This window comes from Plasmodium malariae (genome assembly GCF_900090045.1).
Source record: "Plasmodium malariae genome assembly, chromosome: 1".
Taxonomy (NCBI): domain Eukaryota; phylum Apicomplexa; class Aconoidasida; order Haemosporida; family Plasmodiidae; genus Plasmodium; species Plasmodium malariae.
In genome coordinates this window covers 1,100,970-1,161,917 of record NC_041775.1, presented here as the reverse complement: position 1 = coordinate 1,161,917, position 60,948 = coordinate 1,100,970, and the positions used below count along the sequence as shown (strand labels likewise).

At 19.6% G+C, this 60,948-nt stretch overlaps 4 protein-coding genes across 4 annotated transcripts; 1 reads left to right on the top strand and 3 right to left on the bottom strand.

Moving 5' to 3' along the window:
- Window positions 1-8,721: 8,721 nt before the first annotated feature.
- PmUG01_01031300 (Plasmodium exported protein, unknown function) lies at window positions 8,722-9,608 on the bottom strand (the record flags this gene model as incomplete). The annotated part of the gene is made up of 2 exons (XM_029008550.1): window positions 8,722-9,387; window positions 9,528-9,608. 2 exons carry the CDS (start codon window positions 9,606-9,608, stop codon window positions 8,722-8,724), a joined length of 747 nt encoding a protein of 248 aa, XP_028860099.1.
- Window positions 9,609-31,856: 22,248 nt separating this feature from the next.
- On the top strand, window positions 31,857-33,041 carry PmUG01_01031200 (conserved Plasmodium protein, unknown function; the record flags this gene model as incomplete). The annotated part of the gene is made up of 1 exon (XM_029008549.1): window positions 31,857-33,041. One exon carries the CDS (start codon window positions 31,857-31,859, stop codon window positions 33,039-33,041), a length of 1,185 nt encoding a protein of 394 aa, XP_028860098.1.
- Window positions 33,042-50,490: 17,449 nt separating this feature from the next.
- PmUG01_01031100 (uncharacterized protein) lies at window positions 50,491-50,891 on the bottom strand (the record flags this gene model as incomplete). Its single annotated transcript, XM_029008548.1, has 2 exons — window positions 50,491-50,773; window positions 50,875-50,891. The coding sequence occupies 2 exons, from the start codon at window positions 50,889-50,891 to the stop codon at window positions 50,491-50,493; spliced, it is 300 nt and encodes a 99-aa protein (XP_028860097.1).
- Window positions 50,892-58,210: 7,319 nt separating this feature from the next.
- PmUG01_01031000 (Plasmodium exported protein, unknown function) lies at window positions 58,211-59,139 on the bottom strand (the record flags this gene model as incomplete). The annotated part of the gene is made up of 2 exons (XM_029008547.1): window positions 58,211-58,840; window positions 59,071-59,139. The coding sequence occupies 2 exons, from the start codon at window positions 59,137-59,139 to the stop codon at window positions 58,211-58,213; spliced, it is 699 nt and encodes a 232-aa protein (XP_028860096.1).
- Window positions 59,140-60,948: the final 1,809 nt, after the last annotated feature.

The following is a 60,948-nucleotide window of genomic DNA, read 5'->3' as shown; positions in this document are numbered from 1 at the left end:
ATCTTAAATTATACTGAGATAATAAAATGTCCATTAAAGATAAAAAAAAGTGTATTATGACAATATCTTTATGGTGTATCTAATTTAAGAACAGAACACTCAATTTATCAAGTTCATTCACCGAATAATGCTAAAAAAGTTTTATCTAATACATCGAAATATCTTATTAAGGAATTACCAAAAGATAATCTCTACTCCTTACTGTTAGTAATTTTTGTAACTCTTGGAATACTTCTTTTTTTAATCTTTATAATGTGAATATAAGTTTAATTCTAAAATGTAAATGTTTTATGGTACTAAGTATATTTTTTTTGATCAAAATTTTTTTAATATAAATTAAGTGTATTTTGCACATTTCATATTTTCATTTTTACGCTAGTTTATTACTATAGAAAGATGAATTTATAAAATTCTACCAAAAGAAACATATAGTTACACGTTTCTTGAAGGCAACGCAGGAATTTTTTGGGTACATGCAACATATTCAAATAAAAATTCGAAAAAAAGGAGGCTTTATTTAAATTATTGAACCACGTAATACTTATTAGACTAATTATAATATAAAATGCTTACTTAGTAAAAGGATATTGAGAGGCTTACAAATCATGTTATATCCGTGTTCCTTTTTATTAAGAAAAAAAAAAAGATTAAAAAAACATATATTTATTCTTTAAAGATTACTCTTATACATGTATTTATTTTTGGTAAATTTAGATTCATATTTATATAATGGCAAAATTTCTTTTTCTTTTTTTTCTTTTTAGTTAATTAAATTATATATTTTTTGTTAATAATCTTTTTTTTTTCTTTTAAACAAATATCTTCAAAATAAAGTAAAATTTATTTTAGATAAATTATAAAAATATATTTTACTTTCATATTTAACAATTTATTTTGTATTTAAATAAATATATTAACCACAAAAATACGAAGAAAAAAAAATATACAAATAATATTTCATCACATTAAATACATATATTATAATATACCTACAGTGTGCTTGGTCATAACATTACCACTGAGGCATGTGTAATAGACAACTAAAATAGTAAATATACTTCTGAAGTTTTAATTTTTGTGAACAGGTAATGTGTTACTTAAATTTTATGCATTTACTTCCGGAAATATGATGTTATCATAACATATATATTAAATAGAAATGAATATATTACATTACATTAAAAAATATATATTATTTAACTATCATTAATATTTGTATCATTCAGCATTTAATGATTTTTTGAAATTTGTTAAAATTTAGATATTTTTATTTTTTAACAATGCTAAGAAGAATAATTATTCTTTAATGAATAAAAGTTTTATAAAAAAAAAGAATAACATTATACAAGAATATTACGTTTTATTGTGTGAAACCACTATTGAATGCATATTGAATATATACAGAGTATTATGTATGCTATTAATATGCTTCATTTTTCTTTAATTATCAGATGCATATATTCTTTTTGTTTTCCCCTTTTATTGGCCACTAATAAGTCAAATGTAATGTAATGTAAAAAATAAATTGCGCAATTATTACAACTGTATGAATATCATAAAATGGATAAACCAGTTTAGTTAAAAATATACAGAAAATACATAAAAATAAAAAAGGATGAAGACTTATTTTTATAACATTTTTCGATTTTTCAAAAATAATGACAAATTTTTAATGTCGTGAATATTTCCAAATATTAATATGTATGATAGTTAATAGTGTGTTATATAACCGTTATTATTTTTTTTTAGTTTATACATAATAACACTGAAATAAATTCTGATAGAATAATAATTTTAAAAAATAATAAAAAATTCAAATATATATATTTTTTTTAAATGGGTTATGATATTATATAATTATAGCGAATACATAATTTTAAAAATGGATTTGAGTTATACATTAAAAAATAAATGTTCAAAAAATGTAAGAAATATTTTTTGATGCTTACTTTCTTTTTATTTTCAAAAATACTATAAAATATCAGAATTATTATGATATGAAGTTAAAAAAAACTAATACCAAAGATACATAAGCAAATACAAGAATATAATAATATCACTTATTATTACTGTTTAACTATCTGAAAAAAATAGAGAACTCAATTTAGTATATTTTCATTTTTTCATATGTATTGTAAGGATTATGTGAAGTTGTATTCTATTTGATAAGCATCAATATTTCTGTTATGTTTTATACATAAATACATTTATAACGCATTCGTTTTAACTTATGTTAATTTATTTGTATTTCCATCAATAATTTTTTTTTTTACCAAGTACATCGATTATTTTTCTTCCCCTACAAATATATTTTAAATATTATATTTACCAAAACGTTTATACTATTAATGACAAATATTATCGAGAAAATGATGTTTTAATTTCCATATTATTTAAAATGAATAGAAAAGGAAGATGTAATATTGTAATTATCATATGTAGACCATTTAAAAAAAAAAACAATATTATAATTAAGTAAATATTTCCTATAATAAATATCTACGATTTAATAAAAAAACGTAATATTTTTAATGCATTATATTAACCGTTAACTAATATATTTCATCAGTTATAATATTTTACAAAATTTTAATATCCTTTCTGTAAACTGTGGAAAAATATATGTAAATATGTAAACTATTTAAGCAAATTTTTACGAAATATTTGAAGTTACATATCTTTAAATAAAATAGACACATTATTAACTATAAAGAAAAGTTTCATAACTCCAAATGTATATTCATTCAATGCCTTAAAATAAACGCAAGAACAAATAATTATTTTATTATGTATATTATAATTTATCCTCACGAATATTTAAAAACATTTTGCTCCATGTTGCATTATTTTAATGGAATTATAGGGTAAATGCATAAAAGAATATCTTATATATTATTATTTTACCGTGTAATATTATAGTTAAATGGTAATTTTAGTTTTACTTTAATTAATAAGTTGTCTTTCATATATTAATAATAACACTACTCTAAATTAATAATGAAATATTATTAAATAACATTTAGGATTAAGAAATATTTATTTGTATTTCATATCCAGTAAAAAAGAATATTTAATATGTCAGTAGAACGTGAAATATCATTTTTGATATATATTTTTTTTCATATAATGATAAAAAGTTCTCTGGTTATTAATTAACGTGACTGTAGAAATAGTGAATAGTATTCGTACAATATTGGAAATGTTGGGGTAAATATTATTTTTTCTTCTAAAATAACTGTTTGTGTCATATTATTTGTTTATTTTATGTCTCATTAAACAGAATCAAAAAGATTATCCTTAAAATAAAAGTTTATAAATTAATGCAAATTTTAATTTTACTTTTTTCTATAGAATAATATTAATATAATAAAATGTTCAATGGATAATATATAATAATATAGATTCCTCATATTCAACATATTATCCTATGAAACTTATTAGGATTGCAATATAAGAGCAATATTCGTTTAATTTATTGTATCATTAAAAAATTAGTAGAAAATCAGGAAGTACATTTAGAATTCCTTAAAATACATTATGGTTATTAATTGCAGTAAGTGTTGTAATTACTTGATCCATTAGTTATGTGTAAAAATAAAAGATGGTAATTTTTATGTCATATACATTAATGACCTTTAAAACAAAATGGAAAATCCCTTAAAAGGTGAATGTTATAAAGATGAACACAAAGAATAATTCTATAAAAATATATACAAAACAACATAATATAGTAATACTAAATGATAAAAAATATTATAATTTTCTTCAGAATAATATATAATAATATAAAAACTGTAATGAGTAGGAATAATGTTTCAAAACATGGACAAATATTACAACATATAGAAAATATATGTAAGTTATTCTAAAAGACGGAAAAGAATTATAATGAAGCACACTATGATAAAGTAATATTTAAAGTCTTGTATACTTAATATTTATGAAAATTAAATTACCTATGAACAAAATATATTTAGAATTTGTTGAAGAAAATATAGACCTACAGCAAATGAAACTTGGAAATCTAATGATTCTAAAAAGGATTTAACTACGTTATGCAAATATAGAGACATACTGTTAACAGTTACCATGAAAAACAATGTGTGAATTTGTACACTATAGTTTTCCATTAAAATAATTCATATAAACAATTATTTTAGTATTCTATAGTTGTTATACAATAATAAAAATCATATGATTTATATCGTGCATTTAGAAATATTGATAATTATTTTTCTATTATTGATTTACAGGAAAATGTTTTAAACGTTTTGCGCCCCAAATAATATACATGAGAAATATCATAGCAATTATTATATCAATAAATATTGCAATAACTGCACATATATCTTAGGGTTATATAATTATAGAGGAAATTATCAGTTCTTAAAAATTTATCGATAAATCTAAGAATAAAATGTCGATATATTCAAAATGAATTAAAAAATGAAGATGATCATTTTCTATATTTTATTTATTGAATATATAAGGAAATAATAAAAATATACATCGGTTAAACCAATAAAACTTTTAATATGCCTTTTATTTAACAAAACGCCCTAAGGTACCGTATAATACTAAGTTAACGGGAGAAAATTTTGGCAAAAATTCTAATTTAATAGAATATGAAAGTAGTGAACAATCAAAAGTATTCTGAATTACGTATAATCCTGAATATAATTTTAATCAACATATTTATAAATTGAATAAAGTTATGGGATTAAGGACTGTCAATAATTTCGAATTAAACAGTTATAAACATTGCTTATATCATTTTGGTTGTATTTTAGAAAAATGCAAAGAGATCATATATTTGTTTTACTATTTTTAAAATTATTTTATTACAGAAAGTAAATTTTATTCTGTTAAGAATAAAACAAATATATTTATTGTACTCATATTAATAAAATATATGAAAGTTGGGTAGGTTAGTGCAATATTTATTTTTTTCGTTCTAATATATGTAGGGACACTTATCCAAATTATTTTTAATATCATCCAAGTAATAATCCGTAAAATCTTTGTTCATTACTAAAATATAATGAAATTCCACTGTTCCATAAAAAAATGAAAAATCTATATAAACTTGTGCTCAATGACTATAATTTTATAATAATAAGTAAAAATCTATTAGACACAGCATATAAAAATTCTATATAGTGTAATTTTTTACACTCTCGTTTATTAATTCAATAACACTATACTTTGTGTAATTTATAGAATGTTGTCCTATTAATTTACACTTGCACACATTTTCAGTTAAGTTCATTATTTAATAATTATTTATGTTAATAGACAATAATTATTAATAATAGAAATGATATATGTGTTATTCCATCAACTCAAATTAATCAAGGAACACAATTTATTTTTTATGTTTGATTATGGAAGCTAAATTATCATGATAATCAAAGTAAGTTGTAATTTGATAAGACATTATTAACAAGCGAAACATAAATTTTATTAAATTTATGAACTTATTCATTTAGTATGATGTTATTATTGTAAAGCAAACAAGATTAATCCTTAGTTATAATAAAATTTAAATCTTAAGAGTATAAAAATGAACTGAATTCATAAATTGTTCATATTACACATATGTACACTTTATTAATATATAACACAACAATATATACCCTAATATTTCCCTTACAAGCTTACATATTTTCGTTCTATACAAATGATGATTAAAACATATGATTACATTCGGAATAAATAGATTCATCTACACAATATGCCATAAGAATATATTATAATTTTATATTAATAGGAATTACTTATAACTGTACATGTTACTTATAAATTTTATACATTTAACATACTATCAAGATATTCCATAAACAAACATAAAGATATTAATTTATGACATGTGTAAAAATAATTAATTTATAAATATTATTATGTAGTATTACTTATTCTTGTAAAATAGGCTTAAACATAATTTGTGAGCCCTTACAATATTATAATACTCTTTTTTAAGATTAAATAATATTGTAAATTAGGACAATTAATAAAAGACTATTTAAAACTGGATTACTGAATGAACGAAATGTAACAGCAGGAATAAATTTTAAAAGGGGAAACGTGAACACTTAATAATAAAAAGTAAAAATAATCATGTATAAAAATTAACTAATTTTAAAATTACAAAATTTTATTATTAACTAAATGTATATTTCAATCTGGTTTTATCCCACAAATCACTCTTATATATAAAAGAGTAAGTAATTCAGTTGAAATGTATGAATATATATTTTAATAGTAAAATATCTCTTAATACGCTCAACAAAACTTATTTAAGTTCTATATCGTTCAACAGTTTAAATAATATAATTAATTAGGGAAATTATTTTAATAAAGAAATTTTAAAAAGTTCAAGAGTATTTTTACATATTTCATAGTTATATCATTGTGTACAGTCATTAAGTTCATGTTAATATTCATTATATACCTTAAGTACAATTAATTAAAATTCAGTTATAAAAAATATATACAATAATTATTTATAAAAAATAATATACTACATCACATACAAAGTTATAGTACCTCATACGTTACAATATTTATAAAAAATGTAAAAAAACAAAGAAAATAAGAGTAATTGTATCATTGTAATATTTTACTAAAGTTTCATTAAAATTTTTTTTTTTAATTTATTAATTTATTTTTTTATAAATGCTTTATTGTATATTTTTTTTATTTAAATTTTTATGTTTGACATATTTGTATTTTTAATTTTATACCATGTTTCATACAATATAGTACATTTATAGACCTCTTTTTGACAATAATATTAGCTATTATATATTTATTTCACCTAAAATAAATAAAAATATTCTAGAACGCGCAAACGATAAGTAGTGTATGCTACATAATTAAATATATATTCGAACGTATTATTAATCAAATCAGCGTTAAGCACGGTAATGAATTAACAAAATATCCAAAAAGTTGACTAGCTAACAAACTAAACAAAACATATGTAAACTTTCAATACTCACAGAATTTCGCAAGTACAAATATTTACGGGCTATAATATAAAATGTGAATTATTTTTAATGATTTTTTTCTTTTTCTTTCATAAAATAATACGATCATCAAATACAACTGAAAATAATGTATGATTCATTTGTCATAATTTAATGTGTTAGCCACGTAAAATGTAAGAATAGTTAACGTTACAATAAAACTAATAAAATGGTACTTTTTAATTCCATATGATATATAAGTCATTTTTTATTTACTATAAAATTATGTTCGCTGTTTTCATATATTAAATCAGGTACAGTTTAATTTTATGCTTAATCATCAAACTATGAAGTGTGTCAAATGGAATTTTAAGGCGACAAAATGGAATGTATATTGATTTAATAAAATTACATTAAGAAAAAATATACTTCCAGTGTAATATTATTATTATAATAATTATTCATTTCTAAGTTTTATACAGCATTAAAATGCATACCCAAATGGAATTAATTGTAACTTACAAGAAGATATGAAAAAATTATATTAAAAATAATATATATTTATTACACTACATAGATTATTCTTTTTCTAAAAACGCTAATGATATTTTTTATTTTCTATCTCGCTATATATTTTTAGTAATTATTTTAATATAGTAGACTGATATACAATATCTTAAAGCTTATTCAGTTTCAGAATAGCATAATTTTAATAAGTTTAAAAAGATAAATATGATAAGTAAAAAAAAAAAAAAAAAAATATATATATATATATATATATAGCATCCAATTAACTTTATTCTACATTGGTATTATGTGGCTCATTAAGAAAAGAAGAAATATAACCATTAAGACTTATGAAAATGAATTAAATAAAAAATTACTGAAAAAGCATGAAATAAAAGATAAAAAAATAGAATAAAATAAAAAAATAAAAAATGAATATGTGTATATAATGATACTTGATATGAAATATTGTTTCCATTTACAATATATAATTAGCACTTCAATGTTATTATTCATTTTTCGTGGATCAAATATATCACCTAATGAAATTAAAATTTGTCATTAAAAAATATTTCTTCTCAAAAAAACGTTCTGAAATAAATTATTTTATTATTCGTTTTAAACACTTTAATTTATGATTTCCTTTCTTTATCAAAAAGTTATTCTAATTAATAAGCCAATGAACAGATATGCAATATATACATTTACATGATCAGGATAATCATAGAAACTAATAACATTATATCTTTAAAAATTAAAATGTGTATTGAAATGAAAATGAAAACATGAAAAATTAAACAAATATACAACAAAACTACTAAATCAACAAAACAAATAGCTAAAATAGAACTCTGGGAATTAACTAAAACACAAATGTATAACTCATTTTCATACATATATAAATAAAAATAATAATAAAAAATAGGAATTATTTAAAAATGTACACATTATTATTATATTTACAGTGTAATTAAATATATAAATAAACGATAAAAATTTAAATGATCCATTTATATTAGGTGATGTGTGAATAAAATTAAACAATTTTTTTAGATAAAAAATTGAAAAGAATATAATTCAAATATAGCACAAATAATAGGTGTTTACATAATAATCTTAAATATATAAAATTTTATGTATATTAAAATAATTGCATTCAATTTAAAGATTTCCAAGAATAATTTTTTAGTATTATAAAAATGAGTGTATAAAATTATTCATATGATGCTTAATTCAATTATTACGTTTACTCACCATTAATTTTAAAAAATTTATAGATAACATAAACTACAGATGCAAGAAATAGAGCCACTGAAAATAATATACCACCAGACCACTTTGAAATCAAAAGCATTATCATGAGAAAACCGGATATCAAAATTGGACTAAGAGCTATAAACATATTTGTGAACATACTTAGATCAAACTTATCTGTAAGTTTCCTTGTCCTTTTACATTTTGTATCCCTTAGTTCTGCCACGCAATTTTCGTATTTTTCATCTAAACTCTTTAAAAAACTTTTAGACAACGATGATTTTTTTTTTCTTCTTGAATCAAATTTTTTCATTTTAATTGGTTCTTTTTTTTCTTCATATTCCGATTCTTTGAGACTGTCATAACTATCATAATTATTATCAATATATTTAAATGAATTTAATGGTATTTCAAAATTACTATCGTACATTTCTTTTTTGTAATTTTCCTGGAAATCCCCATTTTGTATTAATGCATTTAATTTATTTGCAAAAATATCATCATCTTCATCTAGTAAATGCATGGCCTTTTCTTTTAAGAATGAGTAGTTCTGTCGGAAATTTACATCTGTTTCTCCAATTAATATTCTATCTACTCTTGCATCTGATACATTATATAATATGATGTTTTTATTCCATGATTCTCCAGAAGTAGTTGACTAAAAATTAAGTAAATATATACAATATTTAAAAAAATATATATATTTCTTCTATATAAATAAAAATATTAGTTTTAAAATGAAAATGCAAGTTTATAAAAAAAAACTACAAATGTTATTAATTATGATTGTTATACTACCTCATATAAACACTGGCTAATCCATATTAAAATAGTAAATGAGACAATATTAATAAAAGAGACTTTATTTGTTTGTATCATAATGTTGAATTTAATGATAAGAATTAATATTTTGTGGTAAAAGAATTTTTATATATATGATTTTTCATATAATAATCAATAGAAACTACATATATTATGTAAAAATTCTTTTTCTATATTGTTTTCTGTCAAAATCTTTTAAATTCGTACTTTTATATATTAATATATAACAAAATTTCATATTCAAACGTAAAAAAACAAAAAATGTTTTTAATAAAAATATTTTAGTAAATTTTTGTTTGTTCAAATATTATTATTAATATAATATTGAATAAATTAAGATTTTTAAAAACATATAATTATTATATAATATTCAAAATTAAATATGCTCTAAATACTTTATTTAAAAAAAATTATTTATATTTATATATTTTCTACTTACTTTAATAAAATGTTTTTTTAATTTTCTTGAGATATTAATAAAATATAATATAAAAATACTCAACAATAGTAGATACAAGATAGACTTTCAGAAGATTAAAAATTTCTTTCTACAATTGAAAAAAAAAAAAAAAAAAATACTTTTAATTCATGTATGGTCTTTTATTTCTTACAAAACTTTTTTTTATAATTATATCCAATGATTAAAGTAAATTACTAGAATAACAAAATTAATATTTTTATAAAAATAATGATTAATTAAAATTCAATTAGTACGTATGTAACATATACAAAATACGTATAATTATGTATTTTAAAAAAAGATGTTTAATAGCCCCTATCAACGTTGTGATAATAGATTATATTTTAATTTAGCTTACTTTAATTATTATAATATATAAGACAAATTTATGTTAAACTTTTTATAAATAATCTTAAACCAAATAATTTTTTCTTCTGTGGAGGTTGCATTTTGTACCTTTAAAATTTATTCGAAATTGTTAATAATACATATTAAAAAAATAATAACAAAAATAGAAATAAAAATCAAAACCAGGATAAATTTCTTTTTTAAAATAATTTCCATTAAAATAAAAAAAAAAAAAAAAAATTTCTTTGTTAAAAATGTTATAAATAGCTATATGTACATAATTATTTTACACCTTAATGATATATTTTAACGTGAAATTATTATCTATTTTACTTAATAAAAAAATGCATTTAACAAGACAGAAAAATTCTCTTCGATATAAAAGAATATCATTAATGAAATCAAGATTACGATGAACTAAAAATAATTAAAAGCCATTACCTCTAATAACAATTTCTTAGCTAAAACTATGGTTATAATTTTTATTGTATCGTATAAATATTATAAAAAATTTTCCACATTTCAACCATATACTATGATTTAATTACTTTTAGCTGTTGAAAAAACAGTGTAAATATATTTCCCCTTCATCAAATATTTTGCTTTGTAAAGCATTAATATGAATAAGTTATATTATCTTATACATTTACTATGTTTGTAATACATAATATATTATTATGTTTAATTATGTTCTTTATTTATGCGTATATATATATCCACAAGTAAAAAATATATTTTTTTTTAAATTGGATGATTAATTATATATATATTGATATCTATAAAACATATCCTTTCTTTAATATTATTATTTATATTTATTAAATATATAATAAATGTCATATTCATGGTAAACATACTTTTACCATATAAAAAATTTTAAATAAAACGAAACTAAGTACAATTAACAATTTAAGGAAAATATCATTTATATTAAAAAACCTCTAATAAATGCCTTAATAATATTTCTATTTTAAAATATATGTATTTTTACGAACTTATAAATCTTAAGTATATCCATTAATTCATAAAGAATTTTTATTTATTAAAACGAGTAAAATTGATTAGTAGATGAAAATAATTTTCACGACGTTTTTTAACAATAAGGTTGTTTACTATTTAAAAGATATATATATTTGTATCTATGTGTAATATTTATTGGCATATTATAGATCAATACCCTTCTGCTGCAATAATAAGCCTTAACTTGTAATTCATGGATTCAGAATTAGGGCCTTATATAATAAATTATCAGGTCAAATGAAACATAATCCAAGAAATTTCCTTCAATCATAAATTTTATATTTAAAATACGAATTTTTATGTTAAATTATATGAAAAAACTATTTAACTTAAAGCACATATTTATGACACATTTTGAGGATAATAATAAAAAATGAATTAATAAACATTTACACAAATATAAATATAATACGAATTTATATGTGTTTATCTTTTAAAATAAAATTTTATATGAATATATACAGCAATAATATTAGTACTTTATATTTTAAAAAGATGTACCCTTGGGGTGTTGAAATGAATGTATACACAAAAATTTTATTTTGAAAAAATTTTAAACAACCAAATAAAGTATTTTAAAATGACTATATAAAGGAATATATAATATATATAGTTTATCTCTACTTGAACAAGGTTATTATGTTCATTTATAAGCGCACACTTTGATTTTCATATATTGTTATTATAAATAATCTTCATATAATGTGAACTATATATTTATTGAAAATATATATTATACATAAAATAAAGTTACTGATTAATATAAATGTCAGCAAATTATAATATGTATTCAGAAAAAAATATTAAAAAAATAATTAATTAAATATATATCACTGAAACAATTAATTCTAAGAACTTTATTATTGTTCTTTATTTTTTTATTGTTAATAAAATACTTTTTGAATTATTCTTTAATTAGTTTATAAATAATTGGTAGGAAATTACATTTGAATTTTCTCTAATTTATTACGTAATAAAAATATTTATTAATAAAAAGCAATATAATAGTATTTTTTCCTTTTTCTCATGTAGTTATATTTAATAACACAAAAAAATAAAATCAAATTAGAGGAAAAAATTTAATAATATTTCCTATAGCTTTAAAAATAATTTATTACAGAAATAAAAATAAAAAAATAAAATAAGATATATCAATATAAGAACATTTTACTCCCTAATTCTTGAATACATTTACAAATTTAATATTAAATTATAAAAAAAATATAAGAATTACATTATATGGCAATACATATGTTATTTTTTTATATACCTCTAACAGTTATAAAATTATAGTATATACATTTTTATATATTAATAAATATATATACTTTTTAAATCTAAATAATTTGTTTAATTGTCTTTAAGAATTAATGTAACAACAATAATCATGCTTTCCAACTACTCAAAAATATTTTAGTATTTCACTTTAGTTGTCATTGATATATGCAATAATACATCTCAGTTCTGCAACAAAAAATTGTACATAAGAACTATTCTAAATATATATATATATTTTTTTTTTTCTTTACAAATAAAAAGTATCTATTTTAAGGTACATAACACAATTTTATTAATTACACGTATTATATTTCTGGATTATAAGATTAATTATTATATGTACTATTAATAACATATTTCCTTTACTAATCAAAGATTAATTGTATTATAATTGTTGAATTACAGACTCGATTAATAACAAATTTATTAATATTTATATGGTGTTATATTATACATATTAAAAGTGATCTTCAACAAAATACGTAACTTTATATCTTAGTGTGAAGTAAAAATAAATTATCAAAAACTGTAATAATTTTTTTTTCATGGTTCAATAAAATTATTCATATTAAAGATACTTAAAAATAATTCCTCTTATGGTAAAACGGGGTGTTATATTAATATAAAATTGTAAAATTACAACATCAATTTATACATAAGAAGATTAAACAAATTAATTATGTAAAAAAGGTGAATAAAAAATTAACAAATAAAAAAATGTATTTAATACGTATGTATGTTTGTATGTATAATTAATATAATATTTATGCACTGTACTATTTTCGCTTTGACATTGTTATTATAGGAGCCTTGTTTGGATTATCATATTATGTATTAATATAAAATATATACATAAAAACATTATACAATTCATAAATATAATTTATAAATTTCATTTATCTTATAATTTCATAGAAATAAATTAGTTATTAAAAAATAAAACAAAAAAAAATATTTCTTAAAATTTCATGTATTAATAAGCTAATATTTAATATATAAAAATCTATGTTTGTATATATATGCATTAAAATCTTCCTATGGAAATTATAAATTTAACATTTTTTTAGATATTTCTACAGAAATAAAAAAAAATTATATATAATTGGAATATATTTTAAATACAAGAATTTATTTAGCAACAAAACAAATATTTAGAAAATCATTATCTTAACATATACAATACATTACTTTCTTAAGATATTTACTCATGTATACTTAAAAAAAATTTTTACACAACAATTTAATTATGAACACATTTTAAAGATCAGCGTTTTGGTGGTCAATCATAAATTGTAAATAATTATTGCACGCATTTATATAATTAGATATTATAAATATTTTATAATATATACTTAAAACAAATTTTTGTAAAAATATACAATATATATATGAAATATTTTTTTTTTATGAAAATAATAATAAATGATGTATGATAATACACAATAACTATTAATCTTATGAGTAACCATTTTAATTTTACCTTTATTATTAAATTTTTTATGTAAAAGTTTTTCCCATTTCATAGAAACATAATATTTAAAAAATATATATCATTTTTCACAAAACAAAATAGGGTGTAAGTAAATATCCGATCCATAAATCTTATGCATGCTGCATTAATGTACGTAACCCTTTTTAATTAAAAAAAAAAATATATTTTTGAGAATACAAATTTATGAACTTGAAATTTAAAATGACAATTATAAAAAATTTTAATTCATAAGAATATATAGATATTATAAAAACAAACATTTATTACAAATTAATAATTTTATAGGAAAAAATATGAAAACTATGAATAATAAAATGATTTTTTGCGTAACTAATGATCCATGACATTTATATATTGAAAGAAATAGGACAGTGTAACTACTATTATATAAATGTAACAATTAATTATATAAATATATAATAAGCTTCTAGAAGCACGCAGAATACGATTCAATAATGGAAACAGCTAATAATACATATTAAGAAATGTAAAAACAATATTATATTTACTATAAAAAGATAATTCACAACAAAATAATAACAAAACTAAATTACCAGAAGATATGTAAGAACAAAAATAAATGTAGTAATGTAAGTAATAGAAAAGTTATATAAAATTTATAATTCATACAGTTTCCTTCTGCGGTCTGATAGTTTTATAATATTAAAAAATTCTTAATAATTTCTATATAAAATACTGTAAGTTAATATATGTAAAATATATTTAATAAAACATCAAAATATATAGTTACCATTATATTATTGAAAGAATTTAGTTAAATCAATCTTAACTTTTTAATTATTTTTTACAGTATTTTTACTAAACCTACACTGCTGTAATATATATAATACTCTAACAGATTATTTTAAATTCTCACCATTAATTCTCGAATTTTCCTAAAATATAATTAAATAAATATCCTATAAAATGAACATTTAAAATATAACTTTATTTATTCTGATATAAAATAATTATAATATTTTTACAATAATTAATAATCACTGTTATAATGTAGTTACATCTCACGAAATTATATCTTTTTCATTACAGTTGCTACTAGGCATAATTTAATAATGTATTTACACATATAATCAAGTTATTAATTAGTAAATATAATTCATTTCATATAATAATTTAAACATGTAATAAAAAAGCAGGTAAATAAAAGAAGTTGATAAAATAAAGAAATGCTAACTTATAATTTTATTTATGAGAAATGCACTTTTCTTATATAACATATAAAATTAAGTAATTTATTATTATTGACTATTTAAACAAAAGCACTCATATTTGATTTACATTCTTACTATATTTCTATGAAATCATTTATTTAAAAATATAATAATGTTTTTCATAATAATAATTGATATATAGAATTTAAATACCCAAAGAATGTTACATGAATTAATTATTATAAAAATTTATATGTAAACTCATTTGTTATACTGAAAAAAGTGATAAGTATGATAATATATACATATGTATATATTCTTTTTTTTTATGATTTATTATTATTATTATGTTTTTCAGTGAAAATTAAATTATAAAATAATAATATTAGTTTTCTTTTTTTTATTTATAACATTTTCATACATCGTATTAAATGTGTATTTATCAAAGTATATTTCTTATTTTTTTTTTTTTTTTATATTAAATAAAGAAAAATCTAAATAAGATAATGCACCTATTTTCGTTTTTCCAAATGATATACTTTTTGCATATCACTTTATTCGATAGATTTATATCCCTTTCTAATACAGTGCTAGTTCACATTTCTTCCTTATACTTTATTAAATTTTCATTAATTTACTCATTCGAATATACCAATTTTTATCTATTATCAATATATTTAAATTTCCAAATTAGTCATTTTTACCTTTTATTTTAATTTCTCTTCTAAATTGTTTTGATAACACTAAATAATAATATAATGTTAAAAAAGTTAGAATAAGAATATATAGAATAGTTCATTATTTCTTTTTTTATGATATATTATTGGAATTAACAATCTAAATAAGATTTAATATAAATATATATCATGAATAACTGAGTTATCGATTTTTATTCATTTTAACCTAGTTAATTCGTAATTAATACATGTTCATAGTATTTTTGAAGTAAATTATTGTTAAGATATGTAATAGAAATTGGTTTTTCTTTTCAGCTCTTTTTAAGAATTGAACGATTTAAAAAGAACACCTTTTTTCATTTGTTTTATAGTATAAAAATATTTTTAATCTATTAATGTAATTTTAAATTATATATCTATTTTCTATTTAAAACAATAATGACAAAATTGTATATATATATTGTTCTATTGCAAATATCAGAATTACATAATAAAATTATAATTAAAAAATATTTATTTATATCAAAAGAAAAAAAATATTATTATAATATATCTATTCTCAGAATATAAAATTCAAGCATCGTTAACAGTTTTTATATTGTATATGATACATATTCATTAAGCAACATAACGGAAAAGAAAGATATATAACTTAATATTTTTATAAAAAATATGTTATTCAAATATCTATTAAAAAATGTATAACAAATATATAGTTTAAAATGTGCACTGCAATAATTTTTATATTTACAAATTCTCATATAATTCCTTTCTTCATGTATATTTCCGATCGTTATTATAAATGAAATAATCCTATGTATAACAGTTCGCAACCTTTCATATGGAACTTGTAATTTCATTATACATTTCGAATATATACAAAAGTTTACATATTATTATTTTTGCATTCTTTTTTAAAATAATTTCAGTTTTTTTCTTTTATCTTTTATTAAATTATTATTGTACACAGAATAATCCATAATTATAAATTCTCTTTTTAACTTTCAAGATCCTATAATTCATTTTCATTGCCTTTTTATATTTACATAATAGTTTTAGTCCGTTCATATATTTAAAATAGTTTTTTACTTATACTTAAAAAATGTATTCTCTATTTCATACCATTATTTTTAAATACTACAATGATATAACATAGAAAAATAGTTACAAATGTAAATATAACAAATGAAACAAAACACTCAATGCATTGATACAATTTATATTGTAAATTAATTAAATGTTTACTACAAACTTTTCTTTTAGGTTAAACCATGAAGAACATTACTAAAGCTTATATCATTTATATAAATATGATATTTTAAAAAAAAATACTATTCTCAGTTCACAAAATAAATTAAATGGAAATGTGTATACTATATTAAAGATTTCAAAAATAACAGAATATAGAAAAATCAAACTATTATTAATTATTTAATATCATTTATGTATATGATTTTATGATACAACAAAAAGGTGTTCGTTTTATATAATATATACCCAATATATTTTGATAAATATATACATATAATTTATATGCTATTTTAACTGCTATAGATAATAATAATAACTTTGCCTTCAGAATTCCATTTACATCCTTATATTCATTATTCCCATTGCAAGTTTCTATATTATACATCTCATAACAACACAAAATTCAGTCGTTTTCCTATATAATGAATTTAGCAGAATATATAAATATATTTAGTTTACATTTTTTTATAGTTTTAGGAATATTAGAATAACAATTTATTGTTAAATATCCAATATGAAATTCATTTTTTTAGGAAGAAAATGTAATATTTGTTTATTATAAAGATAATTATAAAAAAAGAAAAAGCAAAATTTAAGCAAAAATAAAATTACCTTATAAATTAAAAGAATATTAGAATGAATCTGTTATTCTGATATAACACAATAGCAAAAAGTTACAAGTTAAACTACAAATAGAAAAAATAAGAGAAAATGTATTATTTAGTTACATTCTTTCTTTTTTTTACATTTATTTATTAAATATAAGCACAAATATATACATTTTTCTGTTTTTCTTAACATATTTCTATTAATTTTGATATTTTTTCCCACATTAATGTTAAGGATCCTTCACAGTATGATAAGATATATATTCACATTTCATTCGAGAATTCCTATAAAAGATATTTGGATTATTCATTAATAACTGCTTCTTTTGTACTTAAAATAAACTCTATCTTTTTCCTTTTCTATGGGTTAATCGCGAAACACGGATACAAAGCAAGTGAACGAACAAATATATAAAAATCATAATAAATATATAGTACATTTATATTACATTTACAAATTAAAAAAAAAAATAAGATATACACATTAATACAACATGTTAATAGTTTAAAGTGGAATTTATACTTGATACAAAAAAAAAAAAAAAAATCATAATAATGTGAAACTAAATGTTATAACAATGTAAAAAGAATCCCTTATTAATTTTTCACATGGTATCAAAGTTCTTTTTTCAGAGAGTGTTAATATTTTTAATCTAAATGGTTTTAATTTAATTTATTTACTTCTTTTAACATGAAGATAAATGGTTAGGATATTAATTATTTCTTCTACTCCCTCTATAGAAGCTTCATATATACATCCTCGATTTTTGAAGACATCATCTGAATACTACTTCTAGTTTCATTTGATATATTCAGGATATTACACTCTTCAAGATGTAACGGATCTACTACAACAAGTGCAGCATACCCATATATACGCCTTATATAAATAGTTAATACACATAACATATATGCAATAGTTTTTACAACCATTATTATTATTATTATTATCATTGTCATTTCATTTAAATATATACTCATAATTTTTAAGGTAATCATGCAAATCTTTCCCTTCTTTTCATGGTACCTTTGAATCGATAAAATGACAATTACATTATCCCAATATTAAAAAATTTCTACTGATATCATTCAGTACCACAAAATTTCTTATTAGTATCATATACGCTATTATGATGATTACCCGAGATACTAATAATTTTCCTTGTATGCTTATAGAACCAATGCTGTAAATAATAACATTCTACACAATTACCAGAATTTACAGCCTTTTCATAATTTTTTGCTAAATTTGTATGTGCTTTTTTACAAAATTTTTTATATATTCATCAAATCCTACTAAGTCATCTCAATAAAAGTAATCATCCCTTTTTTTTTTTTTTTTCACAATTCAATACTTAATATTTTTTTTATTCAGAAAAATATTTTAATTTATCTTTCCCAAATTAAACAAAAAAAAAGGATTAAATAAACCCTTATATGCTTTCGTTCATAGGAGAATTTGTTATTGTGTTTCATTGAAAATTTACCATACAAATAATGAACTATTTAAAATTTAAAAATATATATGAAATAAATTCTTACATTTTCTTCTAAAAGTGTCATTCTATTTAAATGAATACTAAATAACTGATAATATTTGTGTTAGCACAATATACATAACATATAATTACACGTAGTCGAAAGAGATATCTTGTATTTCTTCTTACTAATATTAATATGTAAATAAATATTTATTAGAAAGATGGATAATTTAATTTTCCTTTAAAATTAAATTATATTAGTTCTATTATCACCACACAAAATTATAATTTTTCATTTTAAAAAAATCAAAAACTAAAATTAATGAAGTAATATTCATATAAAATAAAGCATTATATTACGAATTGATCCACTATGAAATACTAATTTATAAATTTATCATATTGCATCATTAAAAATACGTAATATAGTAAAATTTATTTATTATTCGTAAATATAAACTATAATTTTAATTGAGATATTTATTTATTAATCCTATATAGCTATTAAAAATATCGTCACAGATATATATCCTTCAGTGCTAAAACAGTGCATATTCATTTTTTTAGAATTTATAGTTAACTCTTGAAACTGAAATGTGTAGAATTGTAATTAATCCATTTATTTTTTATTGATGTACATAAAAATACATATAGTGCACACATACTTTAATTTAATTTATTTTACAAATTTTAAATTAAAAAAAATTTAATAATATATTATTAGTAAGAATAATACATAATAAATAAATGCAAATTAATTATAGAAAAAATACTTATTATTTTTAAATTTTATAAAATATTTTTATTTTATTTGAAAAATACTACATATTTCATTTTTATAAAATTATATTCTCTAATTATCTTAATTAGTATATATTTGAAAACTTAAAAGGTTACGTAATTGTATATAAACTATAGAATCCACATAACATATTTTTTTTGAAATATTAATAGTGCAGTATATCTATTTTTAAAACAAATGTGTAAAATTATTTATTTGGTTTAACGAAAAATTACCAAAATTTTCAAAAATAATGCTTTTAAAAAAGTAAAATATTCATAACGAATATTCTTTTTTAATAATTCATGCATCTCAAAAACGTGAATGTATATTGTTCTGTTGGAAACACGTTAACAGAATCTACACATAATATCCTTTATAAAAACAAATATAGAAGTATTATATATTATTTTTCATAGATACAATAATAATTATGAAAAACAATCTTATCATATTTCACAAGCCTACGTTTCCATATATTTTATTAATGTTTCTCCTACATTATACTAATAAAATTAAATGATAGCATTTTTACTTAAAAGAATAAAAAAACAAATAAATGAATTTGTAAAAAGCTATTAATTTTTTTGAAAAATATGTTTCAACAATTAAAAACCTACATTATTTCACAATAATGGCAACTATATGTTTATTATATTTGCATTTATAATACCCTTAACATCTATAAGAATCCATGTCATTTACCCTCTATAATTAATGAATGTTAATTTTTATATGTTTCTTATAAAGATTGCATAAATTCTTTTCTCTATTTTTGATTATATGCTAGTTCGTCACTTTTGTAAAAGTGACAATTATATACTTTATGTTTCTCCATAATAACGTTTTCATTTATTTTTAATCATATACATTAATTAAAAGTATTACTAGATAAATTATTCTCTTTGATTTTTATACATTTTTTTTTATTAATTTTCTGAGATATATTAAACTTATTTTTATATTTCACCTATAAAATAATAACTAATGGATAGTTAAGCAGAACTTTTTATACAAATTTTTTCTATTTCTTGTTCTTTGTTCCTCAATTCACATCATCAGATAATATTTATATATAAATTTTTAGGCTAAATAAAATTTTATAATAAAATTTTTTGTTAACCTATTTATGAGTATTTGTTAAGCTTCTCGTATTTTGCTAATTACAAAACATAAATGAATTATTTTAAAAATAAACAAAATTTAGTTGTTTCGTTCTCTCATTATACTTGTAATAATTCTAATTTTTTACGAAAACACAATGGGAATCATTAAATATTATTATACTATTACTAAAATTATAAATATAAAAAGAGAAAATATTACTATTATTATTTTTAAAAAATACAAAAATGTTTCTATAATATTTTATAGTTTAGTCGAAAGCTTTAAATTACTGATAAAAAGGATGATACAATTCACTTTTGAATATATTTATATATAATCCCAACTTGAAAAAGTATGATTTTTAAGAAAAAATTTGTTATAGTTATTATATATAAACTTTTCTTATATACACAATAATAATTTTATATTCACTTCTATTAATATGTAAAATAGATATACCAAGAAATGAATATAGTCTTTAAATATTTCTACCATTCGATATTCAGAGTAATAATTAATGTAATACTAGAATATATATATAATGAAATAACAACAAAACTAAATGAAGAACTTAGTGAAGTCCTTATTATAATCGCAAACAAGTAAAAATTAAAGAAATATCAAATAAATAATAATTTTATCTTATGAAAAACTAAATATTTACAAATATGCAGATTTAAAAGAAGAAATAATTCATTTATAAAGCGTTCACACATTATATTTAAATTTTAAAAAAGATAATAACAGATTATTATATGCATTTAACAAAAAAAAAAAAAAAAAAAATTAAACCTACCAAAAACATAAGAGTTAAGAAATAGTGTACAAAATTTTTACAGATATTTTTACAACAAAATGTTTACTTTTGGAATATTACATGAAGATATCTTACAAATACATATATATACTAATTTTACTTCATATATTTAAAAAGGAAACACTGAAAATTTCTTAACACCATTTATAATATATTAATGAATAAAAATTCTTTTTTAATTTGTTTGCATGTATTTCTCTTTCAATGATATGTACTTTTAATCATGTTATGTTTTTTACTTTTCACATAATTTATTTATTTTATTCTAATAATTTTACATAATAACACACACGTTACTGTAGTTATGGGTTGATATAAAATTTAATTTATTGTTACAATTACAAAATGTACATTTCCAATTTTAAGCACTCCAAAAATGGATAATAAATTCTATCCCCATAAATCATTTGAACCTTTTCCACAAGTTCTTATTATTATATTTAATTTATAAATAAAACTGTAATAATTTCATCTGTTTCAATGGAAGCTAAAGAATACTTTGTAGCAAAATATTATCAAATTTATATAACTCATTATCAATTTATTTATAAAATTTTTATATTTCCTCTAATATCACTAACGAATGGCATCTCGTATATCCTACTTTCATTGGCGTTTTATTATACTTTTCATGTTTTACTTTATTATTATTAACTGATTCATGTAGTAGGAGTTTCTAAAAAATTCTATGTTTTATGCTATTCTTTTGTTAATGAATATATAGATTCATAATATTAATAATCCTTTATATCAACGACTTTTATCTTATTATAATTTTATAAATTTGATAAGTAAATTCATTTCTTAGAGTTGAATTATTTCTATTCTTAACTATAATCAGAGGAATACTTAGAGAGTAATAATATAATTTTTCAATAATGATTATTATTAATTCAAATGATGTCCTACGTTATTCCAGATTATTAATATATCTGATACAAGATGGATTGAAATATGACATATGTACTTATGTGAAATACTAAGTATATAATGCTTTCATGTAATAAATATTTATCTTCATGTCCAAAACATTATTGAATTTCTATCTTTATTCTTCTAGAAGTAGATAAAAACTAATGTTCAAACAATGTAAACAAGAAAAAAAAATTTTAAATGTCTATTATATACAATATTGTTATTTAATAATTATAAATCATTAATGATAACATATTGTTAATGTTAATTTAAACGATTAGTATTTCTTAAAGGAATTTATATATTTTCTCTGTACAATAGGAAAAAAAAACAAAATATGCTTAACATAGAGAAAAGCCTTAACAGACAGCTCTTAGATATAAAGGAAAAGAAACTTCTTATTACTTACAAAGATTCCATCTCAAGAGTTTGTATATCAGTTATTGTATATTCAACTTGTACTGTGAAAGCTCCCTTTTGTTATGAACTGTTTCCAGTTTTTTCTAAGTAATATACTGTTTTAGAAAGAATATTATTTTGAGATTCTTCTACGATAATTTAATATTTTACTTTAATTTGTCTATATTAAATTGAATTATGCTTATTTAATAGTTTCCCCTTTGTAATTTTCCCTTAACGTTCTTGTAACAGGTATTCCCTCCAAAAAAAAATAAAAACGTACAATTCCCCTATTATTTAAATAGTTTCAAACTTTTCTAAGAATGTACTCTTTATAATTTTCAATATATTCTTTGCATGAACTAGCTGAATCTTTTGATCATATATACATTCACTGATAATGTAGTGATACGTTAAAACTAGGGTAGTTAAAATATCTATTACATATTGGCACTATCATCATTAACATATTCAATTTTAGTGACAACAAAATTGTCCATAAAATTATGAAAATTCATAAGATCTTCGAAGTTATCAATAATAGTTAAAAAATAACCAGTATGGCATAAAAAGTCATTATTAAACGTATTCTCAATAATAATTCACTATACACTCAGATGGAAATCTAAAATCTTATAAAATTTCTCATCCTCATCCTTATAAGCAATATTTTTATACAGATCTTCATAAAACCAATAATTCAATTCATAACAAGATTTTTCATTAAAAAAATCTCCGCCTTTTTGTTATTTTTGTGTATTAATGATATATTTTGGATAGTTCTACAGCATGTAATATTAATCCATATTTACTTTGATAACAAATCATATAGTAGTTTAAATTCTTAGCAACCTAATTTGTTCTTGTTTCATCATAAATTTTTTTGTATAATTTATACAACGGTAAATCTTTTAATATACGGACCCAACAAGTACGGAAAAAATAACATAAATTAAAAAATTATTGCATATATTCAAGAAATAATATAATGCTGTTTTCATTGAACAATGTGATATTCAAATAAAAATAATATAAAAATTATTAATTAAAATTGTAAAGAGTACTAATTTTTCCATTTCACAAGACTTCCCTAAATTAAGATATATATGAATTAGAAAAAATAACAATTTATGTGGTTAAATAAGCTTTTGTTTTTTTATAAAATAAAAAAGTAACTTTAAGATATACACGTTATATATCTTTAATCACTTTTTAATTTATATTTATAATTCTTTATGTGAAACACTACTTAACTTCAGTTATTAAATAATTCATTAATATGAATTCTTTTGTAGTGCGGAAAAAATTTTTTAAGGGAAAATAAATATATATATATCGTAAATATTTTTATTTATATATATATAATATTAAATACAAAACATGTTTTCTAAGGAGGAAAAACTAGGTTAATATATATATATATATATATATATATATATATGTTTATTGAGCGATATCATAATATGATGTGTGTATAACCTATTGATGAGAAAATATTTTTCTCTTTTAATACAGACTTTTATTAATTCTATTTAGCTAATTTTTTTTAATATTCAATTACTTTACCTTAAATTAAATTAACAATTTTACTAATTACAACTATATTTATAATTAACTCATCAAATTTGTGAACTTTATATAAATATATATTATATTTTTAAATAGTCAAAAATTATGAACATATGACACAAATAGATAGTAAGATAGATAAACCAAGTATTTGTTATCTATCAAAAAGGAATAACAAAAAATTATGTTGCACTATCAGAAATATATTAGATATATATATATTTTTTTTTAATATTTGTACTTCTGTTTATATATGTCTCTTTATTATCTTTTCGTTTATTTGAATAATAAATGAATTTATATCACCATACTTAGTATATATAAAAGTTATTTTTATAAGAAGAAAATAAAAAACTATTCAACCATGTTATTTAAAACATGAACCAATAATTCACACAGTGTAAAAGTATTTAAGTAGATTAAAATAACTAAGTATTTTGTATCTTCTGAAATTTCTAAAAAATTAAATGATTTACTAAAATAGATATACATATGTTATATGAAGAAAAAAAAATCAATAAAAATAGTCCTTTATGTATTACTTTTTTTTTTATTTATTTTTATTACTCCACTTAAAAAGATTAATACATTAAACAAATTCAGAGTTAATTTATAGTAGCATAAATGCAGATATTCCATGTGTTCAGAAACATCAAATAATTTTACTTTATAACGTACTAACACGGTAAGTTTTTATTTCAAAATTTTTAGTTTAAATACAATTTTTTAGTAGTGCATCACTAAATCACAGTGCTTATGTATGAATATATTGAAACATAAATAGCATAATTTTATTTCAAATATAATATACACTTACTAATTTTTAAACATATACTTATTGAAGTACAAAGAGTTAAAATAAAATAATAGTAAATATTAATTCAAATAAATTTTATCTGTATCCTTAAATACATTTTATTGAAATTACATTTAATTTGTATTTTATTAAATTTTTAACTTAATTTTTTTGTACTTTATATTATTAGCAGAAGATTAAATTGTGAGGTTGTTATTTAATTATTAATAGGAAACACAAGATAATAGGAATGAATTGTTATTTTTTAGAAATATATATATATATATAAGTTCTTACTAATATTATTAATTGTAGCTATTTATATTTTTCTATGTATTGAAAAGAATTAAATAATTTTTTATTTTCATACTTTTTTATTTCATTTAAAGTTTTTACTCTATTTAACTTCTTTTATGACTTCATTAAATTTAATGATTTATTTTAATTATTATTGTCTTGTTTATTATTTCTTTGCTTTAATAGATAATATTATTTTGAACAATGAATATATTTTTTTTTAAATATATGTGAATAAAAATAACGTATTTAAAAAAGTTATTTCTTCAAACAATACTATTAAAAATAATTATTGTTCATCAAATTCCTTCTATCTTTTATTTAAATAAAATATCCGCGTAGAATATTTAATTGTATCTTAAGAGTAAAAAGAAGCGTGTAAACTAATTCCTTGAATTAGTTAAAATGACTTGAGAAAAATTATATTTAAAAAACTTCTTAACGAAAACTTTCCAGCTTGTAAATTTAAATGCCTCCTTTAAAATATGATGACTTTTTTTATAAAATAATAATATAACTTTTAATTTATTCATTGTAATTAATAATTTGTACTAGAACTATACATGTATATACAAATATTAAATAGAATTTATTAAAAAATGAAATTTTTATATGCCTTAAATTCTTTCATTAAGAAAAATCGTTTATATAAACGGATTATATTAGTACACATGTTTATTGTCAGACTAACTCTTTTTTGTAAGTAAATTCTTACAACATTTCATATATAATTTTTATTTCTATATATACACCTAATTTATGATTTGTAAAGAGAATTAGTATTCCTTTAAAATATTATTATTTTAACATTTTCTGCATTCTTTTTCTATAACATCCTCAAGAGTTGTGAATGATATGTTAACTATATGTAATATCATAAATAATATAACTGCCTACATATGGAGTTCTTTACATTATATTTTATACCAAATAAACCATTTAATAATTAGGACAATCTATGCATTTTAATTTTTACATATTTGTGTTGGCGTATATTTTTTTCTTAAGGTTATTTATAATAATTATATATATATATATATATTATCTTAGAATTAAAAATGGTACATAATGGTGGGTATGAACTTCAGAAATTCCACTAATACGCTTTTGTAATTTGACTGAAATGTGCTTAAACGCCATTCTAATTTTATTTTTTATTTTCATGGAAATTTGTTATCTTTACTGATTATGGATTTTCCATATTTGATAATCCACTACTGCTTTTTGTATTACTACTATTTTAAATAACATAGAATAATAAATAGTACAAATTTTTACTGTCTACATTACATATGTATACCCGAACAAATGAATCCTTCGGTAGAAATATTCTTTCTTTTTTTCCATTATACTCATAATATTTTTCATCGCACTTCTTATTTCTCATATGTAAAATTATTACTTGTTTCCTTTTAATTTTTTTACTATAGTTTATTAATCTATTCTAATTTTTCTTTTATAACTTGATGTACACATTTATCATCAATAATATTTTTTTTTAATCAGATCATTCGTAAGAAACCAAGTTTTACGTTATAATTAGGCAGTTGCCAATATGTATATCTTTAATGACATCCTTAATGTTTCATTTTATAATACTCATTTATATTTTTTAAAATCTCAATATTTTTTCATTTATCTATAATATTTTGCATTTCTTTTTTCTAAGAATATGAAAAAACTCATTTTATTTTCTTTTGTAACTACTACAGTAAGGTAACTACCTTTTGATATAAATTATCATTTTAAAAAATTACTTTAGCAACTATTTTCCTAATGTTCTTTTTTCCTTTTATTTTTTTTTTTTTCTTTTGCCATATATATATATTACATTCGTGATTCTAAAATTTTTATTTTTATCCATTTATGCATTGTTTTAATATGCTTCCATCTTTTTGTCTCTTTGAATATCCAATAATTCCTTATTAGATTTTTAAGAATATTTCTATTACTTTGTGACTATACTACAAAAGTTCATTTCTTCAATTTCTTTTTCTAATTTACTATATATTCATATTTTAACATATAGATAGGTGTATTCATTGTTTTTAGCGCATTGACATCTTGCGTCTACATGTTTTTAAAGTCTAAAAATATTCCTTCCATCAATTACTATCCTATTTTGAATTTTCATAATGTGATACATAAATTTTTTTCTATACATTTTAATGAAATATTTCTTGTTTTAAGGTATTAACAAATTATCATATTATAATCAGTAGTTTTATATAGATCAATATATTACATAGTAATTTGTTTTTGATATTTTAGTACCAAAAAATTACACATATTTATATATTTTTTTTTTTTTTTTATATGCATTTAGTTTCTATTTTATCCTTCGAATTTAGACATAAATTCTCAATAAATATCTTATGGATATTAGCGCCAAATATATTTCCTTATAGCTAATCATATAATATTCTTCCATTTATCTCTTTAATTTACAAATATTAAATATAATATTTACTTCATAATTATACAAAGTTTATAACATAAAATATGCCATATACTTAATAAAAAAAAAAAAAAAAAAAAAAATGAAATACTAAAATAATACTTACATGGTAACACAATGTGTAAAATTATCCTTTTTTATATTTTTATTTACACATAATCATAGAGTTATTTATGAGATCTTATTTTTGTAGTTTAATAAATATTATTTCAGATAAAAATTTTACTTGTACCAATAAAAGAGATTCTATTTTAAGAATTATATAAACAATTTATTCGTTATTTTATTAAATACATTCAAATTAATGCCATTTTTATGTTCATTCATAGCATAAACATTATTTGATAAAATAGATAAATTAGCATTTATTTAATATACCATTATTCAATAAGCAACCAAAGAGCAAATTACTAATCCAGGGTGTTTGTTTATTGGTTAACTATACTACATATGAATAATATTTTTAATTTTCCTCAATAGGAAGAAATAATCTACTATTTTTTTTATTCCTTTTTTTTCAATCTTTCTTTATTATATTCATTTATATGACTACTGTTCTTTTATGCTACATGAAAAAATATATTATTCCTGAAATCTTTGGTTACATTAATAAAAAGAGGAAAGTATTAGAATAAAATTTTTTTTTAACGGAAATTTTATATATTCATAAAATATATTTTATATATATTATAAGTATAACTCTTCTTTTATACCTTATGAAACTGTAGAAAATAAAGTAATATTCAAATTTAACATTTTATTAAATATTTTAAAAAATATGAAATGCATTTATTCATTAATAGAGCTTGTACATATTTATATGGCTCATTTTAAAATTTATCTTTATTATTTATCATGGTAACAAATAACACACTGAATGCTTCAATGAATACATGATTGTTTATGATCAATCTTCTATTCAAAATGTTTTAAATTCTAACTCCCAAAATAATAAAAAATAACAAAAGCTAAAAACACCTGATGATTCACTACATACATACAATTTCTTATGTAAAATCATTGAATAAAAATTTTCAATTATTTATACTTTTTAAAAAGTAGAAAAAGAAAATTCACATATTATCTAATGTTTAAACATATAAAAGAATGCAACTTAATCAAAAATTTTTATTAAAAAAAACATCTATTTATTAATTAGGTGTATTAATATTAATACCGAAGATTATCTGCCTTATTAGCTGTTATTCGGTTTAATGCTTTATTTTAAAACCATCTGAAAGTAAACAATTTTACTAATTTTTTAATGGATAATCACAGTTGCAAATGTGAATATGTTTTAAATAGTGGAAAACAATAAAAGTTGCTTTCTTTTTTTTTTTTTTTGTAATGATAAAAAGATAATGTGTAAATACCTATAATTTACAAGAAATAGCATTCTTTTAAAAAAAAATACATTAAAATTATATTCTTTTTTGTCAAGAATTATATCATGAATGAATTTTAAGAATATATATTATATGTTCATTAGATATATTTAGTATTATTCCTTTTACAAATAATTTTCTTGTTTAAAAATGAAAAATTTTTGTTTTTTAAAGAACACATATGGTATTACAGTATTAGTCTGAAAACATTCAATATTAAAAATTATTAACAAAAGTTACTACCATTATACATATTTATAATTAAAATACTATCATTTAATGGCAATTTATTTTTTTAAAATTGTTAATTTGTTATATTTTTAATAAATATAATATAAAGGCAAAAATTGGTGGTTACCCCCCCATCATAAAATATGTTATAATAAAACCCCATATAAAAGTATAATTATTTACATTGCGTATACATCAAAACATAAAATAAGGATTTCATTTCCCTTTAAATTATTAATTTAATTTTTATATTATTTTTATCATAAAATAAGGTATTTCTTTATTTTTATAATATACTACTACAACATTAAATTTATGTATTCAATTAATTTTATCATTTTTGCTATATTTAATATTTTATTCATATTTTTTGTTTTTATATTAACAAGGCAATTTTTAAAATATGAGATGCATTAAAATCTTTAATTTCAATATTATTTCTAATAACGTTCGATTTGAAGAATGCTAGGTATATATAAATAAAAAACGAAGTTGCAAAAATATGTTTATGTTTTAAAATTATTAATAAAATTTCAACACTATTTATTAATTTTTATAATGTAATAGTACGATAAAATAAATGTAATATATAAATATAAATGTTTTCTATCCTTTATATTTTTTTTTTTTTATTAGTTTTTAATTGTTATTACTATGTAATTTGTGTGTGTATTAATTAAATTATTGAATTCTATCACATTTGCTTTCTATTACAAACATACAAAAAACCTTAATAATTATCACATACATTTTTAAAATGATTATTATATTCCCGTAGATGTTGATTTTAAAATATTACTCTTCATTTAAAAATCTATTGTACTTTGTATAACAAAACATATATTTTGAATTTTTCCAGTATTATAGCTAAATTAACGTAACCATTTATATATGTAACTAAATTTGTTCGAGTAGCATTATTTAATATAAAGAATATTATTTTAAATATTTTTATAACTTTTAGAACCATTCTACTAATTTAACATTTTTAATATTAATTACATATTGTTCAATTTAATTAATATTAATCGATATATTTATGAGTATATTTATATAAAATATTTACTGAAATATTTTTTCTTTTTCTGGCTTTTTTTTTTGGCTTTGTTTTTGTTTATGCTTTTGTTCTTGTTTTTGTTTTTAATATTTACTAAATTTATCTATATTAAACAAAATTATTATTACATAAAAAATCTAAAATAAGTGAAATTTTAGTATAAAAAAAAAAAAAGTGTGAACAAATTTTACAGCTTAATCGCTTTTTAATATAATTAAAAAAATTATTCACACTTCTAAATATTTTTTACAATGTAGTGAATACTTGAAAACTTTAAATATATAACTCCCTATGACACCAAAAAAAAAAAAGTTATTTTTCATTAAAATTTTTACCATTACCTTTTTAATTAGGATCTTGAATTATTCTTATAAGGCAAATAAACAAATATTAATAAATTTAAGAATTTCCTATACCTTTCATAATTCTATTATATATTCATTTTAAATTGAACATTTCTTTCATTAATACGAAAACATATATATAGTCTTTTAAATTGAATATTTACCTGAATTTTTAGTTTAAAACCTTTGATGAGCTATGGAATAACAAAAACAGGAAAAACTGTTCGCTAAATGTGAGCACTTTTAGGTTATTATTGGGGACAGAAATTGTAGAATCAAATTTCGGTCCAACAAGAGGTACGAGAGTAATAAATGCATTAGAAAAAGATGCATATAATTTCTTACACCTTTCAAAAGTATTAATGAATGACAATACATATCAAAATAGAACAGAAAAAGATGTGCATAATTTCTCTCAACGTCCAAATGCACTGAAGAATGGGAACAAATATCAAAATGGATTAGGAGAACGCGAATATAATTTCACAGAACGTTCATATGTATTAAAAAATGATAACAAATATAAAGAATCTAACAAACTAACTTATAATGTCAAGTCTAAAAAACCACAGAATGTATCAGAATATATGGATAATTGTAAAAAAACAAATGAGACAGATAGTGAAAATGATAAAAAACGTAAGTTACAAAATAAATCATCCGATATAGATAATTTGGATGAAATGATGTCTGAATTTAATGATTCCCATTTTTCCCTTAAATCTGTTATCTGGAAAATGATTAAAAAAAAGGATAAAAAATATGAAGAAGATTTAATAAAGTTGTTGAGACCTTATTTTTTTAAGCACTATTATGATGGAAAAAAAAGAACTATTAAATCACGGATAAGCCGTACTTTTAAACATTTTAGATTCGTTTCTTCATTATTGCCATTATCGATATCAAGTACGCTCCTTTTTGTGTGGAATAATCTCCCACAAGCAATTATATCTCTTCTGATACTTATTGCAACGTTAATATATTTTGTTTACAAATTAATAAAATGCATTAAAATTGTTAAAGCTGCAGCTGCTCAGAATCCTCATTTAACATATTTGGACTTTGAGAAAAATAAAAATAAAAAAAGTGTCTTTCTTCTTTTAAAAAATATTAAAAAAATTTATGACTATAAGAATGCTAAAGAGAATTATAACTATAAGAATGCTAAAGAGAATTATAACTATAAGAATGCTAAAGAGAATTATAACTATAAGAATGCTAAAGAGAATTATAACTATAAGAATGCTAAAGAGAATTATAACTATAAGAATGCCAAAGAGAATTATAACTATAAGAATGCTAAAGAGAATTCTAATTTTGAATATGATACAGAAAATTCTAATTGTGAATATGATACAGAAAATTCTAATTTTGATTATGATACAGAAAATTCTAATTTTGATTATGATACAGAAAATTCTAATTCTGATTATGATACAGAAAATTCTAATTCTGATTATGATACAGAAAATTCTAATTCTGATTATGATACAGAAAATTATAATTCTGAATATGATACAGAAAATTTAGATATGGAGGATAACTGAAAAAGTTCTAATAATAAGGCTACTATAGTATATATATTTCAATAAATAAATAAACTTATGTATTTGAATATAAATAAAATTACATAATAGCTCAAGTGTAAAAATTTATAAATTGCTAACATACACATATATAATACGTATCGTATCAGAATATTCTTTTATTTTTTATTTTTAAAAATATATTTTGTTATAATTTTATAACTCCCCCCTCCTTAATTTATATGCATAACTTGTGCTTTAATTCTTTATATAAATAATTAACTTATAAAATAATTGTAACAAAATATACTTAAAACATTTTTTTATTTTGTTTCATTTTTTTTTTTTTTTTGTTGCTTCCTTTTTATACGTATATATAACAAAAATATTTTTATTTTTATTTGTTTTATTTTTAACATGAAATCACTTTTTTCATATAATTAAAATAAAATATACAAATTGCTTTAATAATATAAATTATTGTTTTTATATTTTACCTAAAATATATTTTAACCGTTAATTAAAGTTTACTATTATTTTATCAAGAGAAATATAATGTTATTATCATCAACATTTATTAAAACCATATTTATGAACATTTTTTGCGTTATGTTTTCACCTATAGCTATATATATAAGAATATCCATGTGTCACAATTTGATGGAGTTAAATATAGTTTACCTAAATGTGCTATTATCATATATATTTATCGTTCCACATATTTTTAAAATACATTAATTTTATTATACCGAATCAATTAACTCTTATGCACATCACATATTAAGAGTTTTTACTTGTACCATTTGTTCATATTTAAAAAACACATGCCATTTTATTTTTGAATTCATTATTTTAATTATATGTATTATCTAAAACTTCCAATTATGTACAATACATAATTCTGTTAATTTTACGATTATATAAATAATAAAGATTTTGTACTCATATATATATATGTATATATATAATTTTTTTTCCATGGTAAACTACAAATATTTTAAAACTGCAAAACGCCACCCTAAATCGTAAACCAATTATAATTTACTTTTTTTTTTGTACCTAAAAATTCTCTCTTACTTCAACTAACATATTTTTTCCTTCCTTGAATGTACTGTAAAATATGTAAATTATCATATATAGTTATATAAATTAAACGCTTTACATAAAATGCAATAATTTTGGTACACAATTGCAACAGATTAAAAATACCCATAATACCTGTAAAAACCATGAGGACTAAAAGTGAAGAAGTCGTCATCCATCCATTCTTAATATTTCCCAAATAATGATTATAAAAAGATACTTTCATTTGAATAAAATTCAATTTCTGTAAAATCATCTTTGGTAAGTTCCCCTTGCAGGAGATGCCCACTAAATCTAGTGTATATGAAAATTATTCCTCTTAGTTCTAATAATTATAAAAACATGTATTACAATATTTCACAAATATATATATGTATATATATATATACATATATATTTTTTTTTTTATAAGGTCATAATATATAGCACTTAGAAATTTTTATATTCGTCTACAATTGCTGTTTTCTTTTACAGCAAGAAATTTTAATTATAAAATTTCTTTTACAGCAAGAAATTTTAATTATAAAAGCCTGGCATTTACATATATGTATAAAATATATAATGTTATATTTCTTTATTTGAACTTTTCCTGGGTATTCAAATATAGAAAAATAAAAAGATGTTCAAATATAAATATATTAACAATATATCATTAAATACTCACACACATATTCTGAAAATTATTAGCTACAAAACTATATATATTATAACAACACATCTTATGAAATATATATCATGAGGTATAAAATTCTAATTTATTACATTCAAAAAATACTTATTCATTGTAGATATTAAATAAAACTCAGAACATTTTCTCTGAAGTATATTTAAAAAAAAAAAAAAATAAAATAAAATAAAAAATAAAGTATGTAACTTCATATATTATTTAACGCACGGTATCATCATGTACATGTTTTGTGTATTTATATTAAAATATCACCAATCAGTAATTATTCGTAAGCTTCAATCACTTTATTTAATGCATAAGTACGGTAAATTGACTGCCCCATGAACAATTAATCTTTAAAATCTTACCACATTATGAGTAAAATTCATTTTATTAATAGTCATAATCATAATATACGTATATATATATATATATATATACATAAATAAATAAATATGTACGCCATGAAAAATTATGTTTATGACTTTAAAGAAACACAGTAAAAGATGAAAAAAATTCTTGTACTTGTCAAAAAACAAGGTAACTTCTATATCACCAAAAAAAACTTAAACCTCCTAATAAAAATAATCAATCACATATACTTATATTTGGTAAACTACAAAAAAGCTCATTTATATAATTAATAAAGGTTTAAATATATTGCTGAAATTTAATGCACCCTAATAAAAATTAATATTAAAATATTACGAATTACACAATTTTTTAACGTTATTAAATTACCATAATGCATAATACATAATAAATAAGAAAGAATATATCTTCACTGTCAAATAATAGATATTAAAATGTATTCTATAGTTCTTTATAATCAAAGAAAGGGTAAAGGTTATTTAATCAATATTAACCATTTGTTCTCAAATTAAGGTTTCACGATTTAATATAATAAAATAAATTATAACTGTATTAAAGACCGAAAATATTAATTATATAATATATATTATTAACATATATTTTATACAAATACGTTATAATGTATATATTGCTTTTTTATATGTAGTTTAATATTATGATTGCGCCCCTGTTTTTAAACTCAAAAAAATAAATTAAAAAAAAATAAGAAATCATAATTTATCATACATTACAACATATTAAAAAAATGCACACATTTGATCCATATTTTAATATAACTAAAGTATAGAAATTTAAAATTATAATTAATATTTACTACAAAATAAAAAGAATAAATTATTTTCTACAATTTAAAAATTTTATTAATGAGCAGATTTTGTTAATACAAACTTATATTAAAAAGTATGTTTAATGATAGAAATAGATATATACAAAATAAATACATATCCCTAAGATCACATATATAATGTAAAAAAAGAAAATAAATATATTTTTAGATTCGATTTCATATATATTATTAGGGCTTTCAAAAAAATTGCAATATATTTATTTTCTACGATTTCCTAATAATTTAGTACAGAAAAAGACCAAAACATTTTTTATACGTAGAATCCTATATAATATATTTAAGTCAAAAGTGTAAAAGTTTAATGTTTCATAGTGCAATATTATGTATATTATATATATAGTACTTTGCATATTTTTACAGTTATTACTTAATATTTTTACATTTATTATAGCAAAGTACAACATATAAAATAAATTTCCGTTTAAAAAATAATATATTTTTATAGAAAAATTTTTATATTTCTTTTCATTATAGGACTTAAAAAAAATAAAACTAGTAAAAACAAATATAAATATTTATATAATTGAAGTTAATGAAAAAAATATTATATTATCAATAAATTTTATAATTAAAAGAACCTTAATAATACATACACCTTAAAGTTTCTATATATTATTTATATTTGTATATTTCTATGAAATTTAATTGAAAGTAATTTCTTTCACAATTCTTAAAAAACCGTAACTTCAAAATTGCACTCGAACAAACATGTATAATATATTATAAATATACAAAAATACACTAATTGTTATCAATGTAAAAAGATAGCACACATATTTATATACTTAATTTAAAATATAAATGTTATATGAATTAATTATAATGAATAAATTTTATAAGTACCATTTTAAACTAATTTTTTTATTTTTTTTATTTCTTAAATTTTAAAAATTTATAAATTATATATTTATACTATAACTAAAATTTTGTGCAAGTGCAAAGTATATCTTCATTATATATATTATATTCCCTTAGAAAAAAATACAGTCAGAAAAATGTACTTATAAATTAGTAAGACATTTTACTACATAAAACATAACAAGAATTATTTCGCCATATTTTTTCATTGGTCATTTTCTTCCGGGTGCTTTCACTTAAGAATTCTAAATTTTGAGTTATTTAAATAATAATACTTATTCTATCTTTATAAATACCTAACTATTTTGTTATATATTTTCTATTAATCACTAACATTATTTTTGTTAATTTCACATAGTTATAAAATATATCATTTTACATATTAATTTATTTAAATTTTTAGTGTTTTGATTTATATAAATAATGAAAGTAAAAAATATAGCACTTTATTTTCAACTCGTAACACATATATATACATATAAGAATAAAAACATTTTAAATAAATTCCATATACATTACTATTTTTATAATGTGTTACGTATTATAACTAATTCAAATCATATAAATAAACGGAAATAATAATTCAAGTTCTCTTTTTAAAATGTATATAAATAAATTTCTAAAGAAAAAGTTCATTTCGTACAAGTTGAATTTACGAATAAATAAATAACATACAAAAAGTTCACAGCCAAACTATTTCATATAAAATAACTCCATAATATTTGTTATATATACATATAAGAGAGCATATCATTGAAAAAACGCGTACATATATATTACAAGTGCATTATTACCAATATTATATACACATTTCATATTATAACCAGTCTACATTAAGTGCAGATATATATATGATATAAAAAAAATTTCATCATTAAAACCTACATATAAATATAAGTTTACATAATAATAAAATTCAAAAATGATGCAAACACTACTAACTACAAATATGTAAAATATTGATACTTTAAAATTGTACATATGTACTTTTTTTAATACTTGTATGGTATAAACCGTAGTATCATAGAAAGTACAAACTTTTATATAAGAAGTATACATACAAGCAAATTCAAAAATGATGCAAACACTACTAACTACAAATATGTAAAATATTGATTCTTTAAAATTGTACATATGTACTTTTTTTAATACTTGTACCGTATAAACCGTAGTATCATAAAAAGTACAAACTTTTATATAAAAAGTATACATACAAGCAAATTCAAAAATGATGCAAACACTACTAACTACAAATATGTAAAATATTGATTCTTTAAAATTGTACATATGTACTTTTTTTAATACTTGTATGGTATAAACCATAGTATCATAAAAAGTACAAACTTTTATATAAAAAGTATACATACGAGCAAATTCAAAAATGGTACAAAAACACCACTAAAAGTAAATATGTAAAATATTGATTTTTAAAACTTGCACTTACGTGCCTTTTTTAAAACTTTTATAGTCTAAACCATATAAGTATAAAAAAGAAACTTTTAATATAAGAAATATACATATACAAGCAAATTCAAAAATTATACAAAACTCCACTAAAAGTACACATGTAAAATATTGATTTTCAAAACTTGCACTTACGTGCCTTTTTTAATACTTTTATAGTCTAAACCATATAAGTATAAAAAAGAAACTTTTAATATAAGAAATATACATATACAAGCAAATTCAAAATTGATACAAACACAACTAAAAGCAAATATGTAAAATATTGATTTTTAAAATTTGCACTTAACGTGCTATCTTTTTAATACTTTTATAGTATAAACCATAAAAATATAAAAAAGAAACTTTTTTTATTAACATACAAAATTAATATAAAAATATTTACCTATGAACATTTAACAGTGAATATTTAGAATTTTTTGGAACTGCATTATTTCTTTTCTTCTTATGAATTTTTTTTATATATTACAACCCTTTATTAAATGATAAAGAACAAAACACCTAATTAACCAAGCATCTTTTTTTACAAGGACACTTTTTACAGAAGAATATTATTAAAAAAAAACATAGTATATCCTCTTACATTCATTATCATATATCACTAGCACATTTTTATACAAATTTGAAACATACCAAAGAAAGTGCTACTTATTTATTAACATAGCAATATATACAACACCTTTATTAAGAAAATATCTTTTTTCTTAGAGAACCATATTATTTTTATATATATTTATCATATACATATACATAAAAAGCGACATACAAACTTTATATCAAATTTTGCAAAATTTATAAAAATTTAAACTTTAAATATTTATTTAATTTATTTATTCATTTAAAAAGAATAATATATTATTCTATTTTATTGTGTTATATTTATATATATATATATACATATATAAAATTAATTTAAAAAAATTAATAAAAAAAAAAAAATACAAAAAAAAAAAAAAAAATTATATTTACATAACACACAATGTAGAAAAAAACTTAGAAGCAAACATCATTTTATTATAGGTGCACTACAAAAAGTGAAAAATTTTTAAAAATTTTGTGGTATAAACAAACAAATGATTTTATTACAAAAAATATTATTATCATATAATACAAACTATTTTATCCAGATAAAGGTTCCTCCTAAATTTTATATTACTAATTTTGTAGTAACTCTTAGAATCCTTATATTATATTATATTTTCCCTTTTTAAAACCATATTCCAAGTTTCACAATACAGAAAATTTTAACTTTTATATACATTTCTTCTATTCCTTTTTAACCATAAAATTGTACTTTCGTTTTTGTTAATCTTCTTAAACATTTATACATCTCCACCATTAAGTAATATTTCTGAATTTTTAACAACTTTCTTTCTTCTTCAATAGTAAACCAAATATACTTACCAAAAATAACTTAATACATAATATAAAATAATATTTTTCAAGTAATCTTCTTCCTGCATCAATTTCAACAACATTTACTACTATTTAAAATTGATGTTGACAATATAATACATATGAACTTAACATACCCAAATATACTATACATTGATATCCTACTAATTTTTCCCCAAGCATACCACATATATAATCCTACAACTTTTACTCATTGTTTATTTAACTTTACAATATAAATAAACTTTTACCAAGCATACCATACATATATCCTACATATTTACCCCAAGCATACCATATGCATATATCTTACAAATTTACCCCAAGCATACCATATACATATATCTTACAAATTTACCCCAAGCATACCATATACATATATCTTACAAATTTACCCCAAGCATACCATATACATATATCTTACAAATTTACCCCAAGCATACCATATACATATATCCTACAAATTTACCCCAAGCATAATATATATATATATCCTACAACTTTTACTCATTGTGTATTTAATTTTACAATATAAATAAACTTTTTTCCAAGCATACCACATATATTTTACAACTTTTAGTCTATGCATTATTTACAATTTTTTGTCATAATTAACTAAAAAGTCCACCGTATATGTTAAAATGTATTATAATAAAATTTTATATAAATTATTATTACTTATATTAGGTAAACAATTCAGTTGTAATAAAAAATAATTTTTTAAATGTAATATTTTCATTGTGATCATTACTTTCCACCAATGCCATAATGTTCTTCTTAATAGCCATTATTCATATATGTAATAAAATATAATTTAAAAATTAATAACCTCCTTTCCTTTTTGAATATTTTTATTATTTTAATTACACTTAAACTAACTTTTTAAAATAGTTCACGCGATCAACTTTAGTAAAAACTCTATCCCATATGCAAAAATCTTCATCCAACACAAAATTATAACCATATATTAATAAATAGTATAACAGAAACACAAGCCATGATTATATTATATGGCTATATGTTTTTGTTTTTACTTTTGAATATGATAAATATATATATATAATTTTATTAATTCATAAATAAGAATTTGTAAAATTCCGTTTATAAATTAACATTTATTATATATTTATAATAAAATATTGTTAAAAATAATTCATAAAATGCCATAATTAAAGAATGTCTCAATAGATAAATTTTATAGATGTATTCACAATTACGTGTAATCCTTATTTTTTTTATGAGTGTTTTTTTTACTAGGTAAATTAATATTGTGAATTTTACAAATAAATATAGCCGCACACTATGCATAAACAGTTTTTACTGAATTATGCTAAATAGAAGTTATTTATTGTTAAAAAACTTCTATTTTTAAAGTACTTTAAACTTATATATTATTTACAATTTCATTATAATTGTTATACTAAATCCATTATAAATATTTAAAGTGTACTTTCAATTCTAACCCCCTCAATGGGCAGGCAGAGCTTTAATGACTTATGAACAATTCTTTATTTTTGATACGCAAATACAACTAGATCTTCCTCATTTTATGATACAACCCTTATTTAATACAACGAGGAACAGGTTTGCTAAAGATATATTTGAATTAATCTACAATAAACCTTAACATGTATCATATATATAAATCTGTCCGCATTTATATGCGCAATCCTATTTTGGCCTGCTAATATTTCAAGACTATACCTCAAAGGCGGTTGCGTATCATTTAACTGTTATGTTTATTTATAGCTTCAAAACATCAAAACTAAATCATATTAAGTAATAATAATTATATTAAAATGTAATATAAATATTACTATTAATTAGTTGTTAGGATTATAGTTTTTAAGCTACTAACAAAATATAACAATTATTTCACAATATAATAAATACATTTCATTTATTAGTATTAGTAGTTCAGTTTTTAAACAATTCGCAAAGAATAACAATAACTATATTATTTCAAAATGTAATAAATTTTTTAAGTTGTTAAGAGTCCTGCTTTTAAAGTACTATCAAATAATAACAATTAATAACAATTATTTCAAAATTGAATAAAAATGCACCTTTTTATTTGCTGTTAACAGTTCAAATTTTAAACTACTAACAACAAATAAATTTTATTTCTAAACCTAATATAATATTGCAACTTTTTTCTATTTTTTGTTTATAGATTTAATATTTAAAAACTATTAACAAAAAATAATATTTATTTCAAAATGTAATATATTGCATTATTTTGTATTATTTAATAATCGATAAAATTCAGCTATTTAAACTACGAACAACAAATATTATTTATTTCAAAATGTAATAAAATCGTATTATTTATTAGTTGTTAAAAAAGTTCAATGTTTAAACTACATAAATATAGCTAACAAACAATTTATATTTATTTTAAAATGTAATAATTTGTATAATTTATTAGATAATAAAGATACAGTTTTTTAAACTACAAACTACAAATACATTTATTTCAAAATTTAATAAATTGTATTAGTTGTTTTATATAACAAATATATATATCATTTTTTAGAATCCTTTGTACAAAAAATAGTTTTTAAAAAAAACCAAATTTTTATAAAACATCATCTAAAAAAGTATCGTTCTCGTACACGCCCTTCCATATATATTATAATAGTACAAAAAAATATTACATAATAAGTTAAAAAATAGTTATATTTTATAACGTACATAATATATTATATAATGTACGTATATATATAAATATTTATTAAAACTTATTATATGGAAGATTAAGTTAAAAATTATTTTAAAATAGAACAAAATCTTTAAACAATTAAGCACACTCTATTTTTACGATTTTTCCACAAAACATGAATGTATTTTCTTATAAAATTGTTATTCCAATTAATCTACCGTTAGAATCAAGTACTATGCACAATGACCATTAACATTTCCTTGTACTTTCGGTAAGAAGGTCAGTTTTTAAAGAATTAAAAATTTAATTTTTTAAAGAATTAAAAATTTAATTATTTAAAAACAAATAACAAATTTATTAGATTGACGCGCTTTTTGTAACATCATTCCTAATTTATACAAGCGCACACCCTTTTTTATTTGTAAAAATTGGGAAATTATACAATATTAGATAATAGTATATTATATAATAATGGGTCATAAAAATTATTCACTTTGTTTACAAATTCATATGTGCATTCTTCTATTTGTAGTGATTAGGATTTTATACAAATCTACCAGTCCTACACTAAGAAGAAGATACCACATATTAAGCAAAATTTGCAATAAAATAATGGTTTTTTAAAGCAAACTTGTCATAAGATTCGTATAAATCTACATTATCTCACATTTCTACATTCACGTGCGGTTCCACAAAATTATTATTTTAATGGAATTTTCTAAAGCTATCAAGTACTATGCATAATGCTACTATAACATTTCCTTGTACTTTAGTAAAACTGTCAGTTTCTAAATAATTAAAAACATATAACAATTTTCTGAAATAACATATGCATCTGTTAACAGTTTTTATAATAAATATATGGACACACCCTTTTTTTAATTGTAAAAAATGGGGAATTATATAATATTTTATAATTGTATATTATATAATTATGTGTCATAAGTACTATATATTCTGCTTACAAATTTATACGTACCCTTTTTTGTTATGATTAAAACGTTTTAAATCCCTTAATCTAAACAAAAAAGGTATCAGCATATCACGTAAAAATAGGAGTAAAATAAAAATATATTTTAAAGCTTAGTTTACTTTGATCTATTTTAAATTTTTTACAATTTTTAACTTAAACGTGTATTTCGACAGATTTGTTATTCTATTTTATATACCGACAATACAACTACTGGCCATTGTAACACTATTATTACAAATTGATTCGATGCACGTCCGGTTGAGTATTAGCTGTTATAGAATAATTCTTTACAAATACAAAAATTTAAATTAAAAATTATTCTATTTGTTAAATATTATTCTATTTGTAAATTGTTCTATTTGTATATTGTTTTATATTACAAAAAAAGTTATATATTTTAGATATACATTTAAAAATGAATCCTAATATATTAATTTTGTATTATATTTCTTTAAAATTTATATTAATACTTTTATTAATATATTTTATTAAAGTGTTGTCATTAACCTCTAAGTTTATTTACATAGTGCGCGACTTATTTACTAGTAATATCACTTTATTAAAATTACCAGTAATTATTTACACACATCACTCACTACATATATACATATATATTAAATATTATTTTAAAATAAATATTTTAAAATTATTTATAATACATACATATATATATACATGTACATTATTTTAATATTATCTATTATATAAATATATATTATATTTTTATTTACAGCATATATCTATTGAGACATTCAATTATTATTTATAATATATGTTAAAAAAGTATTATATATATCTATGTCAATATGTTAATACATATATATATATATATATATACAAAAATATATTTAGTATTTATCTAAATCTAATTAAATTAGATGTATAATAATACAATAATAAAAATAAAAATTCATTATCGCAAACAATAAGATTTATAACATAAAAACATAGAAGTTATAAATCTAAAACAAAAAACTACTTGTTGTTATGTATTATTTAGTCTTGAAGATTTTACGAAAATACTAGAAATAGGCTCATATTTCAAATATTATATTATAATGATAATATATTAAAAATTAGAGCCTATTTCTAGAGGTAATCTGGGCGTAACCCAAAATTTTTTTATACAAAAAAAATTTTAATAAATATGCAAAACGAAATATAATATTTGTTCTGCATAATTTATTACTAATTTTAATAAAAAAAGAAAAAATAATTGAACAAATATATAAAAACATATATTTATACATTCTATAAATATCAATTTCAAATATATTATTAAAAATTAATACTTATTCAATAAAAAAATTATTCAATTTTCAAATTTCAAATATTTTGCATAATTTACAAATTTTTAGAAATTTGCTAAAAAATATGTTCAAAAATATTAAATATATTTTTTAATAATTTTCTTAAAAATGTATTTAAAAATTCTTCAAAATATTTTCAAACTTTTTTTTTTAAAAATTTGCTAAAAAATATATTCAAAAATTTAAAATATATTTTTTAAAAATTTGCTCAAAAATTCATTCAAAAATTCTTTTAAATTTTAAAAAAATTTTTTTTTTCCAAAATTTTGTTTTTGAGAAAAAAAAATAAACTAGTTACGCCCAGATTACCTGAGGGATCAAAAATCCCCAACGTTATATGTTTATTTCTATTATGTTTTTTTTTTATCTCATTAACATAAAAGCGTTAAATATTTTGCTTAGTAAAAAATTATTATAACTAGCTGTATACATATAATTATTAAAATGGTACAAAGTACGCACGAAAAATAATGGCTATATAAAAAAAAAAAAATTTGGAAGCACCCCTGGCGTACAAATTTATAACACTAAAGAACAAAAATGTATACAAAAATAATGAGAAATGAATAGGTAAAAATATGTATTACTTCATTGAGGGATAAATAAAGTACTTAAAGGAAAAATTTTGAACAAAATACTAAAGCACTCAAAAAAACCAAAAAAATATTATGCCACAAAAAAATAAAAATTATGCGAATATGAGGAATAAAGCTAAAATAAAATGATAATAAAAGTGAAAAAACTCAAAAGTAAGATAAACAGTATATCTGAGAATATGTATTCTTGGTTTAAGTTTAAAATACAATATTTCTCTTGTATGCTTTATGTCATATCATGCGCATTTTCATTTACAAAATAGCTACGTGAAAAAAAAAAAAAAAAAAATACTTATAAAATAAATGTACAATATTAAAATTATTGATTTTTATTAAAACTGTTCTTCCTTTTACACTGATTACCTCATAATGTACAGAAAAAATTATTCGCTCTTTATATTTCTGATAATATGAATGAAATTGTGTTAAAAATACAAGAAATAAAAACTTTAAATATATATAATTACTACTATATTATGAAAAATAATTGATAATGGCAATAATGCATATATTATTAAATTCATAAGAGCAATAATGCATATATTATTAAATTCATAAGAGCAATAATGCACGCATTACTATTAATTTATATTTTAATACAGAATAATTGCAAATGTAATAGTTATTTAATGCATTACTCATCATTTAAAATTCTGATCTTATAGCAGTACAGATATAATAAAAAGTAAAAAAAAAATTAAAAAATTAAATATATATTTTATAAAACATATATTTAAAACATAAATTTAATAAACTCTTACGCAAGCACAATATGATTTTTGCAATGACAATTATTTATCGAATATTTATTTAAAATTCCTGTTGTATAACCTTCAAAATATAATAAAAAGTATAAAAAAAAAAAAAAATTTTAATAAATATTTTATCAAATAAATATTTAAAACATAAATTTAATAAATTATTATACAAGCATAATATAATTTTTATGAAAACGAAATTTATTGTTACAATTAAGAATTATCTCTTATTCGCTTCTGCATCTCTCAAAATAAGTTATAAATAAACATTTACATAATAAACTATATATTTCATTACATAATAATATTAAATAATTAGTAATATTTATAACAACAAATGAAAATTAAACTATAAGAGGGATAATAAAAGGATACGAAAAAAAAAAGAGAATGGAGAGATACTTGTATCAAAATCTGTACACAGAGGAATATATAGAAAACAGATAATATGGAGATAATCAGGAAACACATTAAACATGGGAGAATATTGTATCCCATTTAATAATTTACGAATACAAAACAAAATTACATATTACATGAATTTTACCTATATATTTAATGTATAATACCATCAATAACAAAATAACTTATCCTAGGTGTCAACGCAATACTAATAATGAAAACCTTATTAATGGAATGTCGGTTTCCATAATGTTGAAAAATAAAAATATGACTAATATAATCAAATTTTTTATATTGTATTAAAATGTGTTCACACTCATTATATGCATAAATTACTAAAACTAAAACATAAAAATATGGAATCTTTTACATTATCTGTTGAAAAAGTGACAGAAATAAATCTTTAAAATTTAAAATTTGAAGACCCGAAAAATCAAAGCTAATTAATACATACGTGCATAATTAAAATCTTTCAGATAAATATAGGTCTTAAATTCATTTAGTAATTAATAAAGATACTTATATCTCTGAACCTTCAGATGAAGGAACGCCACTTTGTTTTCCATTTTTGAAATCATTACTCATTTTATTTATATATATTACAATCATTTAGTTCATATAATATAATAAAACTTGAATATTATACTTCGTCATTAATTACAAGTTCTTATCAATAATTCATAATTTATCAAATAGATACACTATTTCAGTTACCATTTTTATTTATATACTAGCTTACACTATTGTGGTACTTATTACAGTTTCTACTGCTTAAAAAAAAAGAAAAAACCAAGTATATGCCTTGCACATAAAGAACAAATGCACAAATCATCAAAAAATGCACAAAAACTTTTACTACGAACAATTCCAAAAATGCGCATAATATAAATTTCTGCATTGTATGCAGTTATTGTGTCAGAAATAATATGCAATATATAAATTAACAGCATGATTAATAATAAAACCTATATATATGGGGATGAAGTTATACATTTATTAAGAAATAAGATGAACAAAAAAAAAAATATATATATATATATAATGCATATATAACATTATTACGTATCAAATAATCCAAAAAATATTGAAAATATAGTTCAGATCCAGCATAACATTATAATCTCTTCATATAAATGATAATATTTAAAAGTATAAATTACTCTTGAATCTTAAAAGATTTATTTTTAAAAATATAAACACAGAAAAGAAGAAAATATAATAAGTATTGATTACTTTATAGTATATTAAGTAGTGATAAATATCATATGCATACTAAGCAAAACAAGAGTTATATGATTAATCTAAAAAAAAAATTAAATATAAATATTTTGCAAAAAATAAAATGATCTTAGCATTTTACATAGCACAAACAATTTAATATCTAATAATTAAAAAAATTTTTTAATGAAAAAAAGGTAATAAATAAAAATTCACAGAACATATAAAAGATAATCATTGCATTGATTTGTTAATAAATTACTATAAAGTGCATTATAAAATGATAAATATGAAATAATAATTAAAAAAGATGTACTTTTTCATGAATAATATATAAAAGATGATTATAAGCATATCAATTAATTATATAACTTCCATGCATGCAAAATGTAAAATGATATATAAATATATATATATATATATGTATTAAAATTTAAGATTCACATGAACAAACAAATATCGCAAATTAAAAATCCGTAATCTAGTAATTCATATTTATAAAAAATATATTATTAATGAATGTTATTATTATTAAGTAGAGCATGTGACCCATGGTATAATGAATAAATGAAAACGTTCTTATAATATTAATAAATGATATATATAAATATATATACATATGTATATACACATAATTAACTCTATGAATTATGTTAATTGTAATCTGTAGTACATACAAAAATATTAATAAATAAATGCAACGGTAAGCACACATTTATTTCTTGCGAAAATATTTATTGAAATAAAAATATAGAAATTTTATTCAAAATATATATTAAAATAACATTTGAAATATAACATGATAGGTGAATTCAAAATATATATTAACATAAAATTCGAAATATAATGTAATGGATGCTTTAACATTAATAAAGCATTTCTTCTGAAAATTAAGCGCGATGAGATGTTAAGATATTAATAAACTAAACTTACTGTTCTATAAACTAAACCTTGTTGAATCCTTAATTAATAAACATTTAAAAAATATAATGTACAAATACAATTAGAAAAATCATTAAATATATTACATTCATAGTTTTTACAATAGCATAGATATTGCTCGTGATGTGAATACACACAGTAAATTATCTCTCCTCACCAAAAATTTATTAAATGTTCTTATGTTTATCCTTTTTATTTTAATAAACTAAAGAAATAATGAAAATAAAATAAATATAAATATATCAACATAATCGTTAAATTTCCATGAAAATATTTTATTCTATTCTTATTATTACTTCGACATTTGTGTACAATTATAAATGTATGTTTTCCCCTTTACAACCATTTAACTAAATACATTTAGAAAAATACCTTATTTGTTTTAACTAATATTTATAGGCTTTTTCTTCTATAAACATAATGAGATTATAAATTTAATTGCGTTCCTCCATTAATTATTACTAATTATTTCAAATACAATAACATGGATATCTTCATAATAATTAAAATTAATAATATCATTAATTGATACATTTAAACTATAATTTCTTCATTTACTTAAATAGCACACTAACAATAAAGATCTGACATTCTTAAATCACATCATAGAAACTACAGCTATTAATATCAAGATGTATAACATTAAATACATTATATTTATGTGTACTATATATTAATTTACGTATTCCTTTGAAATCAGAAGTTTTATTAACATTATATTATAGTAGTTGTTACTTCAAATATTTATTGACTTTTAAATAATACATTCATTTTAATTTTAACAATATACTTTTTTTTACTCATAAAACTTTATTTAATCTTTAAATAATAAATAATAGTCATTACAATATTTGTTCGTTCGGTTATATGTGTAATATGAGATTCCTAATATCACATTAACTTCAATTCAGTTATTAATTTATATGTGGGGGATTTGTGAACTTAACCCGAATCCTATTTTTTATCAAATGTTCAAATTGCTTTAATCCGTTTTATATTTTCTATCGAATTTTTAAATTTCATTCTTTTTTTAAAATGAATTATCTATTAAAATTTAATTAGAATATAATTTTTATCTCATCTGCAGTAAATAATCATATATATATACATATATATATATATTATGCAATTTCATTTTCTTTTTTTCTTTTATTCCCTATATCTTAGAATCACATATAATACATCATATGTAGGTATATTAATATGCTTCATTTAAATTACTTAATACTCTATGTTACCTTAATAAAAATCCTTCCATACACAATAATAAGCTAAATTGATTTTTCTGTTTTCCGAACTTACATTCACTTATGTTAAGTTATTCCTTTACAACAACTGAAACCGTTTATCATATTGCCTACCCTTAGTTTTTTTATTACTCTTAACTGTATATTTTACCATGGTTTTAGAGGAATAAACATACAAATAGAAAATATAAAATATTCACAATACATTTATTTTAAATTAGAAAAAATTCAAATGTGCGAAGCCACATATAAATAAATAAAATATTTTTATTTTATATTTGTATTTATTCGTATCTTATTAAAAAGTAAAAAGAAAAATTATTCCAAAAATTACAACAATAGTTAAAACTACAATGTAAAAAAGACCGCATTGAGATCCTCCATCCGCATGTTCAGGATAACTGGAACAATATTTTTTTCCTGTTCTAAATGATCTTTCTTCTGCATTTTCTCTTTCTAATTGTTCTCTTACTAACTTCGCTGATTATCTAGTTACAATTATAGCATTATGATCAATAGTTACACTTTCAAAAACGTTTTCTAAAGACTTCCTAAATTCGTTCTATTTACATTTCAATTCAGATAAAAGATCATACGGATTATATCTTTTTTCACACTTAAAATAATAGGGACAAAGATATACATAAAAATTAGCGTTTCCCATAATATATTGACATCACTCTCTTATATAAATCTTATAACTTTTGCTAATATTATTAACAAACTTGTAACAGTTTTTCTTTTTATTCTCGTTATATTCCTTAATTGAAGTAACATAATTTTTAATATAGTCATTCTGAATCTTCATTTCCTTCCATTCAACAAAAGTAATATTTAGATCGTCTAAATATCGATATTTATTACTAATTTTTAACTTATGCATTATACCATGAACTATATCATGATATTTTATAACAGAACTCCTATAACTATCTTCTGAATGTCCATTAAATAGTTTCCTTTGTTCATAGTATAACCAGTACAAAAAGTAAGAACAACTATATCATTTATAATATTACTATATTTTTTATCCTTTATTGAATGTATATATTTTACTAACTTTTTTGCAGAGTTCATTTATTCCTGCTAATTCTTCTCTAACATAAATATATCAGAACGTTCTTCACAATACTCATCCATATTATATTTTTCATTCATTTGTTAATATATTTCATAGGAAAAAAAAAATAAAGAGAAAAAAAGATGAGTAATGTAAATACTTATATAGATCATTAGAAAAGATAATTTTTTTGTACATTTAATCAACTATAGTATACTCAAACAGAGAGTACTAAAAATTATTTTTAAAAAAAAAGGAAAATGTACATGTTCCAATGTTTCTTCAGAATCATCTGCAATAATTCCTTTTCAATTCTCATGTAACCACCCCCCTTCTAAATTACTTCTTCGATATACCTCCTTTAATGTACGTAGAAGATCATACGATGTCTCTATACTAAATATGGATATATGCTTGAATATTTCTTGTGTAAAAAAAATAACTCACAATTATAAAAATTTTCTTAAAATAGTTTTATTTCATCATTATACTTTCCTGAATTATCATGCTTAATCATTTCTCTGTATAACTGAAAAATATATTTTATATAATTACAAATATCATTTTTCTTTTAAATAAATTCTCCTTTCAATTTATCTTCTATACTATTATAGCATTCAGAAAATTTGTATATTTTTTTCTTCTTATTAAATTCTTCTTTTTCAAGTTCATAATTTTTATGCAAGTAAACTTCATTATAATATGTTACAAATATATATTTCAACGTACTGTAAAGTCTTCTAATAACATTGAGCTTAATATATTTATTTATGATTTTGTCATATAATCGGCAGTTAAAATACTATTATTAAGCTTTATTCTTATCATCTCCTATATTAAATCTTTTGAAAAACTTTACTCAACCAATTAATATTTTTTTAGCGATTATAATTATATTACATATATTTTTATAGTTCGTGTTTTAATCTACTACATTACAAATTATCAAAATAATTCTCGTATTTTCCATATGATCTATCTAATGAATTATAAAATATTTTTTTAGGTTCATCAGTTATAAATTTTTCCTAGATAATAGAATAAGAAAAAAAAAAAAAGAAAAAGAGAAGAAAATAATAATTTCCACATTTTATTCATAAAAACTCTTATAATTAAGAAGCAATATCATTTTTTACATATAATATTTTATATACAAAAAATGTTGTTACCATATTTTAATTTTTTAAAAAATCGTAATTCTTAAGAACACTTGATAAATCGTTCTATAATGTAATTATATATTTTTCTTGTTCATAAGTAATGTAAAAACATTTTTTTTTAATTTCCTACTAAGTACTAAAATGTTTGAACATTCTCAAAAAATCATACTAAAATATGTTTAACTTGAAAGTAATAACTAATATTTCAATCCATTATATTAGTACTAATAATAATTAATCACTAGTTACCTTTATTAATATATGTGCAATTAGTTTCTTAAACTAAAGCACTTCAAATAAAAAAAAAAAAAATTTTTGCTTTCATAGATTAATTTAACAACTCCCTAATTTTTATTGTAGACAATTAACCAATTAGTCATTTTATATTAATTTATATTATATAAAAATTATAAATATTTTATCATACATTAAAATAAATGTGCATTTTATTCAAATATTACCATATAATAAAAACGATAAAATGTAGCATTAAGGTTAACTAAGAGACACATTAACGCAATGCATAATTATAAAGTACTATTAAAATATGGTTTGGGATCAAAAAGAAATAGAACTTTTATATAAATATCCTCTTCATTTCATCATTATTAATAAATAAAATAAGAAGAAAACAAAATAATATAATAAATTTCAATAATGACGTAAATTTAGATTAAAACAAATAAATAAATTATATTACAACAAAGTCAAATAACTAATTTTTTACTAATATAATATATTATATGAATAGTATAATAATAGTTAAAGCATTAAATCTTTGTTCTTAATTTGTTATCATTATTAGTATCTACCTTCTAATATAATAATAACAAATTTACATTCATAAATATTATAATCATTTTCATTTCAAAAAACATTAAAAACCCAGAATTTAAATTCTAAATTGCGCGTGATATTTTATAAGTAAAAAGATACAACTATTATATGAAGTTTTATCATAATTACCAAGGAAAATATTAATAACTAATATACATTTAAAATCTGTTAAACGTTTATACACAAATTTTATTATATTTTATTTTGGAATTAACTACAATTAATTCCATATCAATATATACACAATTATAGTATTCAGCAAATTATCATATTGTTGTAGTTTTCTTCTAAAATGTCTGACTACACAATTAGTAAATAAATATTTCATACATGTAATACACTCCTTACCATTATTCATTCTATTATGGTGACTATTCTTCTGCTTTAACATAAATAAGCGTTGTATATTTATACGTCGCTATAGTTACATACTGATATATTATATATATATATATATAAACTTAAATTAATGTTTTACCACTAAAGTATTTTATATATATTATTAATGGATTATTTATTACTAAATTATGTGTTTTATAATATATATAAAACTGTATTTATGTTTTTATAACATATTCTACTATTAATAATTTTTTTATATTTCTTTTTCCCTCATAATATTGCAACAAAATGTTTACATATCCAAACATATAAAAATGGGTTTATGCATAAATAATAACTTTTGTGTATACATTCTCATGTAACCTATGTTTCATTTTCCAAATACCTTTTATGTTATATCTTCAAATTATTAGCTGTCCTTTTTTTAACATATCTCATATTTAAATAATATATACTCTCATTCAGTATCATTACATTTCAATAACTATATGGAATTATTAATATTCAAATAATAAGATATAAATAAAAAATTAAATAAAATAATATTCCAAATATTATATTTAAAACTTATGTGTTATCCTGACATTTAATAATAAATTTTTTATTGAGAATAATAAAATGCTTTCACCAAACATTTTATAATTGTGTACAGCTTGTTTATAAAGAATTAATTGCAATGTAATTCTATATTGATGAGAATTCCTTAACCATATTTTGTTACTAACATTTATGATATTCTTTATTTTATGGTTTATATACCTTATATAAATTATATTCCTCTTTTTTTTCTTTTTTTTTTTTTTTTTAATTATTATTATTTATGAGAACATGTTTATTTGAATTGATAAAATGTTCATACATATTAAATATTTATGAAAGTATACAATTCTACATAAAATTTTGTTTCTATTATGTGCTTTTTATACATATATCTAATAAATGTAATGCATTTCTTAATGTTGTCTATTTTTATTATTGAAACCTTACGGAAAAAGGATACTTATACTATCGAAAATTTCCTATTCAAATTTGTAAAAAAATTTTACTTCCAAATAATATTTATTCTTAATATTTGAGTAATAAAAATAAAAACTAAAAAAAAAAAATCCTACATGTATGCGTTCATTTTTATTTCATATTTATGCTTCCACATTTTCCCTACAGTTCGATCCAAAAATATATTCATATAAAAATTTTGATAAGTTACCCTAATTTCATTTTACATTGAATATTATAAATACATATATATTATATGTATAAATACAAGTTCACAAGAATAATTTATATAAAAATGATAACACGATCACTTATAGTTCTATGGTAATTATACATATATTAATGGGTGTTTTTCCAAATGACTCATTTAAAATAACTTTAATTATATATCAATTTTGTATCTTTCTCATTTTTGTTCTCTACATATATCAATTTAAAAATAAAACTTAAAAAAAAAAATTTGGATTATATAAGGAACGTGAACTTATAATCATATATTTTTTTTCTAATACGAATATTATTTTGTGCACGCATGCTACATAGATCTTTACATATTTCCTTAAGTTTTTACTACACCTATTCGACACTCAAACATTTTTTTATTTCAAATAGTTCTCAATATAAATTTTAGTCAAAGTTCATTCCTTTATGTGAACATCCGCTAGAAGATATTACTCCCAAAGCTTATATTTCCATGTCCCAATGTGATATTTTTTTCATTCCTTATCTTTTTCTTTCTTTAACATTTTTACACCATTCTATATATCTGCTACCTCAGAATTTAGATTTTTATCTACATTTTATACTCTTTCTCTCGTTTTAGAAAATTATAAATGATTAAAAATTTTCATTTTCTTTGGTTAATTTAATCTGTACGAAAACCATATAACATTATTAGCATATCATATCAACTATTTCCCTTATTAGTAGTAAATATCATTCATTGTGTCATATGCCGAAACTAAAATCTACGAAATACCAATTATAACAATTAGGTCAATTAATAGCTTCAATTAGTCGTTGTTCCTTTCACTCATAACTTAACTTTTTCTCAATATCTGTCATTCCTAAACACTCATGAGAAGAATTTAATTTACTAACATCTAAACTATGAGTATTTATATTAGAACCTAATTAATATTCTTATAAAATTCTTCCATAGCTTACAATTAACAATAATCGTATAATGGTATAAAATAAAATGCTACAAAAACTTTAAGAAAATGCAAAAAAAAAGAAAAGCAATATTTAGCTTTCTCTCAAATTAGTACAAACTATATTTTGTTCATGTTGGTTCATATCATTTTTTGCTTAAGTTTTTGTAAGTTATTTCCCCTTAATAAAAAGCGTATATATTATTCACATTCTCAAACAGTTGTGGCATTTTTTTTTCAGTTTACCATATTATGCAATACATAAGAATAAGAAATTTCATAGAGTGAAATAAAATAACGATAACCATGAATTTATAGTATATCATTAGCATCGTTAATAATAAAATGTCTAAACGAAGTAACATTCTTCGTGTATGTATATTATATACATAAATATATCACCTACGATAAATACATAAAAATATTTGTTGTACAAAACAGTTAAATATATAAAAGGTACTAAAAATTTTCTCCAATTTTTATAATGTATAAAGTATAAAATAGCCTTCTGTACAAAACTTTCGCCTGTTAACTTTTAATATAATTTTACGTGGATCATTATATACATTCCTTTTAGTACTAAATAAATTTTTTTAAACATTCTTTAAAAAGTAAAAGTTAAAATTTTCATTAAAAATTATAATGATCTATTAAGTATAAAAAATAAAAAGAATACTAAATGTATTAAAAAAATGAATTCCAATTTGTAAATTTTTATTTATTCCATTCTAATATATTAAAATTTAAACATTTGCATTTATTTCAAAGTTACAGAAATAGAAAAACTTAAATCTAATATTGTTTTTCGAGTAAATTACTTATGCGCTTAATATTCAAAGGTTATGAGAATTCTCATTCATACTTTTACACATATATATATATATATATATATATATATATATATATATATACACACATGTGCCTACAAATTATCTACCCTAGTAGCGAATGTAAACGTGCATTATATATATACTCGTAAAAATCGTTGTGACTTGACACTTTGTTATTTTTCTATAACCTTTATTCATGCGCAATATACTTATAATCTTGTTAAAAAAGTGGAACATATATATACCCTAATATTTTCCTTATGTTTCTTATTCGCTACCTATATAATAAATTAATAATATTTTCTTCTTGGTATATCACAATTTTAAGATATTCTAATGGATATAAAATGAAACTTCATATCACAATAAAATATATTCACATGAATTGTTATATCAGTAAATTCAACTTTTGCTACTATTTATGGTACATTCAAATTGTACACAATTAATAAATATTCATAAAAACACTTTTCATATTAATATCGAAATACAGAATTACGCTTCTTCCAAAACAAAATAAAAAGATCTTCTTAAAATAATTAAAAAAAATTACTCAAATATTCTATTTTTGTTGACTACTATTTTTTCTGTCTAATGCTGATATTTATGTTTGAAAGTCTTTCGTTTATGATCATTTTTCAATGTATACTATTCAATATATACAACTACACGCCTCATGATAATTAAGTGAATAGAAAAATATTCTACTGAATATTATTAGAGTTACCAATTGCGATTGTGTTATTTTATTTATAATGAAAACATAAATGTGTGAATATGTTCATTGAATTAGAAGACTCCCTTATTTAATGATGTAAAATAAAATTTTTCTATATATCAACCTTGTATGGTATATAAAAAAATGACTATGACGATGATTATGATGATAATTATATGATTATATAATAACTTCCTTTTTAAATAAAATGAAATATATATTTTCCATATGTATAGTAGAGTACATTTAGGTGTAAATATGAAACAATAAAGAACATGCATTTCCTTTAATCTAATATATAGGCAAATAAATTTTAAACCCTTGTAAATACTCATTATTTTATTGGTATGACATGTTTACAAGCTATATATAATCTTCATAGAACATCTATAATATATCTATTACTCAAGGACAACAAGGTAAATTAATCGGAAATAAATATAGAAAAATATTCTACGGGCAACTAGTTAAGGACAAAAAACCAATAAAATATATCCTTGAATATCATAAAGTATTAAAATATACTTTTAGTTCTTCTCTATTCCTCATTTTGTGAAATGCCGCACCTATTAACTTGATGTATTATTCACAATGATTAATTTAAAATGAATGAATTTTAAAATTAATATTCAAAATGTATGGTTGTTTTTAATCCATAACAACAGCATTATTTTTATAACTATATAAACACGTACATGTAAAAATAATTGGTAACATAAAAAGTAATTAGGTAAAATTAAAATTTCCAAGAATAATATGACTACAAAATATAAAAATATCTACACATATACGTGTACAATACTTAATTTAAATATACATTTCTATTAAAACTTAATCTATTGGAACAAAATATTTCTTATACAAAAAAAAAATATATATATTTTTTTGTTAATTTAAAGGATCTGATAAATTATTAAAACAACATATAATTAATAAAATACATTCACATACGGCAAATAATTTTATAAATATGCAATGATTAAAACAAGTAAAAAAAAAAATTTATTAATTCAATGTAGATAATATTTTATTGAAGTTAAAATTTTTACATATATATATATATATATATATATGATATCTTTCCTTTATAATGTATTTTCTTTTTATGCATTATTCTCTAATGTTTTATTAAGAGAAAACACCGATATTAATTATTCTTTCAGTTGAAATTTCAGTTGAAATAATTCTTATTAAAAAGGACATACACCATTTGTTCTTATTGTTTCTTATCTATAATGCTGAATGAAAATCAAAGGAATAAATTCTAAAGTCGTAATCAGAATAATAACTTGACAAATATTATAAAACAGATACAACATATGTTCTTTGACAAGGATCAAATATTACGTAGATACGTGCAAGTACAGTCGAAGTATAAGCTTTTATAATTTCTGGTACCGTTACTGTAAACAAATGTACAGAAGATAGAAGTGCTATGACTGGGGTTAATATAAGAAAAAGCACGATATTCTTCCGCATTTTTTTCCTAATATTATTCATTTGGCTTGCCAATATAATCTTCACATTTTTTTGTTCTTTCTTAGAATTTTGCAGTTCATCTACTAACGAAGTTAATTTTTCAACATGCTTTTCATCAACATTTTCTTTTATATATTTTTTTATTTCCTCATAATTACAATCATCGCAATTCTTAATGTCTGATAAAACTTTACTTAATACTTTATTTTTATCATTAGCAGTATTAACTCCTCTTATTGAATTTTTAGTTCCATTAAAGTTAGTATTAACGTTTGTTAAATGTCCTTCATCTTCACTATGTAAATATGTTTTTATATTTTGTTCTAATTCACCATCTGATTCTAATACATCACTATCACTATAAGGTGGTCTTTCTTTTACCTGCTTATCTTTATTAATATTGTAATCACGTTCTGATAAAGATCTATTATTTTTTAAATATAATTTCCTCTGAAAATCTTTTACATTATTCCATGCGTTAAGGAACAGACACTAAAAATTGACAAAATTTAATTACATATAATAAAATATGATAACATAACTACTTTTTAACAATATTCTTAACAATTCAATTATAAAGGATAATCTTAGTATTGAATGAAAAAAGTGTCAAAAATGTAATAAAATAATAAAGAAAAAAAAAAAAAAAAAATTTGTATAACATATTATATAAATCTTACATTATTCAATAATTGTAAAATCGAAAGGAATAAAGTATATATAAAAAGATTAATATAAAATAAATACATCTTTGCTTTGTTTATTTGTTAAGCACTTCTTAGTATATTCCTTTTCTTTTTAATGATTAAAATTTTATTTCCATATTTAAATCTTTTTCTATATATCGTAAAAATTTTTCATATAACAATTTTTACTATGTATTATTATTATTACTATTATTATTAATACTATTGTTATTGTTACTATTAATATTATTATTATAAATATAATAATTATTATTTTCTATTTCATTATTTACTATTATGACTGTTAACTATTATTATTATTACTATCTATATTGTTAAATTAATAAAAATGTACTAACACAAATATTATATCTTATAATTAAGCACATATATAATTAAGCATAGATATAATAAAGCAAAGATAAGAATAATCATAGATAATAACTTATTAATACAGTATTACTATTTGCTGAAACATAATGCTTATAATATATACATCTAAAATGAAACATCATGCTCAAAAATTTATATAATTACATTGTCTTGATTTAATTGGAAAAAAATTAATAAAATGGTAATTCATATAAAAATCAATATATAAACAATAAAAATATATAAATGTAATATTTCTTTATTGGTAAAAAGTTCATAAGTTTTATTTTTAATAATATATTTTTTTTTTTAAAGAGGAGAAAATATAGCTATGGTAAATTTAGTAAAATTTTAGCACAACATTAAAAAAAAAAAAAAAAAAAAAATTTTTAAATATTTTTATTATAAAGCAAAAAAATATTTAATTTAATATTAATTCAAAAACATTATATTGATTTTTTAATTTATTCTATTTTAAAATCGTTAAATTTACAATTTTTTAGTTGTGTTTTTCCGAAAATTGATAATTTATATTTACGCGTGTATTCTTTTAACAATTTTCCATGCAAATTAGTTTCGTTTTACTTAGAATTTAAGTACTTAAAAAATAAACTAATGTATGTATATACATTGAGCATTATTATACATACATATTCATACTTGAACATATATAAATATGAAAATTTTAATGATATAAAATTTCTGGATTATAAACAAATATATTATTTTGCAAACATGGTAAATCTATGTATTAAATTCATATAATTATTTTATAATAACTTAATATCTTGAACCCTGCTATATATTGGTAAAAAGAATATAACAGGTAGTTTAACATAACAAATCTATACATGCAATTGCATTTTATATATATATATATATATATATATATATATATGTACAACTTTGTATGTAGGAAAGCTTTCATTTGCTACGTCAAATACTGTGCGTTAAAAAAAAGTAAAAAAAAAGTAAATTATAGAAGTATATTTAACAGTAAAATATGTATTAGTAGCAGATACACTATGTAAAATATCGCTCTTTAGAATAATTGTAATATAATAATTATTCTAATGGTCTTATATAAAATATAAAAATAGAAATTGAAATATTAAAACAGGGATAATTAAAAAATAATACATATAATCTTTTTTTTTTTATTCAACAAAATTGTAGCCCTGTTTTAATAAAAATCTTTATAATACATTAATAATTAACCTTCTTTTTTACATACATATATTTCTACATCACATTTATAGTTTTGATTGTATTTTCTATATACCAAAAAAAAAGGGCAAATTTTATTTTTTTTTTTTATAATACAGAATAGTAAACTGTTCTTGTGAATCGGTAATTTTCGTTGTTTTGATATATCGACAACTAGAAAAGTGTACATAATGCACTTACATAATAGATACCTATTTATATATATATATATATATATCACGATAACGCAAAAGGAAACTCTATAGTAATAGATATCACCAATAAAGATATGAA